The sequence below is a fragment of the Astatotilapia calliptera genome, chromosome 1 (assembly GCF_964374335.1).
Source record: "Astatotilapia calliptera chromosome 1, fAstCal68.1, whole genome shotgun sequence".
Lineage (NCBI taxonomy): Eukaryota > Metazoa > Chordata > Actinopteri > Cichliformes > Cichlidae > Astatotilapia > Astatotilapia calliptera.
The window spans coordinates 34,141,015-34,192,216 of NC_137422.1; the positions used below are offsets into that span (position 1 = coordinate 34,141,015).

Sequence of the window (51,202 nt, forward strand, 5' to 3'; positions counted from 1 at the left end):
AATTCTGCATAGTGTGCTGTATCTAGAGTTAGAGCTCCTGGCTCTACTCTTTTGGGACCTCTTGGGCTTTAATTTCCACATCTGCTTTATTTTGTTGTGCTCCTTCTTCCTGATGTCTAGGAAATTGTCTAGGAAATTATCAATCCTTTAGCACATAAACACAGTATAGTGATCAGTATAAGGTGAAGAAAGCTGCTTCTGGTCAGATGGAAAAAAAACACACAAACACAGAAGAGTGGATTTGGCAAAATGAAATGGCTGGCGGTGGACAGATGTAAGGGTATCAATGGTTACAATAAACAGCATGAATGTTGTGTCACAAGACACGATAAGATAAGATAAGATAAGTTTCTTTTCACTAACTCATCTACCAAGGCATTTTAGAGAGTATAGCAGCTGTGGCAGTTTGTCTTATAACAACAGCTGTAATCTCGACATTTCGACTTTACTCTCAAACTAATCAGTAATATATATGTTTTTTAACATGGCTCTCATTCTCCTCTGTAACTTTTGCTACATGCTTTGTTGAAAACCAACTAATTATTACATCTTTTGAAACTGATGGACAACAAATTCAAATGGAAAACTACAAAATAACTACATTAAGACAAACCTTGACAAGCACTCAGTTTACCCTTTTCATAATTTACTTAAAAAAATAAAATAAAATAGAATAAAATGAAATAAAATAAAATAAAATAAAATAAATGACCAGCCGTCTTCTTGTCTGTCTTGCTGGCTCATCCTCCAATTTTAAAAGATGTTCAACATTCTTCTTGAACATGTTCATAATGAACCCATTAAACAAGTGAGTTTAAAGATTATTACGTGTCCATTTTTTACTTTTTAAAATCATTTACATCACTTCATATTATTGCTAAGTGGTACATATCAGGTGATTTCTATGTGTTAAATGTTTTTTCTATTAAAATTGATCTTCTTTAATTTTAATTTTAACAATACCATACTCATATATCTTTATTTTCTGAAGACCCCCTCAGAGGTTAGCTGCACAGTCAGTGTTCATGGCTGGATGCCACAGGCAGGTGCTGAGGAGGGTAACAGCGCAGGGCCTGGGTCCTCATACCAGTGCCCTGGAGGCAAACTGTGAGTGGCACAGCAGAGCTTTCATGAACAGACTCAGAAACAGGAAGAGATGTAGACGATAAAGTCGGTCGTTTGAAGTGGTTCTGCTCAGAGGCACAGCTCAGAGACTCAGACATAAAGGCTCACGCGGCATCTTTCTCACTCCATGTCCTGCACGCACACCCTTCACTCTCACATCCACTTGAAAGGCAGCAAAACAGCGCTTGCAGTGGTCAAAGCATCAGATTTCAAAATTTAGGTTGCTCTCTTTTACTGTCTGTACCATTGTTGAAGTTCAAGCAAGGCTCATCCCAGCCATAAGTTTAGGAATTATGTACACGCTAACATTTTGACCGCCAGCATCCGTTATCCTCTAAGCAAAGAGTCAGGATTGATATGTTGTTTGCTGGGATCAAGTAATTGTTACTTTGAGGTGGACGTTAGAGGTCAGGTATTAAGCATGTGATCTCCTTTTCCAGAGCCCCACTCTACAAAATCTGCTTCCCCGCTGTTATGAGGAGGACTGTCCAGAGAGATTCCCCGCTGCTCCCCAAACACCTTCTCTTGCAGTTCGATTATGTCATTTCGGATGTCAGCCATCATTAGCAAAAGAAAGTCGAAGGAGCCAGGTGGACCCTAGAGACAGGCGAGAAATTGATTGGTTAGTTAATTAATTGTGCACATGCAGCCTGAAAATAAAGGAAAAGCTGAAAGCCCCCGAAACAGTGCAGCTCCTTGAATGGTCACTAAATCATTACTCCAAATGTCAGTTAGCCCCCATAACTAGTTTACCCTTTACATCACAGCTGTAAGCTCACTCTTTTAAATTTATTCTAGACTTAAATATATGGGGTTGCAGCCACAAAGGGATTTAGCAAGTAGCTGTCTGCTAGTATGTACCACCTTTTGCCCATGTTTGTGGCATTTGTTCCTTTTAAAACATGTTCAGTGAAATTATCTGATGAATAATGTGGACTAATATTACAACAGACCAAAAAGTCTGTGTTCCAGTTTTCATGGTTAATTTTTAGCATGTTATTTTTATGCTACATTGCACTTATTAGCAGGTACTGAGTGTCTGACTGATGCACACTTAAGGTGTATGGATGCAGCTTGTTAACCAACCTTGCCAGACTTTGTTTTTTTAACCCTCTTATCCAAATATGATCACTTCTAGCACCTAAAACGCTTAGACTAAAGCTTTACACCAGGGCTTCGTAAACAAGTAGGTGATTTCACAGTGGCTATGTCTATCATTGATATAGTGTGTTATAATCCATACATCTATAATAACTTACAGGTGGGCCTCTGGGACCTGGAGCTCCTCTGTCACCCTGTAGATGAGAAACAGCACACATTGATTGAGTTTTAACCTTTTAAACTGTATTCAGCTTGCTTGCTTCCATGGACAATAAGACTCATAACAGGGTGTACTGTAGCTTCATGCATGGGAAGAGCATCAGTGGTGAGTTTAAATGTCAGAATGGTGAGACGAGGTATAAGAAACAGTTAAAAAACAAAAAAACGTAATAAATGTTGTTAAGTTTGCTTTTCAGAGCAGGGTCTATTAAGAGTGCATTTGAAATGTGTGAGCCAGACACAGACAGGCACAAGATGGCGACTGGCGATGGTGACACAAAAGCATACAAAGACACATAAGCAAAATAAAGTTGCTATAACAACCTTTAATCCATCTCTTCCTGGCGCCCCGGGTGGTCCCTGTATAAACGATTGAGAGATGGGTTTAAGAACAGCAGGTTTTCTTTTAATCACAGCAACAGTTACCTGCTTAAACTATTATCATACAGTTCATCTATTCATCTTTGAGCTACCTCTTTCCAGTGATGCAGTACTGGTGTCTGACACAGAACAGATTTTTTTCAAGACATAGCAAGTTTGCTAGTTCCAAGTAGTGACTACTGATATCAGTGACTATTGGAGGCTCTGCTGCAAAAAAAGACTCATAAATTGCAGGTACAGTCTTCAGATTCATAGTGAATAGCAACTTATGCTGCCAACATTACTTGTAGGATTTGGTTGCTAATCCGCTGAAAATGGATTAATAATACGTCTCTACAAACATCAAGACAGAACTGGATGCGTCCCAGCACCAGTCATGTCGCTGCGCCAGTGGAAAAGGGTTATTAGCTTTATGAGCTGATTGAAGTGGGAGGTAAAGCCTGTAAGAACACCTAAATTATGGTGCCAGTTTCTTTCCTTACCACTGGCCCCCTGCGGCCTCTCTTTATGTGCTTTAGGTCAGGCTCTGGACCCATAGGTCCCATGTCTCCCCGAGGGCCAGGAGGTCCAGGAGGGCCCCTCTCCCCAAGGTCACCTCTCATTCCAGGTTGCCCTGGGTGTCCTGGTAGAGACAGAAGAAAAATATTAACCTCAGTGGAGTCTGGCATCCCAACAGTACTGGCATTCCAGTAAATCTATTAGGTAAATAGCCAAAATATTTGCCACTGTAATACAGTGTCTGTAACTAGAGGTGGATCTGTCTCTAGGATTTCCATCAGTTTCATATTACCTGGGACGCCAGGAGCTCCTGGAGGGCCAGGAAGACCAGAAAGGCATGGGCCATCAGGTTTTTTTCCTGCTCGTCCCAGACTTGGTTTATTACTGCTGTTGGCCAAGCCAGGTACCTTCAAAAGAATAGAAGAAAGTTTAAACTAAAATGAATTTAAAGGTCAGATGTGTGGTCCAACACAGTTTGACTTTGAATAATTGAATAATTTCTTTAACATCCTCAGTTTTTTATGCAACTATTAAGTCTTGCTCACTTTTTAGCCATCATCATTTACAATAAATGGTCTGATTGACTGACTGAAAGAGTTCATGCTTGAATGCTTGATTCAGTCATTTGGTTTAACTGCTATTACATAAAGATGTTACCTGGTTGGGTGAGTGTGTATTTCCCAGCTTGAGTTTCAGCTGCAGTAAACTATTTTTCATGTTCATAAAATCTTGACAGGTGAATGAGCAGGTACCAGAACTCATCAAGGTATCTGACTTCCCTGATGAGCTCACTGCAAGAAAAAAACAAGGAAATAAAATTCTCAAACTGTACTGCATGCTGTTAAGTTAAATAACAGAAGAAAGAAGTTCAGTCAATTTTTTTGAATTCATGTGAGTTTAAATACCACCACAAGCAGTACTGTAATTGTAATTGTAATTACTGTAATTGATTTTTGTTTTCGTGTTCTTACTTTTTTTCTTTGTCTCTCTTTTATGTCTGTCTCTTAACTTCCATTTTTCCACTGTCCACATTTTTCATGGTTATTTCCTTCTGTATTTTGCCTTCACCTGTGTCTGATCTCCATCTTTTCAACCCTGGGTTTATATCTTCCTGTCTTCCCTCTATCAGTTGCCAGTGTGTTTGCTCTGTGTTTGTTTTTCCTGTTGTAACTCATGCTCCTGTTTTTGGTTTGGTTTTATTTTCATTCTTTAACCTTGTGTTTCTTTCTTTTTAAAAAAAAGTTTTTGATGTTTTTTTGCATCACCTAATAAAACGGGTTCTTGTCATTTACTTTCCTGGCTTTGCATCCTAAGTTTGTCATGCATCTACTCACAGTTGCAGTTATTCAAACAACCTTCTTCTGTTCAAACTCACATAAAATCTCACATCTATCTTTGTTATAACATAATCTGCCCTACCACCAGCTGGAAGCGATATCTTATTTAAAACAGCCAAAGGCCTAAAAGAATCTGCTACAAGTTCTGTTTACAGCGATCAATTTATTTATAAGCACATCTGAAAACAACAAAGGTTGACCAAAGCGCTCTACAACTAAAATGAACGAAACAGAGCAGGAAAAATAGAAGACAAACATGAAAAAAAACCATAAAGCTCAAAATGATGCGATGATGAGTGGCACAGAAACTTACAGTTGTGTATGGCAATGCAAGAGCGTTGATCCGATGCAAGTATGTAACCACTGCGACAGCGACACTCAAAGCTGCCCACTGTGTTCACACACTCCTGGTCACACAGACTGCTGCTTGGGGCCTCACACTCATCAATGTCTGCATATTTTTGTGTGATAGAGACAGAAAGGGGAAGAAAGTAGTAAAGATAAAGTTAGTTTACAGTAAATCTCAAGTAAAATTTGAATGTTTAATTCCTACACTTACACATAGTAATTTCTGTCCATTTGTGTGTTTTCAGGTTAATCTTTTATTGTAGAATTTGAAAGATGAAAGTCACTTTGAGGTGTTAAATGCAATTAAGAGCTTTTTAGAATTACTTTTCCAGGTCCTGGTCTAAGCCCAGAAAGCTGATGGTAATAGAGAGAAAATGTTTTGCTGCACAAAACCACAAGAGGGAGTTATTTCACCTGTTTAGTTCCAAACCACACTTGTTACTTAGATCACTTTCAAGAATAAAGACGTGTGGTGCAGTGAATGACAAATAGCCTATGCAAAAGCATAGTTAATTGTTTTTTCCCAGAGATAATGAAAACTGACCCAGGCAGTATGGAGATTTGTGGTTGCGGTGTCTTTCTCGGTCAAAGCGATATCCAGGATAGCATGTGCAGACAACTCGTCCAAAGTTATCAGTGCACTGCTGCTCGCAAGGTGACGCAGCACACACATCCACACCTATGAAGAGGAGTGTGGTGTGAGCATCTTATACAGCTTCATTACTGCTTTGTTTCATTCATAGAGTTTCAGAACAAGTAAAGAAACATCTCAAAAAGGGTTTATACATATCACAGTAGGATGGGTGTAACACAAGCAAAACATTTACTGGCACAGTCTGAAATATTATCATGTAACTCATATCTGTAACTATCTGAAGTTTCCTCCATATTCAACACAAACAATTTGTGGACAAGAGATTTTTTTTTCATAACCTTACATCAGTGCAGACTCTGCATGGCTTTATTCAATTTCATTAAGTTCATGTTTTACAGTATCTAATCACAATGAATGTTGGAGTTTATATACGCCACTGCAACCTAGAGTTGCTTGCTTGTTATTCTGCTGTTTATATGTATTTCCCCATCGTGGGAGGGGCTGTCAAAGCAGAGACACCCAGACCTCCCTCTCCCCAAACACCTCCTTCAGCTCTTCTAAGGGTGAAACAAGGAAACCAGGCACGAGACGTAATGTCTCCAGTATGTCCTGGGTATGCTCCAGGGTCTCCTCCTGGTAGAACATATCCAAAACACTTCATCTAAGAGGCACCCAGGAACCACCTCAACTGGCTCCATATAATGTGATAGAGTAGCAGCTCTCCTCTGAGCTCCTCCTGAATGACTGAGCCTTTAACCCAATCTTTAAGCCTGCGACTAGTCACACTAAGTCTAGGATTTCATCTAATAAGTGTATTGTCAGATTTTCAACAGAGTAGTTCATGTCGTAGTTAGTATAGAATATAACTGAAATCCTACAGCAGCCTGCATTAAACTTGTGTGCTATTAGGCCAAAGGAACCATTAAACTGAAACATTAAAATGCAGTTATTTGATCTCTTCTCTGGGTTTCTGTGCCTCACTTATAGCCTCTGGCTGGGGCTGTAAGCACCACAGCATTTAAAGATTTTAATGGCATGTCAAGCAAAGTTAAGCACTGATTTATTTTGTTTATATACTTTATTATAATTTTATTGTTGCTCAAGTTGACTCAAGTTCAAATTTTAACCTGCTGTAAGAAACATACTACAGATATGATCATATCTATTGTCTATCTTCAGTCTCTCCTTATATATCAGCTATTCACAAATAATTTAGGGAAGCATTCGTTCTTCGTGGGGTCATGGAAGAACAGCACCGTCTAGTGTCTGATGCTAATTACTGTTACCATCTGGAAGCACAGGATTACAGTTTTAGAAAGAAACGAAATTGTTTAGCAATGCTTTTCACCAGCCCGTGAGAACATGGCCATGAAAGCTGACAACTTTCACAAGAATCAGATGTTTGTTATGGAAAATCACAGTTGTCAGTTGTCTTTGCCAAGACATATTATTTTTTATGTGCCGTTTGTTTCAGGTGACTGAAGTGTACAAGCTGTATGAAAGGACTGCTAAACTGACAAAGGTGTCCCACATTATGTTTTGTACAGTTTGTTGTGTTTATAAACTGCCTTCGAGGAAAACAAAATTGCATCAGATTTGAAACATGTGGATCCAGATGTGAGAGTTTATGAGCAAAACTTATGCGATGGAGCAAATGGTTTACCTACTTTCAGGTATGCACTGGCCCATCACAAATCTGAATCCTTTACAGCACTTCCTCCTGAAAGAAGAAAAGGAGAATATTCAATGCCAATTTCAGATCAGCTGGGAAAGCCATTTTATTTTACTTTTTTATACATGAGAAGAGTGATACCGCCGTTATATGTTTGATAAATAAAAAGCCGTACCCAGATGTTGATTTGCTCAGAGAGAAACAGAAAACCTCCATATGTAATAAAAAGTCTGCAAACCAGCACTTCTACAGTCAAACCAAATGTTTCAGTTGATGTTGACTTTGTTACATATTGGATCACGTAATCAGACAATTACAGAGTGGTAAATGAAACAGGAAAAACAGGATAACTGCTGTGATGAATCTGCATTTTAACTGTGTAGCGCATTGCACTGATGAAAAACAGGCCTGCATGATGCACTTTTCTATATAAATGTGATTTGTTGCCCATCAAGTAGAAATGGCTGTTTTAATTAGTAAAGAGCCAAGAAGCAAAATCTGCTTAGTAGAGTCAAAAAATCTTTGCTTCAGAGAGCAGTAATTAAATTAAATTTCAGCACTGCAGTTTTATAAGTTTGTTGCTGTTCACGTGAACTTTGTAAAATAAAAAATATTTGGAAAGTGTACACCGCGAGCCAACTGTTGTAGTATTTAAACAGTGTATAAGTGTATAAGTGCAGCTGAAGATAAACGTGAGGACAACAATGACATCCTGCCACCCTCACTGACAACTAACACATCATCATTTAGAACAGCGGTCCCCAACCTTTTTTGCGCCACGGACCAGTTTATGCCCGACAATATTTTCATGGACCGGCCTTTAAGGTGTTGCGGATAAATACAACAAAATAAAACTAGTACCGGTACCGAAAAAAAGAAGATTTATTCATAACACACGTGAAAAGACCCAGGAAAACCGAGTAAACGATAAAAATGATAACAAAATAACGCTGAAAACCGATAAAAACCCTGAAAACTATACATTTCACACCTGAGCCTCAACTCTCGCGGCCCGGTACCAAACGACTCACGGACCGGTACCGGTCTGAGGCCCGGGGGTTGGGGACCGCTGATTTAGAGGAAGGTATTCGGCACTAGCAGCACCAAAACACTAAAAAGTAAAGAGCAGCTTATTTTATATGCATTATTAACCTGCATCAAAACAGTATTGGAAATGAGAGAGGCCATCCTTTACAAATAATAGTAGACTTAGAGTCAACTAACTAACTATTGCAATAATAAATAAACCCAAGAACTCAAGTTCATTTTGGCAATCTGCTGACAATGCTCATTTGTCAGCAGGTCATCAAAGCTGCCTGAGGGCTACTGGTCTGTTTCTCAGTTTCACTACAGTTTTAAAAAAGTAGGTAAAAACAAGCTGCAGTTACTTCTTATTCTGAATTTTAGTCACAGTACTTAAACTATGAATTCATTTAAAAAACAAAAAAAAACAAAAAACAAAACTTGTTTACAGTCTACTTTTGTGATGTAAACTCCTAAAGTCTTGTAGATGCATTTTTCCCTAAGTCAGCATTGCACAAAAATTATTGGGCAAGGAATTTTCTCACACTTGATTTAGGGTGTTTGGAAATGACAGTCGTTCAGCAATCCCACAACAATCCACCACATGTTACAAGCAGCACAGCTGGAAAAAAACAGAGGAAATGGCTCAGAATTTCTAGCAGCACAGCATGCAACAAATATCACACATGCATGCTTGAAAAAACACAGATGAATTCCCAACTCCTATCCCAAAAACTGCAAGCTGTTACCGGAGGGGATTTAGCATGCTGCTTCAGTCAAGGTCCCCTCAAGACAATAAGTTGCTTTTATTTTCCTCCAGCCTCCATGCAGTGTAACCTTAAATCACTATGAGATCCCCCTCCCTCTCTTGAATGAAAAATAACCTATAAAATAGCGAGGCCAGCCTAAACTGATGAGATCCAGATGAGAGTGGCTTTAATCTGCAGCCTGTAGCGTGGAGTGTTGAGAGGGATGTATAAAGCCAGGCTCTGAGCTGAGGTGGAGAAAGGAAAGTGAATACTGAGATGAAGATTGTCACTCATTGCATCAGTCAGTCAATCCATCAATCAATCACTCAGTCAGTGATCTAAGTTGGGCTAATGTGATGCAGATGTACGTCTGAGCAGGAGGGTTTCTTGGATTTATATCGTTGGCATGACAGCAGCTAAAAAGATTATTTAGCTTGAAGATTAAAGTAGATCTGGTTCTGATCAACTTTAGAACAGCTGTAATTTAGGACTACACATATGGCTTAACGACCCTATTTATTTGTTTCAGCAACCCATCGGTTTGTAAAAGTAGAGGAAAACATGGTGCATAACCAAAGAAAAGAAATGGCCCAGTGCATGCATAAAACTACACACATCCCTCTATGCTCTTTTTTCTTTCTCACCCTGAAAACTTATCTGAAATCTTATGACTCCTTCACTTTCTCTTGTTGAAACAATTTAATAATTCTTGAACTGCTACAGTATGAAGCAACGTGTTATGTAAGCCACTGTTTTTCTCTCCTCTGCTACGTTCTTCCTTCTTGTCTTGATCATTTTTCATTCACGTGCGCTCCTTCTCTCTCATTGGTTGTGCATGTTGACGATCACATATTGAAAGCCAGAGGTGTAGAGTGTCTGGTTCACCACCACCGCAGAGTCAGCTTTAATCCTGAGCTGTTTTTGCAGGTTTGTTTTGTTAGCTATTAGCTGAGTTACCAGCAGACATGTTTTTGGTTGTGGTGTTAATCATTGACTGTTGAGTATTTTTTATTTTAGGACAGAAGGCAGAATCCAAAGAAGCAGTACTTGGCTGGTTCAAGACCTTCTCTCTCATTTGTTTGTTTTGGCCAGGGCTTCCATCTCCCTTATTTGTGTTCGGTTTTTGCATCATTAAATTTGCTTTGAACTCCCAACAGCTTGTGGCTTCTCATAGTTTATGGGTTCCTCTGAGCCAGTAATTTAGGGACCGTAACAGCCACTCTGAACTTTACATGTATGGCTTTGACACAATGGGCACTTTCACCCTGTTTACAAATGTTTTTCCCTTGAATTTTAGCCAAGCTGTTCATATTCCCCACAGGGTAAAATCCTGGAACACTTCCTACCTGACAAACTAATTGCATTCCCATAAGCGTCGACTGCTTACTGCTTTTAGAGCTAATTAGGCAATAATAATTGCTTGACAATTTTTGCTGGTGAAATTTTGAGTTGTGTGTGCAACTCTTTTAACATAAGTCACCCATAACACCTTTCTCTGTGCAGATGTGTATACACAAATATGCATAAGGCTGTAGAAGTGTAATTCCAGTGTCTGCTCATTTCAACAACAAACCAAAACAACTGACAAATGTGTGCTGTGTCATGAGTCATCTTAATATAACAGGGAAAAAAAGGTGTCATAAATATAAGAAAGTGTTCATAAAATTAGCTATAAACACAGTGGCATGCAAAGGTCTGGACACATAAGACACAACTTAGCAAAGAATTAATTCCATAATTGATATAGAGACACTTTGATACTAGAAGCAAGTTTGGAAGGAATAAAATAAAATAGTTTCACCAATAAGATGATACCTAAAATGCTACAAGCCAAACACGCTGGCTTGTTTCTGCATGGTGTTCAGTGGGTCCTTAAAAAAAAGAGAAAACGGTGCAAATGGAGGACAAAAGGAGAAGTGGCAAGCCTATAAAAGAACCAACTAAAGAAGATGAACAGTACCTGAAAGTCCTAACCTTAAGAAATAGGAAAAGGAAATCCAGATAAGACCTGAGACAAGACCTGAGAGCTGCATCTGGCCTTTCAGCTGATCCTTCTATTGCCCAACAAAACCTCATCAGAAACGGTCTCACTGGAAGGGTGCAGACCAGGGGAAGGCAGGGGTATTCAAAAAATATAGAATAACTGGAGGTAAAATGAGTAGCAACTTGTCTTATGGACCGATGAAGCCAAATGTGACATTTTGGGGTCAAATCCTTGTCAAAATGTGCAGAAGAGGTTGGTAGAGAAGTACAACAGTAATTGTCTACAGCCATCTGTAAAACATGGTGGCGGCTCTCCCCTGGTTTGGAGCTGCATTGTCAATATGTTTGGAATTAGAAATGCAGAAAAGTATCATCAGATTTTCATTCGCCATGCAATACCATCTGGAAAGCATCTGATAGGCAACAGGTTCATTTTTCAGCACGGCAATGATCCTAAACACACTGCCAATCCAGTAAAAGCTTAGCTGGATAGAAAAACACACAGTGGAATACTACCAGTCATCGACTGGGCTGCTTGGAGCCTGGACCTCAACATTATTGAAGCAGTGTGGGATCATCTTGACAAAGAACAGAACAAAAGTCAGCCAACATCCAAAGAAGAGCTTTGAAATGTCCTTCAAGAAGCTTGGAGAACCATTCCTGAAGACCACTTAAAAAATTACAATAAAGCTTGCTCAAAAGAATTCACGCTGTTGAAGAATAAAGGTGGCCATATTGACTTTCAGGGTTGTTAGAATTGTAAAAACTCTGTTGGTGACTTATATACTCTGTCTCCATGTATGATTGCACATATGCTGCAGCAAGAGTACTGACAGGGACTAGAAAGAGAGAGCATATTTCTCCTATACTGGCTATTAAATCCAGATTTAATTCAAAACCCCGCTCCTCACATACAATGTCTTAAATAATCAGGCCCCATCTTATCTTAATGATAAGATAGTACCATATCACCCCATTAGAACGCTTCAGTCTTGCACTGCAGGCTTACTTGTTGTTCCTACAGTATTTAAATGTAGAATGGGAGGGAGAGCCTTCAGTTTTCAGGCCCCGCTTCTGTGGAACCAGCTTCCAGTTTGAAGACAGATCTCTACTTTTAAGATCAGGCTTAAAACTTTCCTTGCTAAAGCATATAGTTAGGGCTGGATCAGGTGACCCTGAATCCTCCCTTAGTTATGCTGCAAAAGGTGTATGTTGCTGGGGGATTCCTATAATGCATTGAGTATTTCTTCTTCACTCACCTTTCTCACTCACAATGTGTTAATAGACCTCTCTGCATTGAATCGTGCTTGTTATTAATCTCTGGTTCTCTTCCACAGCATGTCTTTTGTCCTGTCTTCCTTCTCCCTGAGGCTGGTTCTGCCGCAGGTTTCTTCCTGTTAAAAGGGAGTTTTTTCTTCCCGCTGTCGCCAAAGTGCTTGCTCATTGGGGGTTATATGATTGTTAGGTTTTTCTCTGTATATAGGGTCTACCTTACAATATAAAGCACCTTGAGGCAAATGTTGTTGTGACTTGGTTCTGTTAAATAAAATAAAATTGAATTGAATATTTCTCTGTAAAAGAATAAAAAAAAACTAGGGGTAGCTCAAGTACTGTGTCCTTTATATTTTATCTAATGGTATGTCTTTAAATTTCTTTTTTTGCACATTGTTTACCTGCTTGTAAGTATATTTGACTATGCTAATTTAATTCCAGAACAAAACATATTTTCATGATAATAGTGCTGATAATATGTAAAGTACAGTTGAGCTTTTAAAATGTTGGCAGAACACTTCACAAGTACTTGTTGAATGGCCTAAGATGTTCATAAACCCTCTATCTCCTGTGGAGGTAAACAGTGTTTGAACTTCTCTACCAAGCCCTTGTTTGTCAGTCTTCACCGAAGCATATCCATCACCTTTGATGTGTGTGTTGTATTTGAGGAGTTATGATACAAATGTGTAGAGAAAAAACAAATCTGAATGGTAACAGAATCTGGTCAGCAATAGTGAATACTAACTGAACTCACTGCACATCTGTAAACTGTACATACATAAGCAGCATGTCAGTCTGAGCAGCTCTCCCTTGGGTGTCTCTGGTGGGTGGGACAGTGGAGGCTGAGGCGTCTGGACAAGAAGTTGAGGGTGGAGGAAGAAGTGACCCGTGTGTTTTTGTTTTGGAATGTGAAAGTATGTCGGTCAGCATGACACAGCCTCTAAAACACACCCCATTAAACTGGAATCAGTCTGAGCTTTGTGTGTGTGAATGTAAAGGTTTTAAAGGTTTGTGCGCTGGGAATCTGAGTGTGTTTCTCATTCTCTTCATTATATATAATAGTTTTAGAAGTTGTAGTGTAATTTTGTTGGCAAGAAATGTTTTATATTGGCACCAAATATTAGCAATTAGTGTCATTTAATTAAAAGAAAAAATGTCGGGATCTGCCTGCCAAAAGTCAGACATTGTTAAGCATGCATGCTCATGTCTGTGAGAATATAGAATACATGTGTATATATGGTCTTATGTGCAGGAGAGTCTGTGTGAGGGCTTGGATGCCATCCAGTAATCTTGCAGCCTTTTAATGTCAGTCAGGATTTATAAGCGAACCAAACGATGATGTTAGCAAGCACCCTCTCCGCTTTTTTTCCATGTCCTCTCAGTGCACTTTGCTTCACTCTCCTTATATTCAATCCGTGATTTGAAACACGTCAATTTATATTCAGCCCGTCCTATCAGCATTACTACTTGTTGACATAATCTGTCTCGCTCTCTCATCTGCTCAGACTGACATGATGCTGGCCTCCTGTTGCTCTCCAGCCAAGAAACCTGATGAGGTGTCTACCTTTTCCATCTTCATTTCATGCAGATGAATATTGTTCCATCCTCCATAAGACTTGCTGAGGCCAGGAATGGTCACAACCTTTTACAACAACCTTTAAACTGCGGTGTCAATAAGGACCAGCTGTTTGCTGAACTTCAAATGATGCTTCTTTTCCCCCACAGATACTATGAAGAAACCATTAAGGGGACACAACAACTTCCCAAAGAATGTAACTTAACACAAAGTGTCCCATTTTAACAAATCCTTTTGTCCAGAGTAGGAAGCAACAGTGTCCACATGTATGGACTATTTGGACCTCAAAAAATGAATCCTGTCAACTTTAGTAATATTCTCAATGTTCCTTTAGCCCTACAAAAAGCAGCTAAATGCAATGACAGAGGTCACATGACTTGTAAACAACTAAGACATCAACAGCACATTAACCGTCATGATCATCCAACAACTTTCTCAGACATTAATCAAAGTTATGGCCACGTGAAGCTGACCAACAAATAGAGACATATTTTCACATGCAGCCAATTTAGAATCAAAAATTAAACTAACAAATATCTCTTTGGACAGTGGGAGAAAACATGGAAAAGCTCCAGCTGACCAGTAGGTTAGAAGCCAGAAACCTCTTGCTGTGAGGTGACAGTGCTAGAAAAATGATACCTGAAAACTCCTGGGCTTCCTACTACCTGATCACCAACAGCATGCTCGTGTGCTAAAATAAGATGGTAAAAAATAAAACTGCCAAACATGTTCATGTGGGCATTGTTACAGGCATTGCTAAAGTGTGGAAATATTGTGGATCTATATTTGCAGAGTACTGTTTATATGTGATAGTTTATCTCTTTACTGTGATAGGAGCTGTGCCAGTTAGAGCCACTTGCCTGCAGCACACAAGAGTTCAGTTTTGGCCCCTTTCAGCTTCCAGAATTTTATAACACTTTGAAAAAGACAGCAGCATTATAAGAACATCGTACTACGGTGGCCCTGAGAGTCCAAACGGACTGCAACTTAAGAAAACACCAGCAATAAGAAAAATGCTGCAAAAGCACACAAAGCACAATGGAAATGGGAAAAACGACAACGGAAATAGGAAAAAACACAAGGGAAGTGTTTCTGGGGAGACAATAACCTGACGGACCAGTTGCAGGAACCCAAAACATGGTAGTGTTTTATCATGATTCATATAATACTGATGACGTATTTCTAGGCTAATAGTTAGGCTAACTAAGCTGTAGTGCCTCTTCACCTCACTGTGCAATACCTTTGTGCAATACTTTTGTAAATAGTCAATGGTGCAAATAGACCACAATACTTGAAATGTGCAATTCACTTGTATTTTTATTCCTATTTATTCTATTTATCCCCCTTCGTATATTTTATTTATATTTGTCTCATATATATATATATATATATATATATATATATATCATTCTGTAACTGTAACTTCTGTCGGTGCTGTGTTTTTGGAAACCGAATTTCCCAGAGGAGCCCACCAGAGGGATTAATAAAGTTCTATCTTATCTTATCTTATCTAACACACTTACCTCTCATCTTTTCTTTCCTCACAAAACCAATAGATCCTCCTCTTCTTTTAAGTGTCTTCCAGCACAATTCTTAGCATATTTTAGTTCCTGCAACTGGTCCGTCGGGTTATCTCCCCAGAAACACTTCCCTTGTGCTTTTGAAAATCTGTTGTTTTTTTCCCCATTTGTGTTTTGTTTGCTTTGTAACCTTAGTAGATCAAAATATGGACCTACAGTACTGGTAATTGCCAATAAGTATTATTACTTGTATCCCATAAAGCACACAAATACAAATGAAAGTACAGTTTCATAATTTTCTTAAGAAATAGCAAATAGCTTTTCTTCAAGTGTTTTCTTAACAGTCATAAACAATGAATCTACTAAAACAAATAAGCAGCTGTTACGACCCCCTCTGCTAGGCGTCAGGGAGGGAGTAACATACACGAGCCCCCCAACACAAAACTGAGTAAAGCAAAAGGTTTTAATTACAAACTTTAAACAGAAAACCGACAGGGCTGTGCAACAGACCACTGGGCAGACAATTATTACATAAAGAAAGAACAGTCACGAGTAAAAGTTAAAGGGTAACTAAGGCAGGCTGGCCGCACACAAAATAAAAGCTAGGGTTTTAACTAAGGCAAGCCAGCTTCACAAAATCCTACTCACAGCCAGCTAGCAGCTCAAAACTCTAATCAGGCTAAGTTTAAAGCATGCACCAAGGTTCGACAAAGTTCAGCAATATGAACAAGTTCAACAAAGATCGACGAGGGAGGCACGAAGGGCAAACTGCATGTTCAGTCCTAAGCAGCAGCCACTGAGTGAAGGACCTCCAGCCTTTTGTAGCCACAGGTGGGTACGATCAGCCACTGATTGCCTCTTGGAGCATCACGGGATCCCGGGGCAGCCAATCGTCCGTGTGGTCTGGCACACTTCATTCTGCATAAGAGAGGGTTGGCATGGGTCTCCCAGTAACCAATCACACACACGAGTCCTGGAACACATTGATTTACCTAGAGGAAGGTGGGGCCACCTGAGGCCGGAGGCCGTAACAGCAGCCACAACACTGCAGTGTTGAAAAGATTTTTAATGAAAGCTAGGAATAAACTGATCAGTTTTCCACTGTTATTGTGTTGGATAGAAAAGTTTATATTAAAGGTGCAGCATGATTTGGATGTTTATGTTTTCATTATCTGTTCTGCCCTATGAAGTTAGCTTACAGGAACCCATGGCCTTGTTACGACCCCGGTTCACCCACAACTCACTAACAGGCCTACATGTACTGCTTCGTGTTAGCTGGCCTACGCTACTGACATTTCTGGCTCTCCAAGTCTACAATAAAATATAAATACTTTATCTTGTAATTAGTAGTATTAAGAAAATACATGGGTGATAGAGAGGTCTGGACAGGACCTCTTTTGGCTTTTGTTGATATACTGTCAGTGCGGATGTAATTAACTGTGACAGCTGGCTGCTGTTTTTGACAGCTTGTGTATCTAGAGGACAATTAATTACCATACACAAATCATTGGAATTCGATTGGGCACTACATGGTTTGTGCTTATCCAATAAAAGACCTTGATTAATGATCTGTGATTGATACTCACACATCCTGCAGACAAGATTCCCCAAATTCTTGTTAATTTTGGGAGGTTGAAAGAGAGCAATGCAAAATCTATTAAAAAAAAAAATGACTCAACGGTGTCTGTTGATAGTTTAGCTTTGTTTAAATGTTTAAATGCAACCTCCAGGAGGTCATAACTTCTCCATATTATAGCATACAAACTTTGGTTCTGTCCATCTTCTCCAAACAGTCAATTTTGCTGCGGGTGGCTGACCCGTCAGCTTCCTGCCCAGCATGGGGTACAGGCAGGGCCATGTAGGATCCCAGCCTGCTGTGGGAGCTGTTGCCAAAACCAGCATGGCGGCATTGGAAGAAACTCGAGGACAGTTTCCAGAGGCAGGCCTTGGGGTAGATCATTTTACACTGAAGATTATGTACTTTAGCAAGGGGTCTCCTTCCAAGAGGGGAATGTTCATTGTTATGTTTTTAAATCCGACAGTACCTTGATTTATTTTTGCATTTACAGGTGGGAAAGTTCTGCAGAGGATATTACTTGTAGCACATAGAGAGAACAGTGGTCCCGACAGTAGGTCAGTGCGTGTATGACACTTACCATGAATATTGCTCCAGTCACTGTGCATTACAACTGCCTTTCATTTAACTGAGTGCTATTGTTTTGCAGAGTTTATACAGGGAAGAATGGGTAATAGGTCTTAGCATTGTCTTTGGAAATGAGTCTCATTTTATTTCCCATATCTTGCCTCAAGGTGCCAAGATATGTGATGAACTGAGGCAGATGCTAAGATGTGGCAGGAAATATCAAGAAATAAAAATAAAGGAGGTGGACATTGATAAGAGGTTTAAAGACAGGGACGAAGGTTTTTGTTGGTTTAGAGTTCTCCCTCTTGGGACTCTTGTTGGAGGAACACAGGAAGTGGAGCTCAGTGAAGGTCAACAGCCCCTTGACATACTAGGACAAGAGACTGTTAATGTGTGAATATACGTGTGTACATCTTGTCATTTTGATGGATGCTGCTTACTGATGTGGCATATATGTGTCACAACTGTGTTACAACATGTGCATCAGCTGTGATGTAAGTGATTTATTTGCTCAACAAGTCTCACAGTCGCAGGCAGTTCAGTAACTTGGCCGGCTGTGGTGGGTACAACGATGTGATGATGAATTACACTGAAGCACATTAGCACAGTGAGACTGAACAACAGAGCACAGTTTTGGAAGGAAGCCACATTTATCTTTAAGTCTTTGTATATATATGTTCTTCTGAGAGTCACTATTGTCCATTTTCTCTGTTGAGATTTATAATTTTCTTTTCAATGTGCTGCTAGCCTTCTTGTGGTTTAACTCTTTGAAGAAAATTTTATAAGGTGTTCTTTCCATAAGCCCTTTGTGTGGGTTTTTAAATCTGCACTGAAAGCACATTCATAGTACACAAGTTCATACTTTTCTACCCATTGTTCCACATCACAACTGAGACATCAAGACAATTCCAACTACTTGTCCTTCAGAAATATTCCCAGGATCTCTGTCTCCACAAATTAAACAAAACCCGTCCTTACGTCAGCTTCCCCCTAAAGGTGTGATGGTGTTGTCCACATCACAAGTGCATCTCTTAGTGTATAATTGTATGTGTGTGTTCTTTTCAACTCGTGTAAGTATACATATGTGAAGGTGTTCAGCACGAGCACATCCTCTCTGTTTATTTGCTCTGCCAGCCCACTTCCAGGACCCAGGCCTCAGGGGACCCATCAGATCTCTGGTCTAACAGAGGACGCTTTGACTGGGAGCCCAGGAGGCCTGAGCCACTTCCACCAGAGTGCAGTCTGACCTGCACTTCTCCTCCCCTGTGTTATGCCTCACCTCTCCCCATTTGCCACGATTTCTCCTGCCTTCCTCCTGCCCTGACTCACTTTAAAAAAAAAAACCCTCTTAAACTCTTCCCTTAATTTTTCACTATACAATTTTGCGTGTCTTAACAACAGAGTAACAGCAGCAAACTCTTAATTCTATGCAAAGGAAAACATCCTTGCTGGAATTTGTGAAACAATTCCTAAACCAGACCCCTTACGTCTTGTTTGCACTTTGTGCCATCATACAGAAAACCTCAGACCACAGACGAGTTGGTCAGCTTAACCTGACAATGTCATTGTGATATTTTGTAAATGGTGTTTTGTCATGCATGATTTCCTGGAAAACTCCTTGCCTGAATTTCATGATTCATTTTCAAATTTTATGGCAGATTGTTAAACTAAGGACTGTGGTTTTAATTCAAAACAAAATTGGTTAGTAAGTGCCCATTTGTTAAAGGACTGGGACACTTATGAGGCAACATGGGATTTTCGCTTCATTTTGCTGGGGGAAAAATTTCATGTAAAAAAGTTTGCTTCAGTCATTCAGATTTCCCTACCTCTTATTCTCATGTCATTTCAGAGCAGCCACTTGTGCCTGAACTCATTTGCTTTGTCTTCCAGCCTTTTATTGTAGCAGAACTTAAAACTGAAATTTACCTACAGAAAGGTCATGCTGTGAGACAACGCTGCTAATTATTCCACCACCACCGCACCACCCATCAGCCTATTGTCAGAGCCATGAGAAATTGTAATGAAGACCCTAGAATACAAAAAGTACTCTTACCCAACCTGTAAAATATAATAAAAACAAAGCAAAGTACTGATAATCACTTTTCCTCTGTTCAAATCCCAAAGTCAAGCTAAGCCATAATCTTAGCAGGTCAGCTGATATCAGTGGTAGCCTTCATCAGCTGATGCCTTTCTATCTAGCATATCATTTTATAATTATGTTCATCCAAAATAATTAAATTTTATATCTATAACAGTTAGTTATGAAATAAGCTGAGCTGCCCTGTCCACAGCTGCTGTGTACCTACATGCTGCTTTGTGGCCCACCACAACTCTTTTCATATTGTGACACATTTATTAAGTATCATACTTGTTGTCACGGATACCTACTCTGTTCTGTGCTTGGGGTTTGCTCTCACTACAGCCTGATTTCCATGTGTGCACAATGACGGGTATCCAAGAGTGGGGCCAAACTTCCAAATGTAAATTCATTCAGATGGAAATAACAATCATGTGACTAACACATGACACTTTTTCTCAAATGTGGTGATATGTGTATATATCTGAGCTCCACATTCAGCAAACACGGCACTTGTTCAAACAAACTGGCAGCAACAAATAGTATATATCTACAAATATTTTTGCCTCCTTTCCCAGCAAAAAAGCAATAAATGTTAAATATTAAATGCATCAGACTTCAGGGCCAGAAAAAAATTACCTTCTTTTTCATCTGGAAATGATGACAGACACTGAACAGCAAGTCATTTTTGCCAAAAACACAAGATAAAATCACCACATATTTGAAATCTATGTAAATGTCTGAAGGGGGAAAAAAAGCAAAATTTAATAAAGTGATGTGACAGCAGTTGAAAAACAACTTTCAGCTTGGCTTAAAATCTCAATAAATGACTTTTCCAGGCTCTGGGAAAGTTTTACCTCCATAAGCACCAAAAGATGAAAAATGTAAAAAATAGTAACCCACCTTGTTGCAGTTCAAATGATCTCTGCATCAGTTTTATGCATAACTCTTTTACAATGTTGGCAGCCATAATCACCATTCTTAAAACATCAGCTGTTAACTCTTAAATTATCTTAAAACAAAATGAACAGAGCAAAGCAATTTCCAGTCATTTGGACTCTGCTTGTTGGAGTTTGAATCAGAACAGCACTGTACCTGACTAAGGGCTGAGACTGAGAAAGCCTCATCACTTGATGAGAGTGTCTCAGAGCTCTGCCTGTGGTCTCTGGCCTTTGTGACCCTGTCGTGGCTCAGTGTCTCTGCAGGAATGTGGCATCTCTGACCCTCTGAGCTGCTTTTCTGTGACAGACACATGTATGATCTGCTTTGTCCAAGTCTACAGGGACATGAAAGTATTTGGCATTTTACCTGACATGAAAAAAGAGCTTGAATGGAGAACACATGGGGAAGGAGATGAAGAGGACTTGACAAATTACATGTTTATGCATGTTTATAGCTATATTTCTATGGAGGCATTTCAGAGTAAATGTTTAAAATGCTGCCAAAAGCAAAATGTAAATATAAAAAAATCTTGGGGTTTTTTTGCTTCTTGGTTAAATTTGAATCAAGAGGTTTCTGACTCGTAAGCAGAGCCAGACAGGAAAGCACATACACCTTAAATAGTAAATGATTGATCACCATTGATATTCTATAACAGCTAAACACGTCTATCCCTCTAATTGGCAACAATTTTACAGTTGGAGTTTCAGTGTTTGTAGCAGCTGTAATGTTTCAGACCTCAAAAAGTCTTTGATTTACTCACTGGCCCACTGATACCAGATGTTAGTGCCTCTTTCCCACATCACGAAGGCATCTTGGGAGACCACAAGAAATATTGTCATTTACCAAACCGATGTGTTTCCATCACATTACTCACTGTATCATATTTTGGCTTAGCATACTGGCAGAAATTTAGGTGAATGAAAATCCAGCAGTGGACTGGCAAACTCAGACTAGTGCTTTATGTGTGACAAAGAGAGAGACGCTATCAAAAGTAACACTTGTTTTTTTTTGTATGGATACTATTTATTTTAACATATTTATGGAAGGAAACCACTGAGATGAAAATAAGTGTAAGAAAGAGTGGTGGGCATTCTGAGAGAAGGGCAACCAGGGACCAAAGAGGAATGGCTAAGTGCGAGATAAGGGTGAGGGAGCAGCTAAACATTGAGGTCAACCTAACGACAAACCCCTCATAATGATGTGTCTGGTTGAGTTTACATGCCAGACAGGAAAAAGCTGCTTCTTAAGGAGGACCTTTTACTAAAAATCTCACAAGAGAAAAGTAATGAACTGATAAAACCAAATAGTTCTTCCAGATCTTCTAAATGGCCTTACGACTTCGTTGATCTTGGAAAACTTTGAAAGCATTGCAAGATTTATCACTGTTTTTATCTGCAGCTCCCCAGTTGTTGAATTCCACACCCCCAACATTCCCTATATTAATTTTTTGCTACACAATACACGTTTCATGCACACAGGCACATGCACACAGCTGGGCTTGTCGAATTCAGACAATACCACAACAACAATGTCGTTCCGGTCTGTTATCAATTGGCTGGTGATTTGTTTTGTTGAGGTATTAATAGTGACAGGGTGACCATAAAAGGGCAGAACAGAGCTAATCTAGAGCAGATTGTTTGCCAAAAAACAGCCATTGTGCTTGTCCAGAGGGCCGTTCAGGTGTGCGCTAATCAGAAAAAGATGGAATATGATTAGTGGAGTTTTTGGGGAGGTCCAACTCTGGTCTAAAGCCTTCCAAAGACAAGTATGCCTCCATTAAACACAGGAAGCATAACTTTGAAGAATCATAAAAGGTTTTTTTTCTGACAAAAGGTGTTTCTCATTGTAATGAAACATAGGTATAGGTATACAGCTTCATAGAAAAAAATTATTTGCCGACTCCAAGTGTGAGAAAAATGAACAGGTTAATGTTCCCTCAGCTTGGGGTTTGTTGATCGTAATCCAAAGTACACAGACAGAAAATGCCAAAGGGAGAAAAGTGAGTGAGAGTTTGAATAGGTTGCCTCTGCGGACTCCTGGATGCAATGCAAACAACCTCTAAGAGGATCGAATTCAGTCCACTATTTTTTTCCACTTGATGAGAGTTTCTCTGAGATATTAAGAGCTTGAGGGTAAATTTGACCTTATCTAATGTGTGATGTGGACTGCGCTGAGCTGTCAGTACCTTTCTTTCAGTATAAAAATCCCCAGAAATCACACAAATCTGTAGGTATCAAATATGTGCACACATATGTTTACGGTTTAGCTCATTTTGTCCCACTCATTGAAACTATACATCTATGTACAAACTAAGACAACATTTACCCTTATGGACACACACTCACCAGCATAAAGGATGATCTCATTTATGGGCACCTGTACACACAATCATTCAAAGGCAGCTACTCACATAAAAGTATCAAATGTAGTGATATTCAATCCAGAGATCTACGAAGCACACGTGCACATACTGCTACAGTTTGTTCAAACACACGACACGCACACACAGAGGGATGCATATGTTCCTTATTACTGTACCTGTTTTAGAGTGAAATTAAATCACCTCCTTCCATTCTTCAGTCAGGGGGTTTCCTGCTGTTTGACATGACGGATTTTAGCACCTAATTTCACTGTTTACTGTTTTTCCAATTTTTGTATTAATTCTGTCACTAAAAGACAAGCCTACCGGGCCTGCTGGTGAAATATAAGTTATTCTGTGATTGATGATTAAAGCATGTACAAACAGCACATTCATCATGAAAACAGAAAATAAATATAGCAATCAGTTTCAATAAGGTCTTTAGGGAATCCTTTGGAGAAAGGATGAAACTCCCTTAGTTGCCTCAAAAATGGCACATTTCAACTCAACTGAGAAACACTGAGTTTCTTTTCTTTTTCTTTTTTTCTTTCTTTCTTTTTTTTTTTTAGCAACATTGGTGTTTTTATAGCTTGTTTTATGGCTTGTAAGCAGAGGGAACCACTGCATGCAGTTCCTTGTAGGTCTTTAGATACAAGCCACACACATCATAATGTAGCACTCAGAAGAGAGAAAACATATGGGTATGCCCACACATGTGAACACTCCTGCTTCTCATCACCTGCTACAGAGAGCAGCTTTCTTTACAACCATGCACAGCTGATGCGTCTTGCCTGTTTTTTTCTTCATCGCCACATTTGTTTTACACGTGCTATCGTCGCCACTGCAGGAAATTATAGAAAAGAAAGGTTAAAACTTTTAAACATGTCTTTTAGTTCTTCTTTGCCTGGATTACTGTTAGGAGCAGTTTGTATTTGATTTCTTTCTATCAATATTCACAGCACTTTAGGCAAGAATGTGAGTTTTAGCTCTTCTTGTGACATGGGATTATTATTTTATCATCACACACAATATAGATGTTTCTTCTGTGTGGATGAGTTTTCCGGTTTCTATTTTCATACACCAGTTTTAATTCTACTAACCAATCATGTCTGAGAAGGCTGGAGCATGACAAACACTGCATTGCCAAAATGCAATCTCAATCTCTGAAGATGTTTTAGGTTTTTATTATCTTGCACCTGGAAATGTACCGGTTTCACTGGAAGACCTGAGAGGTGCTGTCCACAGACAATAGCTGAAGGCTTGCCAAATGTATATGTCTGATTTATATGTCTAGAGGAAGTAAAACAAATGCAAAAAACAATACCCTGTCCAAGTAAACATAAAGCACATTTATGGCTAAATTGTATTTAGATGCGTTTCAGGCCTTAGGTACAAAGTGGACTCTGGCGTAACTGAACAGAAATACACTAAATTAAACACAAATGTGAAAATGCCAATTCAATGTTCTTTTTATTCACTTATACATGAATAAAATATCAAGAATTAGCTCCATCAAGATAAAGAGTTAGTTGTGCCCGTTCTATTGTCAAGTGCTATTGAATCATTTTAAAGGAGTCGAATAAGAACAACTATATAATTAAATAAAACAGCTGTGCAACTTATACTGATTACAAACGTCACATCTGTTTCATGTATAAGTTTACATGCTACTCAGGTTATGCTGTTTGTTGCCATATTCCATGACTTTTTCCACCTTTCTTTGCCTTTAATGATGAATGAACTGTTACTCAGGTTTTTGAAAATGCGTAAATTAAAAATGTGTCCAAAAATAAATGCATGGAAAAACACATGCAGTCTCACTATCATGTCCTAAGAGTTTTCTGTCTATTTGAGCTTCACATTCTAAGTTAATATATTTTAATGCTGGTTTATGCTTTATTGAAAATCTAAAGTTCAATTTGATTTTTATGTTTGCTGGATTACATATTTGCTTTTGGTTTCTTTATTCTAGTAAATAATTCTAGAAAACTTCATCATGATTTCAGTGAGTCTTTGATTCCTGTTCTTACTTTATAGGTATTCTGGTGATGACTTTCATTATGCAATCTTGTGTTTTGGTTTATGTCTTGATTTCTTTTCTTCGCATCCCCCAGTTCCTTCATCTAGACTTCCCTCTGTCTCATTTCTGTTTTAACATGTCGGTGTCCCTGTTTTCCTCAGTCTGACATCTTGTTAAGTTCCCTCTACATTCAACACAAATCAGCTTGCGTGCTCTCCATGAGTATGCTTCATCACCACAACCTGGATGACTGATGTTATTAAAAAATAGTGACAAGTCAGAACATATATGACATGTATACTGCTTAGTGTTAACAGGGGTCCCAATTTGTACATATTTACATAATGCCCCCAGATTTGCAAGACTACAAAAACCTTTGTGGTATCTGAAATCTCTAACGTTTCTGATGCTTCTGATCCAATAAGGGAAACTGAAAAGTTGGGAATGGAGGGATAGTGGATAGATAGAAGGGGTAAGGACCCTTAGAGAGGAAGTAGAAACTGAGAAAATATGTGATAAATGTGATAAAAGGAAACAGGAGACAGTATGATAAAATGTTAGGGAGGAAGGACACAGGAAGGTTGAAAGAAAAAAACAAAGCATGACGGGCCAGAATGGATGGATGTGTCAAGGGATAACATGAGGAGTAGATAAAAAATAGAAAAAGTTCAAGTGACAGTAATGGATTCAGAGTGTGATGAATGAAAGAAAAGAGTTTGAAATGAGAGTGAATGTCATGTGGATGTGAGCGGAGCAGAGGTGATGTCCTCCTAAGGGAACATCTCATTCACCCAGAGCGACCCGTCAGCAGAGCCTCACTCAGCACTCCACCACATGTAGTCATCTAGGTGGGAAGCCAGCTACAGGAGAGAAAGGAAAAACACACAGCACAACCTGCCTGCATGCTCTGATTTCCACTTTCTGATCTTTTTATAGACCTTTACAGGCGAATCCCCCACTGAGGCGAACGCTCCAACTGCCAGTGCGCAGCTTTCTTCCATATGGATCAAAAAGATGCCTCTCTTTCCAAAGTCACACAACACCTCCTTTACTTTTCTTTCTTTTTTTGTCATCTTGGCACCTTTCTTTAGCTCTCCCTGCTGTGCATGTTTTTGTTTCTTTTTAGTTATACATTTGCATTAATAAGGGATATACTGGTTGCTTATGGACCAGCATGAAATGCAAATGGTTGTTTTATAACGACTACTGCAAAATTGTGTTTTTCTCCAGATTTTATCATAATTACATAAGCTACAATTTATGTCAAAATTAATTTGTTAAATATGGGCAAAATCTGGGTAAAATATTGCATATCACTGCATTAGCCTTCCTTACATAAACAAAGAAATCTCTTTCTAAACTCCAAGGCTGAAAAAAAGTGAAAACTACATAATGGACGTTTCTTGAATCGATGGTTTCTTGAACACTTGGCATAGCATCAAGCCAAAACTGGGCAGGAAAAACAGTTTGGAGGGATCATGAGTCTCTTCTTGTTCTTTTTACTGCTCTTTCCCAAGTTTCTGGAGTTTTCTTTGTGCAAAATGTCAACTTGCTATCAAAGAAACATGCACGCAGAGGCTGTTATATAACTTATCTAAGTTATTTAAATTGATGAATGCATGTTGGGTGAATGCCAGTAGTAGCATGCCAAATTATATTAGTTCTCATGTCGTGAGTGCCATTTCAAAATTTGCTTGATGACTCATTTCCGTTGTTTGTGTTTTGCTGTTGATTTTTTTTTTTAACAACTAGTGATTTCAGTACTTTTTAAATATACATTTTATTCCAACTAAGCCTTCAAGCTACCCCATTTAATATCACTAAGTATCTAAGAATGTGAAGAGTCCCTTTAGGATTCAGAGCTGAGGCAAAAGCCAAATCTAATGCAATAAATCCAAAGGAGAAGAGAGAGAGTTTAAGACCCTGACATAACACAAGGTGTCACAGAGAAAAGCTCACACACAGAGACACACAAGGATAACCATCATCACAATCTATCAGCCTCTCAATGAGTTAATCAATCACCTCAGCATGTCAATCAGTCAGTCAACAAATTGGTCAGTCAGTTAGACATTGAATGATTTGGTCTATATGAACTTTGAAGTTAGGGAGTCATTCACCCGGAAATAAGTGTTAGTTCAGTTTTTACTGCTGAAACTTTACACGCACTCCTCACTCAGCGGGACCGTGACACCAGAGACGTTCCCTTGTGGCCTCATCTTACCCTTTCCCAGGACACAAAGGTCCTAAGAGGTGAAATTATCAGGACACAAGCAAAGGCTGCTGGGTCAAATCAAGAGCGACTAAAGTGTTTCCTGTCACACTTAGTTCTTTTTCCCTAAAGAGATCAGCCGTTATCATTTTTGACAAGGACAAAGACGGGACCAATTTCTCAACACTAACACAACACTAACATATCTGGTTAGCACAAAAACTGTCAAAGCTGTGTAATCACCTTCTCTTCAAACCAGCATCTAACATGTAAAAAACTTGTTGTTTATTACATTTGACCTGACCTCTACCCCAGCATTAATACTGAGGCTACTAGACAGAGGCCTGGCTTGTGTCTCCCCAGAGCAAAGCAGAGCTCAACTAGAAAGAGGGAAGCTGGAGAGTGGAGATGGAGATGGAGTCCAGGCATGGAGGTGAGTCAGACTCCGTCGGGTCCCAGAAATGAACACTTTAAATGTTTCTGGGTGACACATAGGGCGGCTGTGGGTGGAGGGGGTTGTGTTTGGACTTGGTGCTTGGGAAGGAATCTATGCCTCTTACTGAGCACTTTGAAAGTTTCCATACATGTAAATATTTTCACCTCATCTGTTCTGACCAAAAGATATAGAAAGTAAAAGAAACATGCTGAACTTTTGTTTAGCAGGATGTTCTAATTGTGCTATAAATATACATACACTGTGGCATGACCTTTAAAACCACTGCTATCCACTCTTCAAGTATTTCGTGACAGGACTACATGTCTGCTACAGAATATGATTACAAGAACGGGAATCATCTGGGAAACATAAATGGCATGTGCACCAATCTTTCTAGGAGATGTTTAAATATTCCTCTACATGGCTGAAAACGTTGACTGGCTGGTGGCACAAGATGAACAGTCAGGTACATGGCAGAGGGTGTTACCCAAGCAGTGCTCAGTTTCATGGTAATCAAATCAACAGTTACGGGGATATTTTAGTCTGAACCAACGAACTGAAATAACCTGCTATCAAATTGACTTTAGAGCCACATCACTGTGTAGTTAAAACCAAACTGGGACGGATCATTCTTTCCTTAATAAAATGGATTTTCTGCACAGAAATGTATTGTTTAAAATCAAAAGAGAAACTCTGGCCAAAACTGCTTTTTGGAAACTGCATACAGCTTTCATCTGATATGAAATGCATTTGAATGCCAGGTACTGCAGTCGGCATGCAATCACAGAGGCGAAACAGCAGGATTATTGAAGGAAGCAGTTGTGGGTAGAAATTTAAGGATGAATTAAACTAAACCTCATAATGTTAAAGCTTGTATTATACCTTTGACCAGTGGAGCGCTTCAGCATGTGTGTTCCTTCACTTCTAGCCTAATCATAGGCAAACATCATATTAAATACAGTTAACAGGTCATTTATACAGGGGTTAACGTTAGAACATACATTTGCCAGTAATATTCTGGCCTGCTTTTAGATCCTCCATGCTGACTTGAAGTGAGGACCGCGAGTGAAGAATTTCCTCTATGGACGATTTTCAGACAAATAGAAAAGACGAATAGTGAAGGTGAAGGAAAAAATGTGTGGAAAGGCTCAAGATCGTAGTGATATCAGAGACCCCCGCAAAGAAGCTTTAGAGGGAAAAATTCAGCCAACATGACCAAGGACTTTGTGACTCAGACCTGAGATATTCCTGGAACCAAAGTCAGGGAATGATTGCAAATGCAGTCAACTGCACAGCATTTACTGACTTTAGAAATTCCTCCCACATATGGCTACAACTTTCTAATGTTGTCAAATAAAATAATATGTAAAGCTGCAGTTCTTTCTTCAATAGCCACTGAATTCAGTAATTCTCTCTAAATATAGTAGTAATTTTACTGATGGTGACAGAACATGCTGTTTTCAGTGCAATAGTAAAACCCAGAATCAAATATTCTTTCTACAAGAAATGTGCATAGAGTTGTGAAGAGAGTTTCATGCTTATGACGATGTGACGCTTTTGGCTGAGCTGTTGTCTTAGCTAGCTGTACACTTTGCTTCAGTGGATAGTAATAATAATAGTTCTAATTATTAGCAATGCTAAGTCATCTTGTTCCAGTGTATTTAACTAAAGGCAAACTTCTCTGCACCTGATTTCCTGATTTCCTGAACTCACACTACAACAAATGAAATAGACAAAAAGTTTGTTATGGGTTGAACTTTTAAGCCTCATAGAACACAGAAATCTGGTAAAAGTACTACGTTTATCATGCTATTTTATGTCTTACTGAGCACTTTCACACACTGCTTTTATTCTATTCTCACAGACATCAGTGGATGTTTTAGATAAAATTTGTGGTTCTTACCCAAAACTTTGACATGCAGACTGGCGCAGCTGGAGACTGAACCAATGACCCTCCAAATGAAGGAGAACTCACTCTACCTAGCCACAGCCACCAATTGCAAAGGAAATGTCCACATCCTCTCTATACTTGAAAAAAACATTATGTTATCCTACAGTCTGTAAATTAATCCCAAAGATGAATACCGCTTAAGAACTTCTCGGATATGATGGAATAAAAAACTATAATGATCCCGTTGGGAGGGATGGATCATTGTAACAACAAAAGTAGCATAAAGTATGGAAACAATTAGGATCAACCATGTCTCCCTAACATTTATCACCATCCCCTACTTGCATACTGTAGCATGATGTTATGGGTGTTATCTACTGCAGTAATGAGCCCTGCAGGGTATTTAAACTAGAAAATGTCAATCATGTGAAAAAATTTGTTTATAGTTTAGTGGAGCACATCAGTCTTCCATCTGACTCCACAGCTGAGAGCGCTTAAAGCACGAGGGCAGAAAATTAACTCCCATCATCATAAACCTGCAGTAACTGCCAACACAGACAATACAGAGACAATTCATACATTCTCATGTATAAACATGCAAACTGGCACTCACACTCACTCAGAAACAGGGTACAAATCATGTACATTTGGCTTGGCCAGGCTGAAATTTGACCACCAGTGAAGACAGAATAAGAACACAAAGTGGGTAGAACAATAGAAATGCAGAAATTGAGCTGATTCATCTTCATTGCTGTGAAAGCCACAGTGGCGAGGGGACATGCGGTCTTTGTTTAGATGGTGAGTTTAGTTCTGCACAACACCAGGAATCCCCCCTGAGACCGAGACATGTCATTTACATTTCAGGCATTCAACTAACATTGAGGCAGATGGAATACAGCAGAGGAAGGCAACACCAAAGCTGAGATAATCAGCGAAATAAACATTGACAGCAACCACTTGCAATACATGGTGAGTCAGAGCTTTATTGTGCTGACAACAGTTTGGACTAATTTGTATTTATTTAATGAATGCAATACCAGATTCATAAGCGAATGTCCAATATTTGTGAAATATGACTGTCAAACATTAAAAGATCCTTTTTCGTAAAAGTGAAACAGCTCGTGGTAAGAGCAACCATGATTTAAGTTCCATAATTTCCTTTGCTGTTTTCACAGCAACTAAGCTCATTTTCTTTGGAAGGTGTGAATTTTTCCAAACGCCTAACATGTCTTCTTCAATAAAAGCTATAGAAATAGCACATATTCCCAGATTATTTGAATATGAGAGACCAATGCCAGGTAAAGAAATACAATCCCTGAGAACCAGAAATTCCTGGAAAATGTACAGCCTGTCTGGACACTGCAATGCTGCGGGTTGAGATTAGACTGTCAAACTGACCCGGTGTGGGTCACATACAATTGAAAGACTTCAATTGTCCACTTATGGCTTAGCCACGACAACTCAGCATGGCAGGCCTGTCAATCTGTGGGTTTCTTTACATGTACAGAGGTCATGTGAGGTTATAATACAAACTATTTTCAGCAGAATTGCATTTGGTATTCTACGGAGGTCTTTGTAAAGAGAGGGAGTCAGCATTGTCGCCTCAGAATAGTGTAGGCTTTCTCACTCAAGGCTATGACAAAATGCTGTAAGATTGTGGATGGAACCTACGTTTTGTCTCACATATTAGATTAATCAGTGATTTGACATCGCCCAACATTCCAACATGTATCATCCTTCTGGAAGACTAGGGCAGATGCATGGTTTTGCTTAACCAGAAAGACTATCATGAAACAATTTTGTCACTGCTCAGTGACAAAAATACTCATGACCCTGTGAAATGAGACCCAGGTAGTGGTTACCGGAAGAGGGTGATATATTGTCTGAAGTAGTCAGAACAAGAAAATGCTATTAATCCAGGGAAAGCTACGCCAAGTCTGTATAGTTTACCAAAGATACATAAACAGGGTGTACCTTTAAGACCAATTGTCTGTATGATCAATTCAATCACCTATAGCATCTCAAAGTTTCTGGCTTTGATCCTCAACCCGTTGGTAGGTAGCTATAAACACCACATCAAGAACACCCTGGTTTTGTTGAGAAGGTAAGAGATGTTATTATGGAGGATGTTACATCTCTCTTCACTTGTGTTCCAGTCACTGAAGCAGTGGTGGTAATTCGTAAGAGATTACAAGATAACTCTAATCTCAGCAACAGGACCACTCTCAGCATTGACCAAGTGTGTTTGCTTTTGGAACTGTGTCTTCATTCTACATATTTCACATACAATGGTCAGTAATACAGGCCGATGGGTCTGCCATGGGTTCCCCAGTTTCACCCGTTGTGGCCAACGTGTACATGCAAGAAGTGGAAAACAGGACTCTGTTATCCTACCCTGGAACACCACCAAGTCAGTGGTTCAGGAATGTCGATGACACCTGGGTGAAAATCAAATGTGAGGACGTAACACAACTCACTGATCACATTAACTCGGTGGACAACACATCAAGTTCACCAAGCAGGAGATGGTAAGTGGCAGAGTAGCCTTCTTAGACTGAGAGATTTCCATGAGTAATTGGGGACGTTTAAAAGTTGTAAAATGTGTACCGTAAACCTGCGCATACACATCAGTATTCAAGGTTTGACTCTTGTTGCGGTTATCCCAGCTGGACATTTGTCAAAGCTGGGAAGGCACCTAAAGAAAGCTCCAGGTGACCATTGATCAATGACAATTGACCATTGATCAGTTGACATTGATCAATGGTCTTTGTCAGTGGTTGTTGATCAATGGTCTTAATAATTTGCATATTAATGGTTATGAAACTGACCTCACAACCCATTGTTTGCCAGTGGTGCCTTTTTCCGTTATTGTGCAAATACACTGTTTATAAGTCAGCTGAGACTGAAGAAGTCACTTGATTGACAAAATGTTTCTCCCACTGAAAACATTACGTCCACATGAACAGAATCAACTTTTGTGGATTACAGGGGTGTGTCCTGCCTTTTGGCTTGTGACTGCTGAACAAGACTCCAGTTTCTAAACAACCCTAATTGAATTAACAAGATGGATGGATGGATTAATGGAAGAGCAGATAGATACAATAGAATGATTTTCCTAGGATTCTATACGACCAAGCATTTTTGCAACCAGAGGGGCTGCCCCTTGCTGACCATTGAAGAATATAATTAAAGAGTGGCTGTATCCACCCTGCATATAGAGTTTATGCCCCATCATCAAAAGGCCAATTTTCCAAAAGCTTATCTCTATCCCAATTAATAGGTTGCCAGTCTATGGCTGAGTAAACAGAGAGAGATAAATTAAAATATATGCACACATAGGACCAATTTTAAATCACCAGTTAATATAACAGAGACCTTTAAACTCCACACAGAAGGGCCCCAGTCATCCAGCAGATTCAAACCCAGGACCTTAATGCTGCGAGGAGGTAGTACTAACTACTGCAATACCATAAAGCTGTAAAATAAAGCAACAACGAAATAACACTGTGACTTCCCAAACTGCATTGTCATTGAGCATGCCCATAACTAAAAATACCCAGGATAATTTAGACAGTTAGGTTTAAATGCTCCAAATTATTTGTAATTGTCTTCCTTATTATAGTGATGGCCAATTAAGATGTCATGTGTGTAGCTCTTCATCAGCATGCTGAAATATTTTAGTTGATCAAATGATTTATTCTTATCTTGTAACAATTGCACATTTGCTAACTCAGATATATAAAAAAGTGCATGTTCTGTATTATCTGCCCAGATATACCACTTTGGCTATAGCACATGCTAATTCAATGCAGGTTCCTCCTGATGTTGCTCACATGTGTAAAATAATATAAAAAGCAATAAAACAACAGGATTCATGAGTGACTGAGCCAAACAAGACCTCACACAATGGAAGTTGCCACTTTATCTGCTCCATTTATCCCTTTTAGGGAATAAATCTGGCTCTAATGCATGTTATCAATACAAGAGGGATACACTGCAGTTCTTTGACCTTAAGCCTTTTAGAACATGTTCATTCATCACAATACTAGCCACTGCAAGCTTGACTGGTCAAGTCCAGTAGATGGTGACAAAAAATAAGAGAGAGTAAAAGCCAGTTGCACTAAAATTGATGTTGCCCATGGATAAGTCTGACACACAGAGCAGCAGTAACTAACAGTAATTGTCTAGAGAAATGTGCTGGATAAAATCCAGAAGATTGATAAATCTATGACGGACGATGAAAACCAAATATGCGAGTCTCATGAAGTACCTCTTTTAATACAGATGAATACGTGGTGTGGCACTCATCAGTTATGTCTGGACAACATACAGCCTACGCTAAAACAGAATTGAACGTCATATATTATATACGCAATGAACCAATCTGGTTTCCCCCTGAAGTCATCTGTGAAATCTTTTTGATCCAGGTCTGTGCTGAACAGAGAACAAAGAAAAGCATGGCAAGGAAAATACAACCTCATCTAATCCACCTCCTCCAGCACCACAGATCTCTCATAGAGCCAGAAATTAAACAAGACACAGAGCCTGTTACAGTCTAACCTTGAAAGCAAACAGATCACATGGTCTGGCCTCACACCAGACCTGGTGCCTCATTTATTAAAAGATATTCTTACACCAACAAGCAAACCTCAGCCAAAGTTTGGCTTCAGACAAAACTTATCTCGGTGTCAGCATTAGTGATCCATGTTAACTTTTTCATGTTGTGTGTGATGTATCAGGAGGTGAAAGTCTTATAAAGTACCATAATGTCTGCATAACCTTTGTTTCAAAACACACAGAATACAATGTCAAACATTTTCTGGAGATTATGAGTAATAAAGAAAAAGCACGAGAGAGGGGCCAGTTACTTCAGGTAATATTTCATAACTTTAGAGGATTGCTCCACACTATATCCCTCTAATCTTTGTTCAACTTTACTTGACTTTGTACATATTACATAAAAACTGCCTTTATTAAATGCTGATTCAATAGCTCAACCAAATTTGGTGTTGTTAATTAAAGAGGTTTTTGTCCTTCTCTATGTATAGTATAATAAAAATAGCTAATCACTTCACAGACTGCTTCTACTTTTTAGGTTAAAATACAGGCCTTACTCCCAGGGGAAGGGGGATTCTTTCCCGAAATGTTTTAGCTTTGGACCCAAACTCAAGTTCTGTTTTATTGTCACAGGGCCAGGAGAGTGGAAATCATCTCCGTGCTGATGGAAACTTCAGGGAAAACAACGTTAGTGTTGCTAAACACTGAAATTATACATTCTCTAGTAGTTATCAAAGAGAATCAACAACACAAGTTAAAAAAAAAAAAAAGAATGCTCTGAAAGGTTATCTGACACGTTTATCTTCACCGAGGATCGTCATTTAATCTCTATGTAATGACCCTTGGGAATTTTTTTATTTTTCACTCCCAAGTGGATATGTAGAGTTTCCAAAAGGGGATAAACTATGTGGATTTGTGGAAATGACACAGCAGAGTGGTTTAGTGGTTGCAGAAACTGTTCCATAACCTCAGAATAATTCATGTTCAATTCGCCCTACAAGGATTAACAGGCACTCATCATTTCCTGTCACTCTTCTAGGGAAAACAATAGATATAAATGTATGATATAGAGTAACTGACTGTTGTCACACTTAGTGGCCAAGATTTTAGGCCCTCGGGGGTCCAAGGAAAATCCATATGTATGATCTGAGTGACAGCTGCACAGCTTACCTGAAGCAAGTGCCATTCTTCCCATCGGCCCTAATGCAGGGATATTCCACCGTCAAGATTTTATTATCAGGACACTCCATTCTAAGCAAAAAAAGGAAAAAGGAAATATGATTGATTGGCACTGTTTTCCAGCAGTGTTAAGCTACATAGTAATAAAACATGGTGTGGGGAAGTACAAGCAAAAAGAGATCCAAGGTTGGATTTGAAAAGGGGGATGTTACAGTTTAGCATGGAATTCCCCCATATTCAAAGTTTGATACCACAGGGAATCCAAGCTATTATTTGAAAGTACAGTTACATAAAAGACCGGTGTGAATCTAGTCTGCATGTATGCAAATGCATGGCATTATTGGAGCCCAACTGATTTTTAAAAATTTAGATTTCAGTTTTTGAATTGATATTTGAGGGTTTACCCTGATTCACTTTTAAAAGTATATATGAAAAATCTTCTGTTCTTTACAGTTGCAGTTTCTCCACCTGGATAAGTTTATGCTTTTATTTGTTTTATATTTTTGTAAATTAAAGTATAAATTTTGCAGTGTTTTAATCAAATAAACAAGATACTTAATGTCTTTTGACTTGCACTTACTTGATAATACAATTATATTGTTAACGTAAACTCTAAACTAAATGAATACAAATTTTACTGAAAAGGTTTTGGTGAACTTGGTGTTGACCAAGAAAGGTTTAGAGTGGCCAGATTTACAATGGATAAATCATACAGTTTGGATATTGCTAGACTATTACAGGCAACTATTTATTTGATATTTGTGATATTGCTTACAACACTTTGACTGTCTGGTAACATTTTTCTGTCAGTTTTCAATATCATAAGACATAACAGAAGAATCCCAGAGAATATTGTTAATTTAGAAACATAATCCCAAATAACTACTCTGACATTTTCATAAAAACTTAACAGCCAAAGAAACAGACTAATATATCAATACAGTCATATTTCCTGTGTGCACAGCCACTACTAACACTACCAGAGGTAGTAATGTGCTCGAGCAAGAAGGGCATCAATCACAGCGGTAATTTTCATTTCTCCGTAATAGAATCCGATGAACACACATACCCTGGAAACATAAATCTGAAGATGCAATGCCCATGTTTTCATGTGCTTGGACAAACGAAACTCTGGTTAATTACCCCGTGTTTAACCTGTTGCTTTGCGGTTTAGTGGTTTCCTCTTGTCTTCTACAGAATATTAGGAGCATGTGCTCCATTCCCATTGACTCCTCACCTCCTGACCTACTCTCTCCGGGCATCTTAACAGCATCTGTCATATTATGTCTGAGCACAAGCAACATTTGGCTCTCCTCACCGCAACCGATTTCAACCATTTGGACTTTCCCTTTGCTTTTTGCATTTCCTTGAGCATCACATTAGATTAGACGCGCTGCAGCGGTTCATCCAGGGGTCTCCGTGACAGGCTGCTCACAGAGCATGTCGCAAAGAGCAGAAACCCATAAAACGTAGACTAAACTCTGTTATGATTTCTGGCACCGTATGCTAATCTGACAATGAAATGACTGTTTTGAGGTTTAATTGAATGCCAAACAAATGTAATGAGTGGAGTGGTAGCTGCCAAGAAACTTGCAGAGCTTCAATCTCACATTAATTCATAAAACCACCGTAAAGCATAAATAAACGATAAGTCAAACATTTTCGTGCAGAAATTTGTGCTACTTTTGAAACTTTTTATACTTAAAGATAGAAACGCACATAATACAACTTCTCGTAATTATGAGCGCAGCAGACATAGTTTCATCATCACACTGCCGTTCATTAACAATAAACAATATTGCTTATATGTGACCCACAACTAATATCTCTGAGACTTACCCTGAGGTGTCCATTGCAAGCGTCGTCCTGATGGAGCTGGCACCAGATTCCCAGAGGAAAACGACACAGAAAACGCAAAATGGTAAAAGAGTCGCACCATAAAGCTGACCCATGTCCCTTTTTGCGCTCCGGGACAAATGATCTTCTCGAGTGAAAACGCCTTAACATCCGCCAAACGCCACTGTTTTCATCTGTCAGTGACCCGCGCGGGTAGTGCCATCAAAATATCACAAATCCCTGTCAAGTATCCCGCAGAGGAGACGCACATGGAGCCTGTAGGATAATAAGTGCTGCGCAGTGCGTCCGAAGCCCCCTTCCCAACTTTACGCACTAAGGCAAAGACCTCTTGGAGAGCTACTGAAGGGTTTAGAGCTCACTGTGTTCTCACTAATCCCCCCTGGATTTACATTCCAGCCTCCAAAGAAGCGACTTAACGCAACTAAGTATACAACCTTACTCCCCATTGGTGGTGATGACGTTAAACATAATAATGATAAAACAATAAATTGGCTAAACAGCATACATGAACCGAAATGACCCCCAGGCTTTACCGCTGTATTTGATAAATACATTCCTTGGAAGAAAGTCAAGCACCCGTGGCGTTGTAAAGACTTTTTAAAAATGCTTTAATAAGATTGAAACTATAACTGGTGTAGGAAAAAAAAAACTACTAGGCTGGCCTGATGAACTGCTCAGAGCATACAAAAATATCAAGAAAATGCAAAAATATGTTCGCAATAAAGCAAAGCTTCCAGTTAGACATTTGAAATGTGGACATTGTGAGTTTATCTCCAAACAGTTTCATCATGTTTGGATTTCATTTTGGAAACAGCTTTACTGAGTCTGTCCTGCCTTACTCAGAAAATCAGAAATGCACTTTGACTGGTGGAGTAGAATGTTGTTTCCTAGAAGCGGCAGCCCCCTGATAGATTTTTTGGAGAGATCCATGAAACATGCATTAATAGTAATAATAGTTTTATAAATAAAGCATGTATTTGCTCTGGTCAGTGGCCTGAATTTATATTTGGTAAACATTATTTAAATTTAGATTTGAATACTTAATTCATAGAGCTCATGAGCTCTAACCTTCTAACCTCTTTGGCACCAAAATGACTTGACTTGACTTTACTTCAGTCTATTTTATTGTCTTGCTGCCATTCTATAAGACCCAGTAACGGGTTGAGTGTAATTGATCAGACACTCTTCTTTCATAGTATGCAAACGTTTGAATGTCATCTGCATACTAGACCAGGAAGTTTGTTGAGTGAGTTTGTGAAGTCTCAGAGCCAGGGAAGTATTTATTTCTTTGATGTTTGCAATATCTAGCAAAGGGTGGAGTGATTTCTAATAAAAAAGAAACAAACAAACAAATTCCTGGTGTCAGCAGAGGCTGGACTTGGTTTAGGTCCCAGAAATGAAACCACAATCTCCAAGATCGATCCAGATCTAAAACTTGCTAATTTCATGAGATGCTCAATGCATGGTTTCCAACTTACAGCCAGTCAAAGACAAATTATCTCTTCTGTTGTTGTCCTGTGAGCTAATGCAGAACACTGAAAACATTTTATATGCTGTAAATAGGCATTCAATTTCTTGCAAATTGTATAGAGCATCAAACTGAAGTTACTGTTGACTGCTGACAATCTGTCACTGTGGACAATTCTAGAACTGAACATGGTCAGTGCAATTAAAGCACATTTGTCCATTTGCTTGGCTTGGAAAATATCCTGAAGGTGGAGTGGGTACAATTTATAATGCACCCTATATGATTTTTTTTCTCTTTTTTTTTGTAAATAGCCCCTGTGCAGAGGTCAGTTTCTATGCATACTAATTATCCACCCATTATTTTTAATCATACTTGCAATCACAGCCTGATTGCCCAATGTAACATTTGCCATGGGCTTTTAGCAGTGGATTGTGTGTCACTATCTGATTAAGTCACCATACTATCCAGCAAAATGTTTGTTATTTTTTACATTATGATAAATTTCACTATGCATCATGACATTAAAGGAAGTCTTGTTAACTGTACATTTAATTTCTTTTTATTAGGAATGAAAAAATATTCCTCCTTTCCTTTGCAGGTCTTTTATATCAGTATTTAATTCAAGATGAGAAGATTCCGTACCTTTATTTGTCTGCTTGATATATGGCTAATACAAAACAACATTAATACTAATTAGAACTCAACCTGAAAGAGTAATTGAATGAAATCAGAGCCAGATTGTGGAGTGTAGATCAAAATCTTGTTCTTACAACATGAATCTAACGTGGGGGAAAACTATTACCAATCCTGTGATACACTTTTGCAGCATATTACACATACATACATCAGTGTACTAATAATGACATATAGGAGGGTAGTTCATCTTAATTTCACTTACCCAACATAAGCTCCTACACTAAAGATTAAGAACACTTTAGGGGATTTTGCTGCCCGTGAATGGGATACAAATATTTTAGGGAGAGCTGCTTAGTTACCAACTGCATGCCTGTGTTTCTGTGGGCAGCTTTTGATGATTCACTGGAAGAAATAGTGTTATTCATAGTTGTGAGCGACGATCTGCCCAACAGTCACCTTAGAGGGAAGCACAACACACTGGCCAGAGGATGGTCAGGCGATGTTAGCTAAGTCTGTACTCAGTGGTCTGTTACACCGTCACTCCCCTGGGTACGCGGGATTCCTGGCCACCATTCAATAGAAACAGCTGGTTTTATTCACCGCAAATGAATTACACTAGAAATACACATGCACTCACTTACTAGCACTGTATACATGTATACACATAGTAACATGGTCTCTCACATCAAATTAAACTGCACAATCTCCTTTGGCTCCATTCCCTCTAGAATCAAATAAATTCATAAAATACATAAAGTAACATTATTACAGAACCACAGCAAAAAGGCAGCTGTTGAAACTACGGCCTCTGCTTCATTATTACGACCACACAGGCCACGTTTCCTCTTTTCCCATGAAGGAGAGTCTCCTTTCTCCATTTTCTTTGGTTGTGGTTTTTATTTAGTGTTTTTGTATATGCACATAAGCAGGCAGGAACAAATGTGTTTTTCATCGAGGTCTGAGGCTGCATTCTGCTTCGTTACCAACTTCTTGTCACTCATGGATAAGACCAGCCAGTTGTGAAACACATGAAATGAAAGACACATTCAGAGGGAATTTAAGGCTCTTAGTAAAAAAACAGTCGGCTATTCTGCTGTGTTGCTCATTTTAAATTGCACCTGAGAAGTTAGTGCTTACTTTTATCACCTGAGCATTACTTGAATGTTGTCAATGAATAATTGCTTCTAATCGGTTAAAGCAGCTCTTTAGCTATACTGAAGCACTTATCTATAATATAGGTGAACAGGCAGTGCTAACTCTCAGTAGGATTTAAGACTGACCTCAAATGATTTAATGCTAAAAATGTGGTGCTCATATATCAAAGACTTTTGTTTAAGTTAACAGTTTTTGCTGTTAAACATCTCTTTGTTTTTACCAAGTCCTGCATGAGCCAAATGCACTAAAGTCACTTCAAAGATGTTTTTCATTGGTTTTGGCTGATACCAGCAAAGCATCTGAAACAGCTGATCGTTACCCACTAATGTTGTTCTTTTGTGACATGTCTAAGAATGTTGAGCATGTCCACAATGAGACATAAGGAGCTCCAGGAGTACATCCCTGAATGATATTATCTGTGTTGGATACATAGAGGACATTAATCTCTCTTAAAGCCTTGTCTTGTCTTTCAGACAAATCCATGCAAGTTGAGGCTAAACATCTGAACACAGAAACACGAGAATGAGCCATTAGAACATGTCAGGGAGCAAACAGTCAAAGGATTCATAGGCGCAGGTGCACTGTTCAAAAAGTGGGTTTTACCTAACCCCAAAATACTTAAACCTTTCATGCATGAATTATGACAACCTCAATCAGGATTTTCTTTTCATCTTTAGGCATAAAAAATATTTTTTTCAAAGAGTTTGTTACATGCCCACTTAGGTGGACAACATACGTTTTGACTTATGAATTTGACAAATGAATAAATAATATACACTGTGTAAAAGGTTTATGTGCCAGTATACCATCATCACTGACACAAATACAAGAACACAACCTTTGAATAGCTATCCACTGTAGTGACCACTATGCGTGAAAGGGTTATAAAAGAAAAAATAAGCTAATTTGAAAACAATTTGTCTAATAATATGTGACTGCAACAGGAAAGAACTCTAATGTGGTAATGGTGCAGTATACTGTGAATCCTTAAACCTGTATGTCTGACTGATTTATTTCAATTGTGTGGCTGTTGTTACACTGTGCATGATTTAAAAAGAGAGACCTATTTTGTGGCTGTAATCATTTATTATTTGTATCTGGGTTTAAAATGTCTCGGTTGATGTTGGCAAAGGTGGAGTACATCCAGGACATGTTGTCAGCGCTAACACAGAAAAACAGCAGGTACAAACCTAAACCTTTTCCTGCTACTAGTGCTAACCAATTCGAGCTTTAAACTCAAACAAATGAAAAATAGGATTCAATCATATTCAGTCATTCTTTATAAACATATAGGTATTTATTATTAAAGTATGATGACTTTCTGTTTTCATTATTTCTTTGAAAATGTAGACAACAACCTTACTGTTTTACTTTTTTAACTAGTTGGATTTTTCATTGTCAGATATATATACATACTTATATTGTGTTTCACGAGGTAAGTACACAGGAATACTTTTTTTATTTTGGTCAATTAGATCTTAAATGAAGTAATTATCAGAGGCATAATGTGTTAGAACGGTTAAAAATTACTTTGACTAATTGTACTTCATTATAGTATTTAGTTGCTTATTTATTTTTGCAGGCACTCAAACTTCTTTATACTGAACAAGTAATATTTTCAAAAAACGTCTCCATTGCCAGGTAAACACAGCAGAAAAGTGATGAGCTCATACCACAGAGCTGCACAGACATAACTTATTTTTATGAGTGTGTTCCAAAGACAAATCATTGTAAAGCTTCTCTGTTTTTAGCACACAGAACTCTGTGAAACTGATTTAGTAATAATTGCACTCTTCCAGTTAAAACATAGGTTGTCATAAAATACTGACAAGAAGAGTCGTGAATCATGTTTCTGGTTGGGACTCTTATGCAATTCTGTTTCTATTGTATTGTGTTTAGAAAGTGAGGGAGTTTACAAAATATGCACATTGCACGCCCTTCTTATCACTGGTAAACACCTGAATCTCCAAGCCAAACAACACAGAAGTAATCCATTAGTACCAGGAAGGACAATGTGGAAAAAGTTATTTTGTAATCTGACTGATGTTGCACAATTCAAATGTTTTGTTGCTGGATTTAGCAGTGCTAAAATTTAATACACTGACACTTGACTGAACTTTCTACAAATGCCTTAGCAAGCTTTTTGCTCCTTTTTTTTATTATTTCTGACAATTTGTTGTTTTTATTGCAGCAGACAGCAGCAGGCTTTGCAGAAACCTTTTCCCAGCAGCTCCGGTCTTTTTATTGCATCTCGTTTTTACATTTTGTCAAGTGTTGAGGTCAGTGTCTTGCAGTACCTGCCTTAATTCAGTCGTCTCTCACTAACATGGACCTGGGAACCTCTGAGTGCTGGGACAAGGTAGGGACTTATATAAACACAGCAGCATTGCTTCTTATTGTTTCATGAAATTCAAACTGGAAAAAGCAGCCCCTATAAAAAGCTCCAGAGATGTAATGCAGCCAGTGGAAAATTATTTTTCTAGTTTATTTTATAAGGTTTTATCCTGCCACCTTCCAATTGCTGTTCAACATCTGATTTTCAACTTGAGATCCAGGCCCCCTTTGGAAAATATGATATTTTGCTGCAGGTTTGCTGTATTGAATAAAATGGAGCTACATGTATGAATCATTTAGGCAAATTTGCCACAACAGTTAAACTACTCTAGTGTCTCGGTTTCCATTTGCCTGCAGTTTATCAAGCACAACGAATTATCAAATCCTGTTCCCCAGGCCTTTTGTCTACATGACCCTTGTATAAGAAAAACTACTTAAGTACTTTCTTATTTTCCACCACTGCTGAGCAGAACCACGCTCTTTGACGTCCTTGATTCTTCTCCTTTTGTTGTGTCTGGCTGCTGCTCAGACAGAGTTGATATAAAATCACTCTTTCTGGATAACATCAGCTTTCTTCTTGTGTTTCATCTAGAGATGTTAAACAAGAAAGACACTGCACGCAAAAAAATCCTGAATAGAAATTTATATAAGTGTTTTGCTGGTGAGTGTCCTGACACTGCTCAAAGCCAAGGTAAAATTAAACACCAACCGGTTTTTACTGGTAGTTCTGTACAGCAGTATTTATATCACAGTCACCATTAAAATTACTGTTTAGACTCTGTCCTGATTAATTTTGGTGGGAGCCTTTTTTTTTTTTTAAATGTCCAAATACTGCCCAGAGGCAAGTCAAAATTGCTGCCAAGTGGTACTGTATGACTTGCTTCTAGAAGGACTTTGTCTCATCTGTGTTCCTGTAGTCCCTGTTTTTCACACATCGTTCACTGTACACTTTACAAAAGTATATCAAAAGCGTGCCTCTTTTGCTGCAAATGTGTTTTTAATAGACCTAATACTCAAGACAACTTTTTTGTGACTGTGATACAGTACATAAATTGTGCAGCTGCCTATAAACAATACCATGAGGGTCAATTCACACATTGTCTGGGATTTTAAAATCCTTGCAGTATTTCACCCCACACATAGAGACCACATGCTAGCGTTGTGTTGCAGCAAGACCTCACATGCAGCTAAGATTTAGTGCGCACCTCTAATCGCCTGTCATTGTTACTCTCTGATCTGATTAGCTCTATGTTTCTGGGGAGCATTTTAATTGAAGTATAGCAATTAACTGAAGTGGTCTGCTGCTGAGTGGACAGTGAGCAGACCTCAGTTTTGATCCAGTGTGTTAGTACACTGAAACTGAAACCTAAATACGGACGCTGACTCCCCTGTCGCCCTGTCTTACTTTGGTCACAACATCACCATCACAGTTAATTAAGAAATAAAATGTTCCCCATGAGTGTGAATGGAAGGATGAATAATGTCTTTTACATTGTGTGTGTTCTACCACCATCTCTCTGTGTGACTTACTGCATGCAGGAATTTGTCTCAGGGCCACACAGCTGCACCTGGTATGGTGCCGTCTGATTCACGACAAGAGTTTCGCATTATCTTTCCAGAGGTGTTTAATTTGCAGTTTAACAACGCAGAATTACACATTTTTCTCATTCTGCACCCCGCTTCATGCTGGCAGCATATAAATTAAAAGTCAGTCGGAAGACTAGAGTTCCAACTACGCACACTATTTCACTGTTATGTATCTTGTGTCTGTCTCCATGTGGTCTAGTTTATCTAAAGGGATAGATCCCTGCCAGGTACAGATTCTTGCTGTGGTAATGCATACTTGAAATTCAACAGGCATGTTACAGTAGCTCAAAGACTTTTGGAAATTCTATCATTTTATAAGGATTCTGATACAGAGAACTAAATGCTGGTGTCCCCCATCAGTCCCCCTCAATATTTGCATTGCAGTTCAGTCAGGGGTCTTTGTAAGCATCATAAACCTTGTGAGTCTCCATGTTCAGAAAATTGTTGAGGGCAGAATCTAAAAGGCCCGCTTTTCCAGGCTCTGACCCTGCTGTGTTGTTGCTCTGCTCAGTGTGTGAAGAAAGGTCCGTCCTCTCCCACAACTTGTAACCCCTCTCATCCAAGGAGGTCATGGCCATGTTGGGAGGCATTCCAGACGTAGCTGCTCTTTCTAGCCCATTAAACCAATCAGTGAACACACACAAAGTGTTAGCTTTGTCTGCATGGCCGAGCAAGGGTGCTACTATAGCGGGACTCCCCCCCTGCCTGCCTGATCGGGATTTAATGTAGGGTTAACCCCCTACATCAGTTTACACAGCTTTTTTTTTTAAGCCACTTAACAATCTGAGTACCAGTGGCATGATTGATGGAGGTCACACATGGGGCAGAACTTCTTTTTTTTTTAAGAAACCAGAGGGTGCATTCTGTTCCAATTTCACAATAAGAACTAATAACAATGTTATCATTAGGGAGTATTTGAGCGATTACTTCATGTGGTTCACTGCAGTAATTCAAATTTTTATCTTGCTGTCAGGAGTTGGACAACACCACTCTCATATGTTTGCAAAGTATGCAAGTATCTGTTTGATTTGTCCCAAAACTGGCTGAATTGTGGTCTAGACACAGTCTTGGTCACCTGCAACTTCTTTTAATAATATTTTTATTAGACACAGAAGAAGATAGTTGTTTGTCTTTCAATAGAAACCATTACCTAACTTTTAATAAGCCTCCATTCGTCAATAATAGTAATAAAATTATAATAATGGAATAAATTTTATTTATTGCAATCTGCTTTTACACCTGCTGGCTATATGCAGTTGGACAAGCTTATTTCAGAACCCAAAAAGCAGATGGTGGCACGTTCATATATTTTACTTTAAGTGAACCGGTTTAGTGTATTTCATTACATCTAATAAAGCATCGCTATTTATCCCTTTTTTGTTGTTCTGTAGATTGCTTCATCATACCATCATCTGGCAAGCCAACTCATATCCGTCACAGTTGGCACAGTGTGAGTACACAGCCGCTGTGCTGGACGGGGTGACGTGTTGTGGTCTGAGTTGTGTCAAAGCCACATTTTGCTTGTGAGAGCGTGTGTTTTCAGCTGCTGACTGCTGGGTGCACCTGTGAGAGCAAAATAATCTCCCCATTTCAAAGCTTTCTACAAACTATAAATCATGGCAGAACTCAAAGAGGCAAAATGGTAGTAAATGAATTCACAACTGTGAATAATTGTTTTAGCCGGACCGCAGCTTTTGATGACGGCTATTTATTTTTGAAAGACGAGATGATTGCGTAAAGGTTAGGGCAACATTTGAGTGGACTTGTACAATTTCTCCCCCACTGCTGTTATAAATGAGCATTTCCTTGTTTGGCTAGGGTTGTGTTACACATTGAAAGAAAAAATACAGTAATATTATTTTGTGTTTTTTACAGAGCGGTTTCCTCTTTGCAAGAAAAGAGGAGGATGTGTGAGGGATAAAACACAATGCGGCGTCCTAACAGCTTATTTATCATCAGTTTCATTACAGCTGCATTTAGAAATCCAACAGCTGTTTCAAAACCAAAAAATATATGAAGAGCTTTTTTTCTATGCAGCATTTCCCAAACTTTTTTTTTTCTACTCATAGACTTTCATGGGTTTGGGGATTGTTTTTTTTATATTATTCATGTCCTTCTGTGTTTTTTCTTCCTTTGTTTGCCCCTTGTTCTGCCTTCGTTGTCATGATTAAGTTCACCTGTTCCTTATTATGCCTCTCCTTCATATATAGTATATTCCTCCTCAGCCTTTAGCTGTGTTTGCATTGTCCAATCTTTCACTCACTCCCTCTATTATATAGTGATTTCTCCATGGTAGACTAACTAGCAAACAATTGTAGACAGCTGTTGATACATTACATGGGTGTGCCACTCTTACATAATCATGATCCCGATATTCATAATTATCTTTGATGCTTAAACAAGGGCAGAACATCTGCAACACATTTGAGGCCTACCATTTTTTAAATACATATTGTAACTGACAAATCTCTGCACAACATTTAATTAAAGATGCATGCCACACATCTGTGCACACCTAACCTTATTTACAAGGTGTATGAAGTACCTGATGATTAAGTGCCGGCCATTCTGGCTACCGAGGGAATTTACAGCAGTGATTATTACGGCTGTTTACATTCCCCCACAAGCCGACACTGACCGAGCACTCAGGGAACTGTACAGCGCGATCAGCAGCGAGGAAACCGTACACCCAGAGGCAGCGTTTATCACAGCCGGAGACTTTAATAAGGGAAACCTGAAGAAAGTCTCACCCAAACTCCACCAACACATCCATTTTAACACTCGTGGAGATCGGCTACTCGACCACTGCTACACCTCTTTCCGGGATGCGTACAAAGCCCTCCCCCGCGCCCCATTCGGCCAATCAGATCACCGCTCCATCCTGCTCCTGCCCGCCTACAGGCAGAAGCTGAAACAGGAAGCTCCAACCCGGAGGGCGGTGCACTGTTGGACGGACCAATCGGAGTCTGCGCTGCGGGACTGTTTTGATCACGCGGACTGGGAAATGTTTCACGTGGCTGCTAGGGACATTGATGAATACACAGACTCAGTCTGCGGATTTATCAGGAAATGCGTGGAAGATGTCGTCCCATCCAGAACAGTTAAATCCTTCCCAAATCAAAAACCCTGGATTAACGGAGATGTTCGCGCGGCACTGAGCACCGCCTTTGCCTCCGCGAACACATCGGACTACAAACACGCACATTACCAACTCCGGAAGACGATCAAAGCAGCCAAACGGGAGTACAGGGACAGGGTGGAGCAACAGTTTGACAACCCTCGGAGTATGTGGCAGGGACTAAAGACGATCACAGACTTTAGAGGGAAAACCAGCACACCGGATCTAGGACTGAGCAGCTCCCTCTGCAGCTGGATCCTTAGCTTCCTGTCTGACAGACGCCAAGTGGTCAGACTGGGCAGCATCACCTCATCCCCCATCACACTGAACACTGGTGCTCCACAGGGGTGTGTACTGAGCCCTCTCCTGTACTCACTCTACACCTACGACTGCACAGCCACTAACAACTCCAACATCATTGTGAAGTTTGCGGACGACACTACAGTGGTGGGTCTTATCACCAACGGTGATGAGACGGCTTACAGGGAGGAGGTCAGCGCCCTGACCCACTGGTGTCAAGACAACCATCTCACCCTCAACGTCGCAAAGACAAAGGAGTTGATAGTGGACTTCCGGAGGTGCAGAGAAGTACACACCCCCATCACCATCAACGGCACTGCTGTGGAGAGAGTGAGCAGCTTCCGGTTCCTTGGAGTACATCTGGCTGAGGATCTTACGTGGTCAGTACACACAAACAAAACAGTGAAGAAGGCGCAGCAGCGCCTCTTCTTTCTCAGGAGACTGAAAAGATTCGGCATGAGCCCCCGCATCCTCAGGACCTTCTATCACTGTGCCATTGAGAGCATCCTCACTGGATGCATCACCACCTGGTATGGCAACAGCACCGCCTACAACTGCAAAGCTCTCCAGCGAGTAGTGCGGTGCTCTGAACGGATAATTGGAGGTGAGCTTCCCTCCCTCCAAGACATCTACAGGAAGCGCTGCCTGAGGAAAGCGGGGAGGATCATCAAGGACTCCAGTCACCCCAGCCATAAACTGTTCAGACTACTTCCATCAGGAAGGAGGTTCTGCAGCATCCGGTCCCGTACCAGCAGACTGAGAGACAGCTTCTTCCACCAGGCCATCAGACTGCTGAACACATCATAGACACCTCAGCTTCACTACTGGAACTTCAACATTATGCACTCCACACTGTATATAAATGCCACTTGTTTTGCACATGTCTCACTCTGTATATTTATTTTATATATTTTATTTATTGTTTACTCTATTTAATTTGTAAAATATGTGTACACACACACACACACACACACACACACACACTAGTAGAAAAATATTTAGTATACACATCCAGAAATGCATATACTATTATATATTGTACATATATTTATTAGTTTCAGATGTAGCCATTCTTGTATTTTGCTTGTTTACATTATTGTATTTGCACAACTCTGTTGCTTGTGAAGCTCGCACACAAGAATTTCACTCACATGTGCTGTACCAATGTACCTGCACATGTGATGTGACAATAAAAGTGATTTGATTTGATTTGATTACAACATACATGAAGCGTATCCACCTACCAGAGCATGATGAAGCTGCATCTGTGGAATTACGTCAGATAAATTAAAACTACATTTTGTTTTTTAGAATAGCCTTTATTGTCATTGTACAGAGTACAACGAAATTGGAGTGCCACTCCCTTGGTGCAAGTTTCAATAATAAATATAAATGTAAAATATAAAAAGTACAAAAAAAACAATTGTAAGTACTCAAACAATAGTATGTACAATATATACAGGATAGCAGCATTAATATAATGACAGTATGAATAGCAGCATAATATAATGACAGTGACGGTATGGAATAGGTTCAATTGTTTTTGTGCTTATTTACTACGGTGGTAGCTCTGGGAAAGAAGCTATCCCTGAATCTGTTTGTCCTGGTTTTATGTGACCTGTACCGTCGGCCTGACGGTAATAGTTCAAACAGTTGGTTGCTGGGGTGAGAGTGGTCCTTGATGATATTGCCAGCTCTGCTGAGGTACCGAGAGTTTGCAGTGACCTCCAGGCTGGGCAGAGAGCAGCCAGTGATCTTCTGGGCTGTGTTGATGACCCTCTGCAGTACTTTCCTGTCTGCAGCTGAGCACCCTGCATACCATGTTGTTATGCCGTACGTTAGGATGCTCTCTATGGTGGCTCTGTAAAATGTCACCAGCAGCCTCTCCTCCAGGTTGTTCCTCCTGAGCACTCTCAGAAAGTGGAGACGCTGCTGGGCCTTTTTAACCACCGCTGTAGTATTTGCAGTCCAGGAGAGGTCATCAGATATCTGCACGCCCAGAAACCTCATGGAGTGTACCCTCTCCACACAGCTCCCGTGAATGTAAAGTGGGGCCGGGTCTGCTCTGCCCTTCCTGAAGTCCAAGATAAGTTCTTTAGTTTTCGTGGTGTTCAGTTGGAGGTTGTTAACTGAACACCACTCAGTCAGTCTGTTGACCTCATCTCTGTAGTCCGACTCATCCCCCCTTGAGATGAGTCCAACCACTGTGGTGTCATCCGCGAACTTTATGATGGTGTTTGAGAGATGGGTAGGGGAGCAGTCGGATGTGTAGAGCGTAAACAGGAGGGGACTCAAAACACATCCTTGTGGAGACCCGGTGCTGAGTGTGATGGTGCTGGACCGGTGGGGGCCGAGTCTGACAGACTGTGGTCTATTTGTCAGGAAGTCCTTGATCCAGAGGCAGATGGGGGTGGAGAGTCCCAGGTGAGACAGTTTCTGGACCAGGATCTCCGGGATGATATGATTGAATGCTGAGCTGAAGTCTGAAGTAAACAACAGCATCCCCACAGTTGCTTTGGCTCTGAAAATATTCCACAAGAGAGCTATTTAACAACATATTACTTATTTGTTATTTAGAGTAACAACTAATGTGTGTTAGGTGTTTTACCTTGTAAATCATTCTGCTCAGGCACAGGAGAACGCGGACCGTTTTATAGTTCTGTACAATAATTTTTGATTTTGTTAGGTGATGCTTTTGTAACACCTACAGTGTTACAGGATAAGGGAAACAACATACCCTCAATGTGGTGTGTTATAAAGTGAATGAATGCATAATTCAAACACATTTTTTCTGTTTATGTATTTTATTCTCTGTGCATTTTCAATTGAATCCATGCCAGTCTTTCTCGTTATCTTGTCTGCATTTGGATCAGCTTCATATATTTAATTCAAATGTGACAACAGACCGAAGCTAAAGTAGACGTCTGTCTACTTTAGCTTGATAATTTGAATCAGTTCAAATGAAAAAAGCAGTAAAAACTAAAAGTTAGCTCTACAGATGGTTGGAAGTGATCAGTGCCAAGCAGTAATCAATTACTCATTACACATTAATCACTGGGAAAACATACAACAATTCATTATTTAATGGTCAGCAAAATAAATATATTATATTATTCAAACCATCGTATTTGATCGTATTGTTACTAAACGTGTAAAAAGAGAAAGCAGAACATTACGGTTTAATAAGCAGTCTCACAGTTCAAAGACGTGCAGCAGCTGATTTTCATGCCCTGTAATGACTGCACTGTTAGCACTTTAATTAACCACATTAAATGCTTTATTTTCAGTTGTCACAATATAGAAAACTCCAAGTCAGTTTACCCTAGGCCACAATAGCTCATACCCAGCCTGCTACAGTCATTAGCTGTCACCATCAACCTGAAAGTGATCAGTAATGTGATCACAGAGGGTTGCACTCTTCACACAACAACCACAAACATGATGTAACAGTCTGAGCAGTCTCGGGGCTCAACAGACATTTGGTTCTTAACAATTTGTGTACAAAATAATCCACCATTTTAACTCGACAAAT

At 39.4% G+C, this 51,202-nt stretch overlaps 1 protein-coding gene across 2 annotated transcripts; it reads right to left on the bottom strand.

The window, feature by feature from the left end:
• Window positions 1-236: 236 nt before the first annotated feature.
• LOC113026023 (collagen and calcium-binding EGF domain-containing protein 1-like) lies at window positions 237-37,739 on the bottom strand. 2 transcript variants are annotated; one of them, XM_026174410.2, is made up of 11 exons: window positions 37,055-37,736; window positions 35,207-35,287; window positions 7,272-7,324; window positions 5,554-5,688; window positions 4,975-5,112; window positions 3,982-4,115; window positions 3,617-3,731; window positions 3,309-3,448; window positions 2,770-2,805; window positions 2,385-2,420; window positions 237-1,722 (listed from the first exon to the last, which is right to left on the bottom strand). In XM_026174410.2, exons 1-11 carry the CDS (start codon window positions 37,165-37,167, stop codon window positions 1,534-1,536), a joined length of 1,170 nt encoding a protein of 389 aa, XP_026030195.1. In that variant the 5' UTR covers window positions 37,168-37,736; the 3' UTR covers window positions 237-1,533. The 2 variants fall into 2 exon arrangements, with proteins under 2 accessions (XP_026030195.1, XP_080156219.1); XM_080300093.1 differs by lacking the exon at window positions 5,554-5,688 and having other exon boundaries at window positions 37,055-37,739.
• Between the last annotated feature and the right edge of the window lie 13,463 nt (window positions 37,740-51,202).

Bases quoted from the DNA above. Each gene is read 5' to 3' on its own strand.
- LOC113026023 (XM_026174410.2), bottom strand. From the start codon at position 37,167: ATGGGTCAGCTTTATGGTGCGACTCTTTTACCATTTTGCGTTTTCTGT. The intron at 7,325-35,206 runs GTAAGCTGTGCA...TTCTTCTTTCAG, and splicing joins AAGAATGGCACTTGCTTCAG to GAGGAAGTGCTGTAAAGGAT. The intron at 3,732-3,981 runs GTAACATCTTTA...ATTCTTTTGAAG, and splicing joins ATACACACTCACCCAACCAG to GTACCTGGCTTGGCCAACAG.